Source organism: Castanea sativa, chromosome 9 (assembly GCF_040712315.1).
Source record: "Castanea sativa cultivar Marrone di Chiusa Pesio chromosome 9, ASM4071231v1".
NCBI classification, from domain to species: domain Eukaryota; kingdom Viridiplantae; phylum Streptophyta; class Magnoliopsida; order Fagales; family Fagaceae; genus Castanea; species Castanea sativa.
This window is the reverse complement of record NC_134021.1, coordinates 29,879,769-29,951,857: the sequence shown is the minus strand read 5'-3', so window position 1 is coordinate 29,951,857 and position 72,089 is coordinate 29,879,769. Positions and strand designations below refer to the sequence as shown.

The following is a 72,089-nucleotide window of genomic DNA, read 5'->3' as shown; positions in this document are numbered from 1 at the left end:
AACGAGCTATGCCCAATTACTTGGGGTAGTGGTTAGCTTTGATACCAAATATTAGGATCTCAAAGGTAGAACTCACTCTTGAAAACTGGTTTGCAAGAGGAGAATGCCTAAGAGCTTATATACATATGCTTAAGCTTACACTTAAACAATGTGAAACGCTAGGATTATAACATATTGTTTGAGCCTCCTTCTTATGTCTCTGTTTCAATTCTTCCTGTCTCTCCTTGGACATCATTCTTGCATGTCTTTATATATTGTGTGTCCTCGTGCATTTATTTATGGCATGTTCATCTTTTTCCGTTGCCATTGATTTCATTTTTTTTTTTGAGAGAGAGTTTTAACCTATGGCGTCCGCTCCTGATGATGGCTCTTTATCATCAGACCAAGACACCAATCAATTTTTGGTGTAGGCGGGGATTGAACCCTAGATCTCTTATACAACTATTAGAGACTTTACCAGTTGAGCTAACTAGAGCCCACAATTTCATTTAATTTGTTAGCCTAGCATATTTTAGGAGTATTTATTACTTTCTTTTCATTTTTTGGACGTGTCTTTTTGTTTGTGTTCAAAAAGATTAAAAAAATTGGAAAATTCCAAAAATAGTGTATACTGGTACTTTTTACCTTTGGTTGCCAATGAAAATCGATTCATGTCTATGTACTAGTTTTAGCTTAGATGTACATATTTATGCACAATTGAGCTTTGTGAGACATATTTTGGTTCTTTAAGTGATTGTAGACTAGGAGACTATCATGGATACTCTGAATCTATGTCACTCGTTTTGGCGGAAATGATTAAAAAATTTTAAGAGAAAGACATAAAGAACTATCTTCACTAAAAATATGTTAAATAAAGACATGTGTGCCAATTTTTGGAAAATTCTTTTAGAGAGAAAAATGAGTGGGAGTGTATTTTGAGAATATTTTTAGGACCTTAATTTTGTATTGTGCATCATTCATACATGTTTTGCATATTTTTGAACAGATTTTGAGGTTCATGTCTTGTGTGTTGAGTCTCTATTCTCTTTCTCGAGCCTTTTCTGTAGTTTTCTACAATTTCCATTCTTTTTTGCACTGTCTCAACACTTCCCTTGACACTTGGCAATTGACTAAGGCCTAAATAGGCTGCTCTCTATTTGCCCAATAACTCTATCGACACCTGTTTCAATGGATCAAGTCCCCTTAATAGCATGCTCCAATACCTACTTCGATGGATCGAGGCCTTTTTGACCCTTTCTTTGACCTCTCGAACTCAAGCTGACACCTAGGTTGATGGATCAAGATTCGATTATTATAAATAATCAAGTCTTATTCCATGATTTTTATTTCAAATCTCCTTTGTCTTTTTCAATGATAGCACCTCGACTCTTTGTGTGACTATTGTGGGCCGTACTTCCTTTTTTGACATGTAGTCATGTCAGTTTCTTCTTGCGAATGCAGTATTCACAGTTTTCAATCTCTCTAAAGTGTTTGAACTTGAGCCAACATGAGTTTGGGGGTTTGCAAACGTCCTTAAGAAAGAGATGGAGGAGTTGCCACATAGTTATAGGTATAGAAACCAAAAATTGACCCTATGAAGTTATAGACACCCCATTTCATTCCGACCTATACCCAAACCCCTTAATCCCAATGACGAGAAAATCATCCACTATCAAAATTTTTAGCATCCTGTGTGGAGCTCAATGAGCAAATGAACCCAAAAATGGGCAAATACAATTCAAGCCCAAGCCCAACTATGACCCAAGAACCAAGCCCAAAAGCCCATTTTTTACTTAATTTGGCAGACTTACAAAAGGTGTGTACACCGGGTGTGGGGAGTAAAGGGACCCGAGCAGGTATTTGGGCCTTTGGGCTCTGACAAGAAGGACCAATTCGTTCTTGATTAAAAGGCTGTTAGGACTGCAAATCGGCCCATACACCGAGGGTCCGAGGATGCATCCGAGGATAAATCTCTCCTCAGATAGACCCGGGAGGACTTGGAGATTTGCTAGAAAGATCAAGGCAGAGTTCCGGAAAGACTGTTGGTTAAGAGGGGGATCCCTGTACCTTCTACATGCACCAGTGTTAGAGAAATCTCTTAGGAAAAGGCTGCCACCTCCACATTAAAGATCCTGTACTTACCTCCCTGGTCGCATTAATGGGGAAGTGACCCCTGAACAGTAGAACTGAACCTTTTGGTTACTATTTAAACACTTGAAGAAGGTGGTGTCAGGGAGAGATGATAAGATTTGTGCAACACGTGGATAAAGCACCAAGAGAAGAAGTATTTAAGAAGAGTAGAGGCCAAAGAAAAGGGGGATCGGTCAGTTAGCAAAATAGGGACTCAGAATTGTAACCTTCAAAGAAAAAAGAGAAAAAATATAGAAATTGTCCTCGGCTTATGTCCGAGGAAGTTCCTTTATCATAATCATTCATTATTTGTAAATACTTTAACAACTTAGCCTGTTTATCAAGTTTCTAGCATCTTTAAACTAGATTTCAAATCCACACTCTACAAATTTCATTGTTCAAGGCTCATTGGGCCTGAGCCCACAGTTGTCTTTGGGTCCAGGTGCAATTGTGCACTTACACCGGGTATATGATGCATACGCACCCAATTTGTGGCGTACCTACCTTCTGGATAGAAGCCTCAAATCACTCCATTTCCATTTTGGTGAAATTATAGGGCAACCAGCCTAATCAACTGATTGCCTAAACGTCTAACCTAACTCGAGACCTCCATTTTGTGTATATAAACCCCCACTTTCACCATCAAAAGGTCTAAATTTTTCCACTTGTTGAAACTCTATCGAAAATATCAATATTAAACCATAAAATTAAAGAGTTACAGGCTAGACACTGGTTTTGGGATCAAAGAGGAGGTCTTGAGAGAGTGAAGATCAATGAGAGAGAGAGAGAGAGAGAGAGAGAGAGAGAGAGAGAAAATAAAAGGGTACAACTAAGTGTTAGGCCACCAATTTTTGGTTTATTACAAAAATGACATTGTATTAGTTTTTGATGAAAATGAAAAAGGCCATTTTTTTGGATATTGAAAATGAAAATTGAGTACAAATTTGGAAGCCAAACCAATTTTTTGTGGTGAGTCCCACAATAAATTGAAAATTAATACAGATAACACAACTTTTTTCTTCAAACCAAATACCCTTTTCCAACTCATATTTTTATCAAAGTCATGTGTTACTCTTCTTTGAAAAGGAAATAAGTACTATTCACTGAACCTTCCACCTTAACAAAGGTTTTAACGAATTGATTCATTTAAAATTCCACCTTTTCAAGAGCTTGAATGAATTATTTATATTTTTAGGCTAAAATACAAAACAGACCCTTTAAATTTCTCCATAATTCATTTCATTTCTCTAACTTTGCTTTCATTCATTTCAGTATTCTAAGTTTCAAGTTTATTCAATTAAAGCCTCTTTGTCAAATTTTGTTAATTTTTTTTGTAAAAGAAAATTCTAGAAAAATATTTTTCAATCATTAATTGGATTTTATCAATTAAAACAATTTGAAAAAAACTGGACAATTAACAACAACATATAACAAAATTTGATGAAAAAGCTGTAATTAAATAAACTTAAAACTTAGAGGACTGAAATGAACAAAAATCAAATTAGAAAACTGAAATGAATTTTGATGAAACATAGAGGGTGAGTTTTGTATTTTAGTCTATTTTTATATAATCAATAGTAAGTAATTTTATTTCATTGTATTATATTATATTAAAATTTTGACCAACCACTTACCAGGATTTATATAACGTCAACAACAAAGGTACCAAAAAGAAGTCATTAGAAATGACAACAATTTGTGATTGAGATTACCTTATAGATGTTATGACCATAAATATGTTTGATTCCTATATAAGCACGAATATTATGTTGGACAATATGAGATTTTGTCATATGTTACATTCTATGTGAATTCTTTCATTTAGCTTTCTTTCTCATTTTTTTATTTGAGTCACGTGTCACTCTTCTTTGAAAATGAAATAGGTACTATTCATTGAACCTTACACCTTAGCAAAGGTTTTATTGAATTGATTCATTTCACATTTGCAAGAGTCTTAATGAATTACCTATTTTTTATTATTAATATATAATTAACAGTAAATAATTTTTTTTCTTGTATTTAAATTGTAATAAAATTTTGAGTAATTACTTTGCAAGATTTATATATATCTAAACAGCAAAGTTACCAAAAAGATGTCATTAGAAAGGACGAAAATTTGTGATTGAGATTACCTTAGCTGTTATAACCATAAATAAAACTAGGGATGAACCCAGATGAGGTAGGCCCCCCTTCTCCTCAATAAACCTAGCTAGCTTCATCCAAATATTAACTATCCAACCAAAAAACTTAACAAAAATAATAAAAACACTTACAACGGTGATTGTATTTTAGCAAAAAAAAAAAAAAACTATTTTACCACCAAATAACGAAAAAATTATGTGTTATTGGAGAAGTTAAAGCTAAATTTTTTGCAACTAAAATAAACTGGTATAAATACTAGTTGATTGTAGCAAGTTGTTAAAAATAAATAATACAATATTTTATTAAGACTATATCTCTTCCTTCAATTAAAAAACTCAAATTCTCTCTTCCTTTATTATTTTAATGAGTTTTTTATACTATTTTAAATGAAGTGATAACAAGATAGAACATTTGATATTGTGTGTATTATAAGTGATGTGGTAAAATAGATAAAATAGTTTTTTGAGATGCTAAAAGCAAAAATTTTTAGCACCACTACTGTTAATGGTTTAACTTAAAAAAAAAAAAAAAAATCCTAGCCAGCCTAGTATTAGAAAAACATTATTTTGTTTTTGTTTTTGTCTTTGTTGGTAAATGATTTCATTTTAATGTATTTAGAAACAATGATTTTGTGTATTTATAATTTTTAATAATATATAAATGCCTGTTTCGAGTTTTTATTTTTATTTTTTATACTCTGGCCCTTGCTAGCTTAAAATCCTGAGTTCATCCCTGTTTAACTACCATATAAGCAAGAATATTATGTGTGGCAACAAAAAATTCTGCTATATGTTGCATTCTATGTGAATTCTTTTTATTTTGCCTTCCATCTCATATTTTTATTTCAATCCAGCAACCCCTTTGTCATATCTCTCTCTTCCTTAAAAATAAAATATGTACTATTAATTGAATCTTCCACCTTAGCAAAGGTTTTAACAAATTGATTATTTAACATTCCACCTTTACAAAAGTTTTAATGAATTATTTATTATTTGTTTATAGTCAATAATCAATAATTTTATTTTCTTGTATTAAAATTTTGAGCAATCACTTACCTAGATTTATATAAACCTCAACAACCAGGTAACCGAAAAAACATAATTAGAAAGGAAGAAATTTGTGATTGAGATTACCTTAATTGTTATGACCATAAATTTTGTTAACAAGGAAGAGTTACCATAATTGTTACGACCATAAATTTTGTGATTGGATACTATAATATATATAGTTGCCTTTATTGTCTATATCTAGGGCTTATAAATAAGTTTTGTTAACAAGAGTGTGAACTTCAATCCCATAACCCCTTTGTTAATTTAGATTTAACAAAATGATTGGCTCGAGAATTAGAAAGATTTTCATTGTCATGTTATTTGTAGTCTTCTCACTTTTTTTCGTGAGCTCAAATGCTAGAATAACTCAATGGGGATTAGATCCTTTGCACAACATCCATGAACTAGGCGGATTGAATCCTCTACAAAATCATCGAGCAAGAATTAACAGGGAGTCACCAGGAGGACCCGATCCTATACATCATCCTCCAATCTCTACGTTGGCTAATCCTCTACAGAATCATCGAGCAAGAATTACCAGGGAGTCACCAGGAGGACCAGATCCTATACATCATCCTCCAATCTCTACGTTGGCCGATCCTCTACAGAATCATCGAGCAAGAATTAACAGGGAGTCACCAGGAGGACCCGACCCTATACATCATCCTCCAATCTCTACGTTGGTCGATCCTCTACAAAATCATCGAGCAAGAATTAACAGGGAGTCACCAGGAGGACCCGATCCTATACATCATCCTCCAATCTCTACGTTGGCTAATCCTCTACAGAATCATCGAGCAAGAATTACCAGGGAGTCACCAGGAGGACCCGATCCTATACATCATCCTCCAATCTCTACGTTGGCTAATCCTCTACAGAATCATCGAGCAAGAATTACCAGGGAGTCACCAGGAGGACCAGATCCTATACATCATCCTCCAATCTCTACGTTGGCCGATCCTTTACAGAATCATCGAGCAAGAATTAACAGGGAGTCACCAGGAGGACCCGACCCTATACATCATCCTTCAATCTCTACGTTGGCCGATCCTCTACAGAATCATCGAGCAAGAATTAATAGGGAGTCACCAGGAGGACCCGATCCTATACATCATCCTCCAATCTCTACACTGACCGATCCTCTACAGAATCATCGAGCAAGAATTAACAGGGAGTCACCAGGAGGACCCGATCCTATACATCATCCTCCAATCTCTACGTTGGTCGATCCTCTACAGAATCATCGAGCAAGAATTAACAGGGAGTCACCAGGAGGACCCGATCCTATACATCATCCTCCAATCTCTACGTTGACTGATCCTCTACAGAATCATCGAGCAAGAATTACCAGGGAGTCACCAGGAGGACCCGACCCTATACATCATCCTCCAATCTCTACGTTGGCCGATCCTCTACAGAATCATCGAGCAAGAATTAACAGGGAGTCACCAGGAGGACCCGACCCTATACATCATCCTCCAATCTCTACGTTGGCCGATCCTCTACAGAATCATCGAGCAAGAATTAACAGGGAGTCACCAGGAGGACCCGATCCTATACATCATCCTCCAATCTCTACGTTGACTGATCCTCTACAGAATCATCGAGCAAGAATTACCAGGGAGTCACCAGGAGGACCAGATCCTATACATCATCCTCCAATCTCTACGTTGGCCGATCCTCTACAGAATCATCGAGCAAGAATTAACAGGGAGTCACCAGGAGGACCCGACCCTATACATCATCCTCCAATCTCTACGTTGGTCGATCCTCTACAGAATCATCGAGCAAGAATTAACAGGGAGTCACTAGGAGGACCCGATCCTATACATCATCCTCCAATCTCTACGTTGACTGATCCTCTACAGAATCATCGAGCAAGAATTAACAGGGAGTCACCAGGAGGACCCGATCCTATACATCATCCTCCAATCTCTACGTTGGTCGATCCTCTACAGAATCATCGAGCAAGAATTAACAGGGAGTCACCAGGAGGACCCGATCCTATACATCATCCTCCAATCTCTACGTTGACTGATCCTCTACAGAATCATCGAGCAAGAATTAACAGGGAGTCACCAGGAGGACCCGATCCTATACATCATCCTCCAATCTCTACGTTGGCCGATCCTCTACAGAATCATCGAGCAAGAATTAACAGGGAGTCACCAGGAGGACCCGACCTTATACATCATCCTCCAATCTCTTAGTTGGCCGATCCTCTACAAAATCATCAAGTAAGAATTAACAGGGAGTCACCAGGAGGACCCGATCCTATACATCATCCTCCAATCTCTACGTTGACCGATCCTCTACAGAATCATCGAGCAAGAATTAATGGAAAATTTTAATTGAAATTAGAACAAAGAAAGCTTTATAAAGTTCAAAATAATAAAATCATTATGGTGCTTGGATTTGTCCACCAATAGCATTAAGCATCCACTACTAATCAAATTTTAGTACAAAATGGGGTAAGTAAACACATAAACTACCCAATTAGAAGATTTAGAACTAAGCTTAATTAGTAAAGATATCTTTGGTTGATTCTATCAATCAATTGTTAAAAAAATTCAGTTTAGAAAATAATAACTTTGTTTGGAAAACCTAAGAACATCACATACTCTAGAGGCAATACAATGGCAAAAGTAATATCTAACAAAATTAACCTGTTTTGCTAGAGAGACTATAAAACCTTATTATAATAATAAGAAGATTAAAAAATAGACCTATAAAAGAACTAGAAATTAAACATCAATATAACAAAACAATTATGAAAAGAGAACAATTGATTCTAATAATCAAAATGTTTAAAAAACATGTTTTGATTGATAATAGGACAACTTCCAATGTTAAAGATTCACCCTGAACCCTAGCTTAGATTCTTAAGATTAAAAAATAATGTGCGTTGACATCTCATTTTGTTCCGACCTATAACTTAATAGAATGTGTACAGTGTGGAGCCTAATAGCTTAATAGAGCCCAAAATGCGACCCAAGAAACCAAGTCTAAGCTTAAAAATCCATTTCCAAGCCCAAAATCATTTTTGAGCACAATTTTCAAAAGGCTTAGAAAAAGTGTGTATGAATGTGTACGCACTTAATTTAATGCGTACTCACTCTTTTGGTTAGAAGCCTAAAATTGATTTTTTCTTCCTTTTTGGTGGGATTTTTAGTGAATCGATTTGACTCATTGATTAATCAAAACATCCCATCATAAAAAAAAAGAAAAAGAAAACATAGCCTCCACTAAACCTATAAATACCCCCACTTTCCACCACCAAAAAGATCCCAGCTTTTTACAATATTGGAAGCTCTGCCAAAATCACTTAAAATACTTTGTGAGTTTCTAAGAGTGTGAGAAAAGTTTTTTTAAGCAATTGTACATGCAAGTTAGATTTGTGAACTTATATGAAAAGTGGATGAGCTATCTAATAGTACATTTTAATGAAAAAGCTTGAAAGTGATAAAAATGAAAGCTTTAACATTATAAAGTCGAGAGAAAAAAAAAAGCATTGCAAGGAAACTAAAGAAAGAAAAAAAATGTACAAGGAAAACCCGTAGGAAGGGATGAAAAACCACGGGTGAACAAGGGGGAATGTCCCTTACTCTTTCAAGTCTATATTATGTGAAAAATGGAAGTTTTCCTTGTACAATGATGGTGTTCTTCCTAAAAGATAGGCATTTTCTCTACCTCACTTTCTTACAAACTTTCTACTCTTTTCTCTAATGTTCTCTCTTGGTTCTTGCCCTAATGGTCTAGCAACATGTTCTTTTTATAGTTTGAGGAATGTTGCCAGGTACAAAAGACAGGTGTCAAACCACGATTCCTCCATTTGAATCCTAATACAACTGCTGTACTATGTAATGGCTAGAGGAGAGAGAGTGAGAACACCAAAGTCAGGGTAGTGGCACGGAGGGTGACCTTGCCACTATGTGGGGAGTAATCCTTAGACAAGGAAAGGGACATCAAGGGCACTAAGAGTGCTGCATGTGTCCCCAACAGTGGTCTAGCACAAGCCCAACCAATAAAGGGGTATTTCATAGCCTTTGACCATAGGGGGTCACTATCTCCCTTTTGTGAGTGTTGGGTGTTCATGTCAAGTGCAAATCTCACTCTTCCCCAAGATGGTCACCCCATTGGCATGGACCAAAGATCCTTTACTTCAGCCAACATTTTCTCTCCTTTGCTCACAATTGTTCCAGTGTAGGGTTCAAATCCAGCCATGTCAGCACTCTCACATGCCTTGGCTGGTGTATTGTACAACAATTAATTGATTTTTCTAACACTTTGGTTATTAAAACACTAATCTTTTTGGTTATTAAAAAACTAATATTTGTCTTATGATTTCTTAATCACACTAACTTTTTTGTGATCCCATAGCCATCTTTCCATTAGTCTTAGGTTTCTTAATCATATATCCAAAATCAATCTTTATCCAAGTTTTTGACACACAAAATTGAGGTAGCCGATTTCAACCGAGGGATTGGTCAATCTACATCCATGTAAGGGGCTAAAGGGTGAGATATGGGTCCGGTCAATCGAGGGACCGGTCAATCTCCTTTCTTTTTCCCATTATTTATTTTATTGCTATTTTATGTTGTTTTATTATTTTATTGTTCTCATTAATACGATGCTTGATGTATTTGATGATTATGTGATAATATGCTATTTACATGTGCTTCATTGTCATATTCTATGCATAACATGAATCTGGAAATCGAGTTGAAACACTAGGTGTGTACGCATCCATTATGCTGCATATGCACTTCTAGGGCAGAATCCAATTTTCGTTCTTCATTTCTTTTATTTTTTATTTTAATAATGTTGTTCAGTTTCTATTCATTTTACATGTAGTTTAATCTGTTGTTTGTATGCACTATTTTTTTTCTTTAATATATCTAAAATACCAAAAACATTTAAAATTGTGTAGTTAATATGCTTTCCTTTCTTAATAAAATTACTCTTTAATGTTTAGGGTTAGTTGAGGGTCATAAAATCTAAAAGATGTCATGGAAGGTAATGAAGCATTAATTGTGATATATTTCCTAAAAGATAATGGTCTTAAATACATAGAAGACTAAAAGATTTCCTATAAAAGATGATAGTCAATTAAGTTTAAATGTTTATATTTAACTCTGATTCTCTTTTACAAGGAAAGTCTCAATAGTCTAATTCAAGAATAAAATATTTCCAAGTTAAGGTAATCAAGCTTTAATGTCTGAAGATAGTTGAATTTAAACCTAAAAGTCAATTAAGAAAAAAAAAGTAATTAATGAGGTATTAATTACAAATCTTTTCTAAAAGGCTTAAGAGTTTTAATTCCAAAATAGTTGACAATCAAGAGATTATATTGGTAAATTAATTGAAGATATTTGAATTTGAATTTAAGAGTTAATTAGGAAAGGGCAAAGCATTTAATGACTTATTTAATTTAATGATATTCCCTAAAACACTTGGATATTCGAATTCGAACTAATTTCATATTTAAGGCAGTAAATGTCAATTGATTGAAGAACACATTAAATTATCAGGAGCACGTTTAATATTTGATGTTAGGTTTAATAAAGGAAATATGGGGAAAATGAGCATTTGTCCCTAATTTACAAACTATGCAGTAAAATGCCCTTATTTTGAAAATATTTAGCAAAATGCCACAGTTTTTGAAACTCAATTTTAACAAAATCGAGTTTTTTGTAAAACTTGATATCCTCAAAATCGAATTCTATGTATATTTTTAAGTGGAACTCGACATTAGCAATGTCGAGTTTCACTTAAATTTTCAAAAACATTTAAGTGGCAAAATATGCATACAACTTGACATTGCTAATGTCGAGTTCCGCTTGTAATTCGATTTTGTTAAAATCGAGTTTAAAAAACAAGGACATTTTGCTAAATAGTTTCAAAATAAGGACATTTTACTACATGGTTTGTAAATTAAGGGCAAATGCCCATTTTGGCAAAGGAAAGACATTCAAAACTTAATGAAGACTCCACTCTAATTAAGTGTCACTCATTCAAAAGACTTAATCATTAATTCTTATTAATCATCAACCCTTTGTTTATATCCACATGTGCACACATTTGATGATATGCCTATATGTTTAGATGCTTAAGTGATCATGCATGCAGTTGAAGGTTCATGTGCTTATGCGCTTTGATGATTGTGCTTAAATGCTAAGGTGATTGGACGGTAAGAGATACGTGCATTTAGGAGTAACAAAGTAATTTCAACTCTTATTATGACCAAACAAATCAACCCTTTACACTCATGTTGTTTGATGCTTCAAACAAACCAACCCACTACTTTGCGCTTATGTAGTCTCATACCTAGTGAGGTCGTTTTGTCAAACAAAATTCAAGCAAACTCTCATTATATATATATATATATATATATATATATATATATATATATATATATATGGTATAAGATGACTAATGAGATGCCAATATAATTGGAGCATCTCCCAACTCTCAAGTACAACTAAAGCATATTTAAATGTTGATAGTTTGAAAAGGTGGAATAGAGCATCATGAGCAAATTTTTAAAAATTATAATATGATATGGCGGATACAATATAAGTATGACATCTCAAATGAAGTGTACATGATTTCTAAAGAGCATGGCTACACAAGACATTGTTTACAAAGAAGCTTATATGAATCTTCCTAAGATAAATCTTAATATTTTTTTCTCCTTTCATAGTTTTTTTTGGGTCACTTAAAAGCATGGTTTTAAAAACTAGACTGAAATTGGACTGGCCGCTTTGATTGAGAACTAGCCACAAGTTTGGTCTGGAAAAAACCTCCGAAATTGGTCAAAAATCGAGTTGAACCAAGAACCGGAGGCAAAAACTGTTTTTCCCTTGCTCCAATTTTTAAAACCATACTTTAAAGTCAAAATACAAGAAAATGTCAAGTATCTTTGCAATAGTAATACTAAAACAAAAGACCAAATTCAAAATTATCTCTTCCACAAAAAATATTTTTTATATTCATATTTATCATTAACATTGGGTGATGATTAAGAAAAAGGAAACAACAAACAAAATGAACTAGAGAGAAAATTACAATTTACAATAGTCAACTATATTGATAAAAGCCAATTAAAATTATATATATCTAATTAGATTTTTTTTTTGGTTCATTCCATCACAAGCAATGAAAAAAGGGGAATAAATGGGTAAAAAAGGAGGAGGAACAAAAGAAAAGAAAAACTATAGAAACCATCAAAAATAAAAATACACCATCAACATATTCATAATGAAGAGCCACATTTGATCAGCAGACCTTCAGTGAATTTGGCTGACTATTAGATTGCAGACCATCAGAAAAATAGGTCGTCAATAATACTGACCACCGTTACACACATTAATGATCTGGTCTTAAATCCTTTCCTTAGCAAGGTCTGAATGTTACAAACTTTAGCAGATAGCCTTAGACAGCTAAGATGACCGTTGTAAAACTGTTACAAGACTTTAAACAAGGATATAATGGCATTCAATAGGCTATTCAATGCCTCCAATGTCTAGCACAATAAATGCCCCGAGCATTTATTCACAGACATGCTATATAAGGCAAACAACAACAAGTAAGCAGCGATCGAGGCATACACTTACACACTATACTCAGACTGTCTCTTACATTACTTTGTTTCTCAAGGAGATAAACTGACTTAAGCATCGAAGGCTCCCTCTTACATTGTTCATTTGAAACAGGTACTGACTGTCGTTCATACTAGTGACGAGGAGCATACTGACGAGCTGTAGTTTTCTGCTTCATTAGTTTTGTTAGGACATATATGAATCATGTTAGGAACATATTTCATTTAGAATTGACTGATCCTTTGAAAAAATGCACTTTACTTGTAATTGGGTAGATCTAGGATGTGTTTAATACTTCAAGGAACAAGAGTTCAAGTTCAAGTGTTAAAGCCATACAAATTTGTCCAAGAAACAAGTGAAGAAGTGCTGGATTTTAAAGCTCGACAAATAGCATCTATCGAGGTTTAAAAGGCTGTTTTAGCTCGATACTCGACAGCTGCTCGACAGATACCCTATCTATCGAGAATTATGAAAATCAGTTTTTCAGATTTAATTTCACTCCAATCCGTGTGTACATGTTTAGGCTTTCTTTTCTCACAACCCTAAACATATATAAGGATTATTTTAAGGGTTATCAAAGGTTGCGCTAGTGTAGAGAGCAAAGTTTTTTTCATGCAAATTATGACTGGAGATAGAATTTGCCCTAGTGCATTGATTAGTTAGTCATGTACTAGGAGTCGTGCATTGAAAATGAGAGATTGTCACTACATAACAAGTCTAATTGTGTAATGGGATAATGGTTCAATTGTAGGTTGGTATAAGGTATTGAGATTCCTTTACTTGTAACTGCTTGTTGTGATAATAGTGGATTCTTGAGAGTGGTGACCTTAAATTCACCCGGTGGTTTTTTGCCTCAGTGGTTTTTTGCCTCAGTGGTTTTTCTCATTCGTAAACAAATCACCGTGTCAACTTTATTTTCTACTGCATATTAACTTAGTTGGTGATTTGTTTGTGCTACCACGCGTTTTGCATGTTAATTGGATTAATTAATTAACTTGGCTAATTAATCGATTAATTTATCACAAGGGGTCAATATATTCTTGGCCTATCAAGTTTGGTGCCGTTTGTGGGAAACAACTGAGTTGCAATTCTCTCAGGTAAGTTATCGTATCTCTACCAACAAAGTTCCTCGAGACACATGGACACTTCCACTTCATCACCTCTTATGGACCTAACCGTGATGACTGAGCAGCTCTAAATTCAGATAGCCAACGTCCAAGAGTTAATGAAGCAAAACGCAGAATTCAAGCAACGAGGACGTCTCGAGAATCGAGAACATCCTAAGAACAGCAACACTTCTTTGGTACAACGTAATCGGAAGAATGACGAAGACCATAGTCCAAGCAGCAGTAGAGCCACCTCTGAACGAACCGGGCAGACCATGCCCGATAAATATGAGATGATGGAAGCCATGAGAAAAGAGCTGGATGAGGTCAAAAGTGCCATAAAAGGGAAAATTTCCATAAACCTTGAGGGCATGCTCAAAAGGAAAAACTCGCATTTCACTGCCTAGGTACTCGAGTGTCCTCTTCCCCCTAAGTTTAAACTTCCACAATTGGAGGTCTATGATGGCCCGAAAGATCCTCTTGATCTCATTGGTGCATTCAAGAATATCCTAAACCTTCAACAAACACCAGATGAGGTGATATACAGATCCTTCCTAGCCACCCTCAGGAGGACTGCAAGAGAGTGGTTCACCAAGCTGCCAATGGCCTCACGTTGCTTTGAAAAAATGGGTTAGTAAAATAGTGGACCTATTTTTTAGGAAATGTTTTAGAAAAGAGTTAGAGATATATTTTTACAATGTTTCCCTCAAGTTTTGCCCTTAATTAAACGTAAACTGTGGAAGTATTTTGGAACAAAAAAAATGGTCTAATTCAAACCGAAAAAGCCCCTTAAATAGTAATATAGAAAAACCATTGAAAAAGAAAGGGGAAATTTTTCTTTTGCTAAGAGAGTAAGTGGTGCAAAAAATTTTATAAAAGAGGCATTTGGATTTTGGATTGAAAGTTGAAATTAATGTTAATACCATAAATTTTTTTTTAAAGAAATTTTTTTTTAACAATTCATAAAGAATAATACTTTTTGTCCTTAAAATTTGGGGTTTTTTCATTTTGGTTTTTTAATTTTCAAAATTTTCCTTTTTACCCTTCATGTATGATTCTGTTTTCATGTTAGTCATGTCATCTAATTTCATTGTTTGTATTATATTTTTCTGACTACAACAATGAAATTCTTATATTCCACAACTAGGAGTGTCCATCGGTGACATCAGGCCAATCAATTTGTTTTGTATTTATAATTCCATTCAAGATACTTGGATATTGGATTTCAATTGTGTTGGTTTATGTTTTAGATATTTTAGTTGTGGCTAGGTTTGGTAATCAGTTTTACTAAGAGTAAGGACTAGAATTAGAACCTCAGCCCACCAAGAACAATGGATGCCAGCCCAATAAGCCCAAAACAATGAATTTGTTAAAAAGTAGGTCTCACCAGGAAACTACTTAGCAAATTAAATGTAGGCCTCAATGAATAGGATCCAAATCAACATGATCAAACATGCAAATTGGTAGAAATATCACTCCTCGGTCAAGTCCGAGGATGGGGTGTTTTTATATTAATCAAGCTTTTTCTAGAATACAAGTATTTTCTCTCCTTCTTAGATTACGTGCCCTATTTTTCTGGTGGCCATTTCCATATATAGTCCCTCACCTCTACATCTTAGTCCTCCACCTGTTGATTTTCTAGGAAATCTCTTGGATGCTTGTCCCATCAGGACCTCCTGGAATCTTTGTGAGGAGTTGGGAGCTAGGATGACACTGTTCATGTGTCATTTCTCCATAAATGCAACCAGATCATTTGATACAATGCATTTCATGTGGTGGTGACCATCTCCTGCCCAAATATTTCTTCTTTTGTTGTTGGCTCAACTCTGCTACTTTCCCTGAAGCTTATCTTTCCAAAATGGTTAATTCCCTAAATCTCTCCAAAGGTGACTCGGCTCCTTGGGATTCTTAGTTGCTTCATCACTCTCCTCTTTTCTCCTCGGCCTATTGACTTAGGTTTATACAAACCCTTTAACCATCCTCGGGTATTTACTTGTCCTCAGTTATGGCCCATAATTAAATAAACATGCTCGGTTTGCCTACCCTCACACTAAGCATTGATGAAATTATGGAAAATTATTAGTTGACATTCCAATAATCAAGTAAGATTTATATTATAGACTAAATAAATGTATACAATTTATATGAACAATAAATATAAATCAATAATTGTTCAAATAGTAAATAGTAATAAATGGAAATCACTATCATCCATTTTTCTAATTGGTTCATGTACAACTTTAAATTGAGAATATTCTTGATTAATTGATGTCGATGATATCAAACCCTTGGTATAGACTGAGGCGAGATCAAAATTTAGCTTTCAATGATGAATAGGTAGGGGAATGTGTCTGTTCACACATGCTCTAAGTGGGGTAATTCTTAGTTTTTTTAATTTGTCTAAGGAATCCTCCTCATTCTGTTTCTACTTTCTAGCTTAGTGTGCTCAAAGAGGCCTTAAGTAATTATTTTTGTTCTTATATCTTTTGTCTTTGCCTTTTGCTTTGGGTAGCTAGTTTATTGTGTTGTTTAAAGAGCCAAATTTGATCAGCAGACCTTCAGTGAATTTGGTTGACTGTAAGATTGCAAACCATCAGTAAAATAGGTCGTTAATAATATTGACAACCGTTACACACATTAATGATCCGATCTTAAATCCTTTCCTAAACAAGGTCTGAACATTACAGACTTCAACAGACAACCTCAGACAGCTAAGCTAACCATTGTAAAACTGATACAATACTTTAAATAAGGATATAATGGCATTCAACAGGCTATTCAAAGCCTCCAATGTCTGGCACAATAAATGGCCCGAGCATTTATTCACAAACATGCTATATAAGGCAAACAACAACAAGTAAGTAGGGATCTGGGCATACACTTACACACTATACTCAGACTGTCTCTTACATTACTTTTTTTCTCAAGGAGATAAACTGACTTAAGCATCGGAGGCTCCCCCGGGACCCTAGGTGCTCTCTTACATTGTTTCTTTGAAACAGGTATTGACTATCGTCTATACCAGTGACGAGGAGCATACTGATGAGTTGCAGTTTTTTGCTTCATCAGTTTGGCACCGTCTGTGAGGAATGACTAAGTTGCAATTCTCTCAGGCAAGTCATCGTATCTTTACCAACAAAGTTCCTTGAGACACATGGACACTTCCACTTCATCACCTCCTACGGGCCCAACCGTGATGACTGAGAAGATCCAAATTCGAACAACCAACGTGCAAGAGGTGATGAAACAAAACGTAGAATTCAAGCAATGAGGACATCTCGAGAACCAAGGACGTCCTAAGAACAACAACACTTCTCTGGTACGACGTAATCAAAACAATGACAAAGGCCACAGATTAAGCAGCAGCAAAGCCACCTTTGAATGAACTTGGCAGACCACATCCGATAAAGATCAGATGATGGAAGCCATGAGAAAAGAGTTGGATGAGGCCAAAAGTACCATGAAAGGGAAAACTGCCGTAAACCTTGATGTCATGCTCAAGAGGACAAAGTCGCCTTTCACTGCCTAGGTACTTGAGTGTCCTCTTCCCCTTAAGTTTAAACTTCCACAATTAGAGGTCTATAATGGCACGAAAGATCCTCTTGATCACATTGGTTCATTTAAGACAATCCTAAACCTTCAACAAACACCAGACGAGGTGATATGCAGATCCTTCCTAGCCAACCTCAGGGGGCTGCAAGAGAGTGGTTCAGCAAGCTACCAGTAGCCTCAACTGATAACTTTGAGTAGTTAAGCGACTCCTTTGTTCGTCACTTCATTGGAGGCTAGCGGCACAACAAGCTCACTTCATACTTACTGACCATAAAGTAGCAAGAGGGAGAAACCCTAAGGGAGTATGTGAAGCACTTCAACAAAGTAGTACTAGAGATTGACAAAGGCGATGACCAAGTGATAATGACGACCTTCCAAGCAGGGCTGGTCAATCCACATCTCATCTTCTCTTTAGGAAAGACCACACCAACGTCAATGACGGACCTGCTGTTCCAAGCCCAGAAGTATGTAAATGGGGAAGATGCCTTGGCCACCAAGATGACCAAGTTATAATGACGACCTTCCAAGCAGGGCTGGTCAATCCACATCTCATCTTCTCTTTAGGAAAGACCACACCAACGTCAATGACGGACCTACTGTTCCAAGCCCAGAAGTATGTAAATGGGGAAGATGCCTTGGCCACCAAGAGCCTAATAGGCAAACGAAAGGAGGGCGAGAAGATTGATTTGCATAACAGAAAGAAGGACCGTAAATTCAATCCTTCAAATAGCTGAGCTAGCTGTTGAGGGAAAATTTTTCACACCACATGGCTTCATTTCATTGGCGACCCGTACCACATCAACATTATCATGGATTTTGGGAAAACCTCTTTTAAAGCCCAAAAAAGCCCATATTTGCACAAAAAGGCGTCAAAGCCCAGGGTTCAAGCTCGTGGCACATCATCTCATTTTTGGCCCATGATCTAAGCTCATGAGTCTCATTGAGGGAATTTTTGGAGTCGTGATTTGGAGGGCTAAGAAGTATGTTCAGTAAAACTTTAGTGGTTCAAAGTTGATAAAGGAAAGCATGTAACTTGGCATGTTTTCCCCAATTCCCTAAACTCTGACGGGTCAGTGTGCAATAGGTAACATTTGGTAAGCCTCTCATATCACATAACACTTAAAATGATAAAACTCTCCATGCTCTTTGCACACAAATTAATGTCCATCATATAATATAAATTTTAAAATATAATTATATCATATTATTATTTTCATATAAATCAATTCCAAGCACATGGCTAAATATATATTAATATCTCATATCTAGCATTAAATACTCTCTTTACTCTCCAAGATTTGGTTAAAATACAAAAAAAAAAAACATGATTACATCTCTAAAACTTCATCAAATATCAACCAACTAGTCTATTACTTACCAAAATTATATATGGACTAAACACATAATTTTTCCAAGAGAGAAAACTTAGTCGAAAATACCAATAACAGCTCTAGCGGAAGCTGCAGCAGCTTCTGCACAAGCTGCAACAGCTCTAGCGGAAGCTGCAAACAGCTTCTGTAGAAGCTGTAACAGCTCCAACTAAGTTACAGAAGCTCCAGCAGGTTGACACATTTCCTACAAATGACATCACTTGCTCATTAATGACTAATCTCAGCAGTTTGCTGTCATACCCAAAGAAACAAGAGGATCCCATAAAGATTATTTTGTCTTTTTTAGCTAAACCATGAATTTAATGCAAGTATTTTCCTCCAAGCAAAAGATGTCATTCATATGACATCATCCAGCTGTGTCAACAACATTTAAGTCTCTAGCTTTTTCTTCTTTTGCCTAAAAAACAAAATCCCTCTAATGAAATCACTTACATTGTCAAAGACTTTCCCTTATTTGCTATTTTCCCTTCAACTAAGTTTTAATCTAGTTACATAGCTTGACTCTATATAAAGAGGACCAAGCTACACATTAGAGGGGGGGGGGGGGATCGATCCCACTCCATTGTTCTGAAAATTCACTCATTTTTGCTGCCACATACACATTTTCCTACTTCCCCATCTCTCTTACAAAATCCATCTTTATAGATAACAACACAACACACATATTACAACACACCATTATCCATTACCCATCTTTCCCACACTCCATTGTTCTGAAACTTCATCATTTTTGCTGCCCAAAAACACATCTCCATCTCATTCTTTATTTCTCATACAAAACCTCCCTTCTTAGAAAGCAACATAACCCATAACACAAATAATCTCATGTATATACTATATTTAACCTTCATATTATCTATCTCATACTTCCATATACTTTACAAACACATTCCTCACAAAATACCCATACATACCTCTCATATATTTTTAAACTCCATGTCTCACAAATTATACATATGCAAGATCCATGTCCAACAAAGTATCTAAATATAATTCTCATACATATTACAAACACCATATCTCACAATACATACATACATATATATATATATACATACATACATACATACATATATATATATATATATATATATATATATATATATATATTTCTTACCATCTCGACACATCTCAAAACGTATCAAAATACTCTTCCAAGAACACATTACAAAAGCCCTTTCTCATGGAAGGCATATGAACATCAATACTAAGGCCTTTCTCTTAAAAGGCACAAAAACTTCATATCAAAATCATTCTCATTTAAGACATACATTTCTAACACTTAAAGCTACTCCTATGAAAGGCACGAACTCACTCATGTTTGACTAAAAAACTAAAAGGGCATTACATGGGGAAAATCATTTAAGTACATGATTAAGGGGACAAACTTAACCAACCGATGCATGTGGCTAGACATGCTCTCTCTCCCTCCAGTTGCACCCATTCTTCCCTTTCAAACATGAAGTCACCATGAAAGGATTCACTTCGCCATGCTGCTGAAATGTTAAGCCCACTGGTGATGTATGGCTGGAGCTGCAAAGTCTGAACGTTGTTGAAATGACTAAGTCCACTGATGTTATGGCTAGAGCTGCAAAATATGAAGATAAGTCATTACATTTTATCTTCAAATTTATATTATTAAATATATTTTATTCATCATCATTTTACCGTTAGATGCAGGCTATTTTGATATCATCTCACTATTTGATGAACATGATCTCACTAATACTTCATTAATGAACGTACATATTAATAAATCGATCTACCACCATCGCACATATATTATTTGGACATGAACTACCATTGGACATATATTATTTAGACATAGACCATTGCCAGACATACCTTATTATATTGAACATGAACCATGAACCGCAACTAGACATGGACTATTCGACTCATCCCATTGTTGGACATTTGACACCTAATTGATTAACCACTTTCTAATATTGGACATCACTTAAGATACATAATAATAATGCATCAACTCACCATTTAATCAAAGCTATCATGCTAAGCATATTATTTATTTATTTCAACCATTATCATGATTCTAAGACTTTGGGTTTTATCTATTTTGTAGGCTTAAAAATACTCTAGAAGCCATTGGTCTATGTGGCCCAATGTCGAGTTTCAGGTTGAACTCCCCAAAACAAATCCGGGCTTAGCAAAGTCACACCTCCAACAAAAGACACATGGCTATGTGCAAAAAACTGCCCATGACACTAGCAAGACTAGTTAAGAAATGATAAAGAAGAGATTGAACTTTACTCCTCTATTGATGCCTGTTGATAAGATTCTTATGTACATTAAGGACGACCCAACCTTGAAGTGGCCAAAGCCCTTAAGCTCAAGGCCAAAGGGCAAAAATTCTTAGAAGTACTGCTGATTCCATGAAGATAATGGTCATTCCACTGATGAATGTCGTGAATTGAAAGAGCAAATTGAGGAACTCATCCAGAGAGGCAAACTCAAGAAGTTCATCAAAAAGGATTATTAGCTTGGACCAAAGACAGACGACGTGTCCAATGACGACTAGAAGGAAGAAGAACGGGATCGTCCAAAACCAACAGTAGGGGAAATCCAAATGATTACTGGAGGACCATTTACCGGAGGTACATATAGGTCCCTAAAGAAAGCTTACCAGAAACAAGTCAACAGCGTCCACATGACTTAACCAGTGACGAAGTGTCGTTGTATAGATGACATCACCTTTTTTGAATGAGATGCAAGAGGAATCAAGTAGCCACACAACGATCCTATTGTCATCATGTTAGCCATCGAGGGATTCAATACAAAAAGGGTATTGGTGGATAATGGAAGCTCCACTAATATCATGTTTATGACGGCCTACCAACAGATGAAGCAAGATTCGAAACAACTTCAGCCATTTAAGTCTCCATCACAGCAGGCAGTTATCCAATGCAAGTAACAAAGCAAGTAGATTTCTTGGTGGTCAACTGTCTTTCCACTTACAATGTCATCCTGGGACAACCAACACTTAATCGTCTAAAGTAAGCAACCTCCACCCATTGCCTCAAAGTGAAATTCCCAACTCCCTATAGGATTGGAGAAATCAGTGGAGATCAGCTCTCGGCCAAAAAATGTTATCATGCTATGTTGGCTTCCAAAGAAAACCATGCTTGGATGGTAGAAGAAGAATTAAAGACAACCATCGAAGAATCTAAACTAACAAAGGAAACCTTCAATGTGGAATTGGTTGAAGGTGACTCACCAAAGGTCACAAAGATCGGCGGAGAGCTCCAGTCTCCTTTGAAAGAAGAAATCATAAACTTCTTAAAGAGAAATTTAGACGTCTTTGCTTGGAGCTATGAAGACATGCACGGTATTGACAGACGAGTAATTAAACACTGCTTGAATGTCGACCCAACCAAGAGGCCCATTCAACAAAGACGACGAGTACTCGTCCCAGAGCGAAACAAAGCAGTAATGGAGGAAGTAGACAAGCTCCTCACAGTAGGTCTTATCTGCGAAGTCTACTATCCAAAATGGCTTGCAAACATCATCATGGTCAAAAAATCCAATGGAAAATGAAGGATGTGTATGAGTTTCACAAACTTGAATAGTGCATGTCCCAACGACAGCTTTTCTCTCCCTAGGATTAATCAGCTCATCGATTCCACAGCAGGGCATGAATTACTGACGTTTATGGATGCCTTTTTAGGTTATAATCAGGTACATATGAGTGAGGAAGACCAAGAACCACTCAAGGTCTATACTGTCACAAAGTCATGCCCTTCGGTTTGAAGAATGCAGGAACTACATACTAGAGGCTGGTAAATCACATGTTCAGCAAGCAAATAGGTAGAAATGCAGAAGTCTATGTGAACGACATGCTCGTAAAGAGCAGGGAGTAAAGTCCCATCTTGATAACCTACAAGAGACCTTTAATACTTTGAGGAGGTATCAAATAAAGCTAAACCCAAACAAATGTGTATTGGGAGTTTCTTCAGGAAAGTTCCTTGGCTTCATGGTCTCTTAACGAGGGATTAAAGTAAGCCCAGAGAAGGAAAAGGCTATATTGGACATGGCTTCACCAAGAACTAAAAAGGAGATACAAAGACTGACGAGATGAATCGCGGCTTTGAACAAGTTCGTCTTTAAAGCTACAGATAAGTGCCTGCCCTTCTTTAAAACCTTTAAGCAGGTCTTCTAGTGACGGACGAGTGTGAAGCAGCCTTTCAAAACCTCAAGGAGTACTTAGCAAAGCCTTCACTCCTGAGCCCGTCAATGCAAGGAGAAGGTCTGTTCTTGTACCTGGCTGTATCCCAGGCAGCAGTTAGTTCAACCTTGATTCATGAAGAGAACAAGATCCAATGGCCGGTCTACTACACAAGTCAAGCTTTTCAAGGGGCTGAGATGAAGTACCCAAGGATGGAGAAATTGGCATTTGCTTTGTTCGTTGCTTTGAGGAAGCTTTGTCCATACTTTGAAGCTCATGCCATCATTGTAATAATAGACTAGCCCATTAAAAAGTCTATGAGCAGGCCTAATGCAGCACACACGGTTCAATTGGCAATCAAGCTTAGTCAACTTGACATTGAGTACAAGCTGAGAAAAACAATTATAGCTTAAGCTTTGGCAGATTTCATTGGTGAATTCATGCTTCTAGAACCAGACCTTAAATTAGAATACTTGATAGCATATGCAGATGGTTCATCTATTATAGGCCTTGGTGGAGTTGGTGTAGTTATCATCTCACCAAAGAAGGACATCCTCAAATATGAAGTGTAGTTACAATTCCCAGCCACCAATAATGCAGTAGAGTATGAGGTCGTTCTCACCAGCTTGAGGATAGCCAAAGCTCTGGGGGCAAAGAACTTAAAATTGAAAATTGACTCCAAGCTTGTCGTTGGATAGATGACCAACGAGTATGAGGCAAAAGAGAAAAGAATGCAAAAGTATTTAAGACTAACTCAACAGTTGGTTGATTACTTTGATGATGTCAAGTTTGAACAGATCCTAAGGGAAAGTAACCTCGAAGCTGACAAAGCTGGCTAGAATGGCCTCATCTAGTGATGTCACAGACCAGCAAGGAGTACACTTGGATATATAGATGACCTCAAGCATGGAAGGATTGCAAACCTTTTCAATTTAAGGAAGATCGTTGTTTGCAGGTTTGGAATCCCAAGAGTAATTGTCTCTAATAATGGTCGTCAGTTTGACAACCATAAGTTCAAAGAGTTTTGTGGAGATTTAGGCATCAAAAACCATTATTCATCACATGGGCACCACCAAGCAAACGGCCAGACAGAAGTCACAAATTGAACTTTGTTGAAAATCATCAAAGCTCAAGTTAAGGGGGCAAATAGGCTACGGCCAGAAGAATTGCCTGGACCACTGTGTTATAGGCCTATCAAACCACTACAAGAACACCGATAGGAGAAACTCCATTCAGGCTAGTCTTTGGTATTGAAACTATGGTTCCTGTTGAAGTTGGACTGTCAAGTCTAAGACGAACTCATTATGAAAAGGCTTTCAACACTAAAGCTAAACCTAGATTGCCTACCTGAAGTTAGAGACGAGGTAGCTCAAAGAATGGCTTGATACTAGCAAAAGATGTCGAAGTATTAGATAAGCAGAAATTTTATTAATGCATTTATTTTGAGCATTTCTTTTTAGTCAAGATTATTTCCCCTGCAATTCCCTTATTAAGGTGAATGAAATAAAAGAACTTCCAAGCTATTCAAATACTTGATTGTTCAAAAGTAATATAAGCTCCAAAGATAGCACAAAGCTTCAGTAGCAAGTCAATGATACAGATTCTACTAACGAGCACGAGCTCAAGTAGTTAATCTACATCAAATCGTTGATACATATTCTGCAGACAAGCATAAGCTCAAGTAGTCAATCTACATCAGACCAACAATACAGGTTCTACTAAAGAGCATAAGCTCAGGCAGTCAATCTACACCAAAAAAGATTCCATTGATGAGTATCAACTCAAGTTGGCGATCTATGATACAAACTCTACTGCTAAGATCAACTCTGAGATACAAACCCTACTGTGAAAGAGCAAATCTTCAGTAGCCAGTTTAAATTAACACTTGTCTTTTATTGACAAGCTTAAAGCTCAATATACATCATTCCAACTCTATTGTTGAGCTTAAAGATGGTTAACCTACATTCTCTCTTTAAAGCTCTGAAAACTTATTTACAGCATAACATTGTTGCAAACTCTATTGATCACATGACAAACTTCAAAGTTGTAAAATTCCTAAAGGAATGATACCAAGGTTCAAACAACAAGCTTTAATGCAGACAGTAGAGCAAAATTCATGATAACAAACAAAGCACCAAATTTTAAAAGGCCTCAAACAAAAAGGCAACCATTGTTTTTAAACAATATAAGCCATGACTTTAAAATAATAGAGATTAAAAAAAAAAAAAAAAAAACGAAGCTTGCTTTGAAGGATGATCTGCATGTGCAATGACGGTCTGTCCATCAACACCATCGTTGGTAGCCTCACCTCCTTCAGTAACAGTGATCTCTACCCTAACAGAAGCAGTTTCAGCTCCAACTTTGATTTCAATATCAGCAAGAACAGAAGAAACCTCTTCAGTAGCTCGTCTTTCCTCCTCCTTAGCTTCATCAGCAATCATCTTTGTGTCAACGGCTTCAAAATCCAAAGGTGAGAGGTCAATGGCTTCACCATGGTGCTTCAACATCCACCTATGAAGAAGTTCAAAGCCTTTGAAGTACTGGGTGAACAGAAGGTCGGAGTATTGCTCAGACTCTTGGAACTAAGCAATCACCCTGTCTCTAGCCTCAACAGTTCGAAGGAAAGTAGCTTGGAGTTCATCATCCTTCTAAGCGACGAGCTTCTTCTCAACCTTTAAGGCCTTCTTGAGCTCATCCGCCTTCTCCTTGGATTTCACGGCCTGGTCCATAGCTTCCACTAAGTCCTTCCTTAGACACGAGCTTTCAGCCTCAACAGACTCTGCCTTAGATTGAGTGACGACCACCAAGGACTTGGAAGATAAAGACATGGCTGAATCTCACATCTCTACAGAATGAAATCCAAGGAAGCGCCAAAGGAAAAATAAATAAATAGCATACTTGCACCAACTTGTGGATATGGTGACTAACAAGCTTGTGAGAAGGTACAGCAGAAAGGCCCTTTAGCTCCTCGTCAATGATGACGTTATGGGTTCAGCCAACGACAGTAGCTTGGTCCTCCCAAACACTCTTCCCAACCTGGCCTTTCCCTTTAGAACGGGTAACGAGAGGAGCGACGTTCGACGAAGGAAGCACAACCACCACCTCCGGAGAAGGAGTTGGGGAAATAGAAGCCTGGAACAAGGCTAGATGGGTAGGCCCTTCAAACTTTCCTTCACCAAATTTTCGCCTCTTTGCATCAGGGGCCAGTGAAGATAGAGGCTCACTCTTCATGCTCTTCAAATGAGCATACTTATCCTTGCTTTGCCTAGTTGCCATCTCTGCAAAAGACAGACACTCATCATTATCAAGAAACTTTCTCGTCATAAGAAGTGCGAAATCATCGGTGTAAGGAAAATTGCTCGTCATTAAAAAGTAAAAAGGGCATACTTCTTTCTTCAAAAGCAATCTTCTCTAGCACAAATTCAGAAGGTTTGGGTCCATGATGGCACTCGTATAACCGACAAGCACCTACAAGACCCATAAAATCCTTAGACGAGAGAGTAAGAGCAAACTCCAGAGCAACTTCGATGCGTCCTTGGTATTACTCCTCCAACTCAGGTCGCTCAACAGCTGCAAAACAAATAAGAAAGGAGGTTAGAGAATTAGAACGAGCAAAATGAAAAAAAAATAGAGACGGGAAAAGAAAAAGAGTGCACCAAGAGTGGGTATTTCCCATCTTTGCAATAACCTTGGGACCTCACCCCAAAGGTCGTTGCTCAACGTCTCAAATTCTCCATACTAAAAAATGTAACGTGATTTCCAATCACGAAAGGAAGCAAGAAACTAATGGACTATATTAGTTTGCTTATCCCAAGGAGAGAGTTCAAAGTACCCATAGTGGGTAGAAGGCTTCAACTTATATAAAAACAGGAATTCATTCAGGGTAATCATCTCCCCGTCATGAGCTATGAACCATATGGCCATGCAACTAAAAACCGTCTTCCAGGCATTAGGAACAAGCTGCCCAGGAGTGATATTAGGATTGAATATAAGGTGGTGTATGAAAGAGTGAACAGGAAACCTTAGTCCACAAGAGAAAGCAGTCTCATAGAAGCTCACCTCCCCGTGAGCAAAGCTACATGCTTTCTCACTAGTATAAGGCAATCTAGAGACAGCCTCATCAGGAATTTGGAATCTCCCTCTAATGGATTCCAAATCCTTGTCATCTAAGAAACATTCCTCAAAAAGAGCATGGAAGGGAGTCATAGATGAGGATAAAGAGGCTCATAGAGAAGAGTGAGTACGTGAAGGAGTCGAGGACTTGAGAAATTTTAAAGAAACTGGAGGTTTCAAAGAAGAGGATGGCTTCGTTGGAGTAATTTCAAAAACAGAATCACTGTTAGAAGAGGAACTAGACTTGGACTCACCAACCTTAGCCTCAATTTCTCTATCACTCATCTCTACACAATAAAAGATCAAGGAGTGTCGAATCAAGGGGTAAAAATCAAGAATCACGGGCCTAAAAGCAGCATAATCACGGGGAAGAAATGACCCAACTTGAGGGCATTTTCCACCAGATTTCTCAAGAAAAACTCCTAATCTAGCAAAGAAGAAGGAAACAGAAGGACACTCACACCGAACCAAAGACAAATCAACCATAAATGGAGTACTAAGAAGGAGAATCTTACCGAGATTTTGAGGAGCAAGGAGTTTTGATACTTTAACCCTCAAATATGAAAACGACACAGAGAGAATAAGGAAGAAGATGAAGAATTTTTCTTTTCTCTAAAAAGGAAAGCTCGGTTTATGGCGCCAAAAGCTCAAGAAGCATAAAAACCTTCACACGCACAACCAAGGCATGAGCTACATGTGGCCCATACTTGACAAAAAAATCATGTCTCCATTAATGTGATGGGACAAAAATTTCGGGAAGAGGGAAAGCAATAAAAAAAATGCCAGAGTTATTCCTTTACTCGTCTCAAAGAAGGAACGACTAAGGAATAAGGGGGCAACTGAAGACCCACATTTGATCAGTAGACCTTCAGTGAATTTGGTCGACTGTAAGATTGCAGACCATCAGTAAAATAGCTCATCAATAATACTAACGATCATTACACACATTAATGATCTGGTCTTAAATCCTTTTCTTAACAAGATCTAAACGCTATGGACTTCAGCAAACAACCTCAAACAGCTAAGCTGACCATTGTAAAACTGTTACAAGACTTTAAACAAGGATATAATGGCATTCAACAGGCTATTCAAAGCCTTCAACATCTGGCACAATAAATGCCCCATGCATTTATTCATAGACATGCTATATAAGGCAAACAACAACAAGTAAACAGGGATCGAGGCATACACTTACACACTATTCTCAGACTATCTCTTACATTACTTTGTTTCTCAAGGAGATAAACTGACTTAAGCATCGAAGGCTCCCTCAGGATCCTAGGTGCCCTATCACATTGTTTCTTTGAAACAGGTACTAACGGTTGTCCATACTAGTGACGAGGAGCATACTAACGAGCTGCAGTTTTCTGCTTCATCACATAATATTACGGAGGAAAAGAAAAATACAATTAATTTAAATCATGAAAATTTCATTTAGTTAAACAAAAGCTACCCATAACATGTATGAAGGGCACAATGAATGGTTCACTTGAAACCACCAAAATTACTTGAAAGTTGAAACTATCATGTTGGAAAACGTATTTTATGGTTGAAGAGTACATACCTACCCTCAACATAATCTTCAAATCCAACCCTTATTAATCTTAATCCAATCAAGCACCAAATCTTTTAGTACATATTTTTCTTAAACACAAACAAAAACAAAAACAAAAAAAGAGGAAGAGAGAGAGAAAAAAGATAAAGAACTCATTAGAATACCAGCTAATTAATCTAGCAAGAAAGATGCTGAATAATATGATCAAGATTCTACCTAATTTGACGAGGATGATGATTAATTTGATTTGCACTCAAATCACTATAATAACATCCAACTAGAATATTTTCACAAAAGATGCAAGATACATTATGATGTTTATAACTTATATTTTAAAAAATAATAAATAAAGAGAATCTTTATTATCAAATTCAGTTAAGACTTAAAGAGACCAACACAAAACTAAAAAAAAAAATCTCTATATAATAATAATAATAAAAATCATTTTTCAAAATACATATTACTTCTAATATTTACAAGCTTATAAACTAAACTAAAAAAAATTGTGGATGTGAGTACGTGTGATAGTATATAGGGCAAATTACAACTTATCCACTTGTGGTTTAATTAAAAATTAAGTTGCCTACCTGTGATTTAAAATTTGACACTTTGTCCACCTGAGATTTGACCGAAATTTAAGTTGCTTACCTGTGATTTAAAATCTCATGATGTAAGTGGTCTATTTGATTCTTTTTGATCTTGTGTTTTTATGTTTTTTTTTTTTGTGTGTTTTTGGAGGAGAGAAACATAAAAGTGAATCAAAATTACATATTTAACCATGTTTTTAATAGATGTGAGTTAAGGAAATCTAACTAAACTAATTTGAGGTAAATAAAATGTTAAATTTCAAACCACAGATAAGTAACTTAAATTTCGGTCAAACTACAGGTGGATAAGTTGTAACTTGTCATAGATATTATCACACTTACATCCACAATTTTCCCCTAATATATATTTCTCCTTTCTATCCTACTTTCATTAGTTGTGCTTTTCTTTTCTTTTTCCTTTTTTTATACATTCTTTTATTTTTCTTAATTAATTTCTATTTCTATTTTTTTTTTTAAGAATTCTATTTGGTATGGAAAGGTCAGGCTTTTATTGCAGCTATTAAATAAAACACAAGCAAATAGACAACATGTCCACGAAAGTGTGACATAATATTGCCATAGTGAGTGCGTTATACTTTATTTAAATTATTTATCTAGATAATTTAAGAAGCAGATATTACGTGGTTCCAGTTAGACCAACTGGTAAAATGAAACTCTAAAAAAAAAAAAAAAAAATTACAAATCATACGTATGCGATGACATATCTCTTTTTGAATATTCCCATTGTTCAGATCTCCATGGAGCCAGTCAATAAATATATCAGCTTTCCTTTATACTAATTCAACTATAAAAACCACCGTACAAATCCAATAATCACCCATCAGGCCCATCGCAATCAAACCTATATTTTCGTTTCGTAATATCCACTCATCTCACTGAAATAATCTGATCAATAATTCAGATATGGCTGAAGCTGAACACAGTTCCTCATCGGCTCCTCGACTTGACGGCCGAGTAGCAATCATAACCGGTGCCTCACGTGGTCTTGGCCGTGCTATAGCCATCCATCTCCACTCCCTTGGTGCAAGGGTTGTGCTAAATTATGCTTCAAGCTCAACACAAGCAGATCTTCTAGCAAATGAGCTCAATGCTACCTCAACCAACCTTTCACAACCTCAAGCAATTGCAGTTCGAGCAGATGTTTCAGACCCAGATCAGATCAAGCTTCTCTTTGATAAAGCTGAACAAGAATTTGGTTCAGGAATCCATATCCTTGTAAACTGTGCTGGGGTGCTCGATCCAAAGTACCCAAGTTTGGGGAATACCACAGTGGAGGATTGGGACACAACATTTAATGTTAACACAAAAGGTTCATTTCTGTGTTGTAGGGAGGCTGTGAATCGATTAAAACGTGGAGGTGGTGGAAGAATCATCATGATATCAACCTCAATAGTTGGAGGGCTTCTACCAGGGTATGCATCTTATGCAGCCTCTAAAGCAGCCGTAGAGACAATGACAAAGATAGTGGCTAAGGAGCTCAAGGGTACTGGAATTACTGCCAATTGTGTTGCACCAGGGCCTATTGCAACTGACATGTTTTTTGCTGGTAAAACTGAGGAAACAATCAACAGGATTGTGGGTGCTTGTCCTCTAGGCCGACTTGGAGAGCCCAAGGATATAACTCAGCTTGTTGGCTTTTTAGCTAGTGATGCTGGGGAGTGGATTAATGGTCAGGTCATTAGGGCCAATGGGGGATTTGTTATTGTTTAAACACAATTTCTCTCCACCCTTCAATTCATTGCTCTTGTCTTGCTTTTCTTTTATTTTATTTCTATATATTAATTGCACCTTTGTTTCTCTTTTTTGCTCAATATATATATTTCACCTTCGTTTCATTTCTCTTTTTGCTCAATGTACATATCATCAAAAAATTAGCAATGAACTTTTGTATTCATTTTTCATTGGTAACGAAAGGCAAGTAAGACTTGCAAAGCGTATTAAACAAACTTTGATTAGTGGACAGTTGATATTAAAAGTGTGACTGTGTTGTTGTATTGCGTGATGCTTTCAAATATTTATCTGGTGGATGACATTAATTAATTTTGACGACTACAAATCTAATTATAATATATAAACTTTGACCAGTTTCTTGTAATTTTTAAATCTAATAAGTCGGTGGTTGGAGCCTGAGCCTTCTATTAAATAAGAATATATAAATAAATAAATTTTTTAGGTCAGAAATAAGATGACCTGAACTGGTGCTCTGTTTGAGGACCATCTTGTAGTTTCTTATTATTTTTGCAGAAGGGCATGCGTGAACCAATCTTTGCTTTTTATTTTATATTTTATTTTTGGGTAAATTGTAAAATTGAAAAGAAACAATACAATAAACTAGCTGTTCAAGGCAAAAGGAAAAAACAAAGGACATAAGAACAAACAAAATTACTTAAGGCCTCTTTGAGCGCACTAAGCTAGAAACACAATGAGGAGGATTCCATAGACAAATTAAAAAAAAAACTGAGAATTTACCCCACTTAAGGCCTTAGCAAGCGTTTTAAAAGCCACATTCCCCTCCCCTGCCTATTCATCATTGAAAGCTAAATTCTGAACTCGCCGCATTCTATATCAAGGCATTCATATCATCAATTAATTAAGAATATTCTCAATTTAGAGTTGTGCGTGAACCAATCAGTAAAATTGATGATGGTGATTTCCATTTATTGCTAATTACTGTTTGGACAATTATTGATTTATATTTACCGTTCAGTCTACAGTATTGTTTAGCTTTAGTCTACAATATAAATTTTACATGATTAATGGAATGCAAACTAAAAATTTCCCTTACTGTTTTTTTAAAATTTTTTTTTTTTTACAAGATAGAATTCTACTCTAGCCTAATCTAAGTGTATATGTATGTGAAACTCCTTCCTGGAGACTTGAACCCCGGCTTTTGCTCTCCGCACCTCACAAGCATTTATACTTGTAGAGTGACCATCGCACTAAGAATGTGCGGTGATACTATTTTTTATCTTAATTTCATCAATGCTTAGTAAAAGTGATTACTGAACCTAGTCACCAATAAAATATCCAAAATATAAACCACTATAATTGAAATCTAATATCCAAGTATCCAACGTGAATGGAATTATAAATGTAAAACAATTTGATTGGCCTGATGCTGTTCGACTTATGGACACTCCTAGCTGTGGAATATAATAATTTTATTGTTGTAGTTAGAAAAAATATAATACAAACAATGAAATTAGATGACATGACTAACATGAAAACAAAATCAAACATAAAGGGTTAAAATGAAAATTCTGAAAATTAAAAGACCAAAATAAAAACAATCCCAAATTTTAAGGACAAAAAGTATATTCTTTATGAATTGTCAAAAAATATTTACAGTATTAGTATTAATTTCAACTTTCAATCCAAAATCAAAGTACCTCTTTTATAAATTTTTTTCACCACTTACTCTTTTTTTTTTTTTGAGAAGCCAACACTTACTCTCTTAGTAAAAGAAGAATTTCCCTTTTTCTTTTTTCAATGGTTATTATTTATTTATTTATTTTTGAAAAACAGTAATACTTACTTGACACACAAATACAAAAATAATAATATTAGATCTTTTTAAACAACTTATAATATATTATATAATCAGAGTACCTAACTTTTGTAATAGTAGCTTGAAGTTATAAAGACTTATAGCCTGTTTGATAAAGTGGTTTAACAACTTGTTTTTAAATTTTAAACATTACTCATATTTTTATACACTTTTTCACCGTCACATATTTAAAAAAAAAAAAAACGTTATTATTAGAACAACTTTAACAAACCGCTATTTAACTTCTAACACACTTATGAGTTTAAATTAAACGTAGGTTTTGCGTGTGTTCTTGTACAGTTGAACTGGTGTTTGTGGCCATGAATGCCAACAGAGAGTTTAGTTAGATAGACGCTGCAGTGCAGTGCAGTGGGTGAGTGATTCTAATCCAAGAAATCCTCCATTTCCGTTTCCATGTCCATGTTTCTTCTCACACCACTTTCCTTCTCGTATTCCTTATTCCATCACTTCTCGCGTGCATTCAAACACCCAACCACTCTCAATCTCAATCTCAATCTCAAACGCACTTCTTCAAAGTTCAACAAGGTAACACCTTGACTTCACCCCATATATATATATATATATATATATATATATATATTGCTTCTAATCTATTTTATGTCTCTCATTCCTGGTTTGCTTTTTCTTTTTTATATGTATACAAAAATTGTTGCAGTATGTACGTGGGAATGTCAGTAAAAAGAATTTAGCTAGTTTTAGCAGCACTGCCGTATCTCATGTGTTAGACGAATTTCCACAACAACAAACTTATGGGAACTCGGAGGGAATTGATCTTCTTCATATCATGGAATTGCGTGGAATTCGTGCTAATGTTGAGACCTATCTATGGCTTTTAGATGGCTGTTTCAATTCTGGGTCTTTATTATGTGCTCAGAAGCTTCATGGAAAGATTTTGAAGTCGGGTTTTGATTTGGAAAACGTTTTGTGTGATCGAATTATTGATATTTACATCGGGTGCGGTGATTTAGATGGTGCAGTTAAGGTTTTTGATGAAATGTGTGACAGGAGTGTATCTTCATGGAATAAAATTATTAATGGGTTTGTGGTGAACAAGTTGAGTGGTCGGGTATTGGGTCTCTTTTGGCAAATGACAGCCGAGAATGTGATTCCGGATGAAATGACATTTGCTGGAGTTTTAAGGGCATGTGGTGGCGGTAATGTTGTTTTCCAGTATGTGCATCAGATTCATGCTAGGATTACTTATCATGGTTTTGGTGCTAGTACACGTGTATGTAATCCATTGATTGATTTGTATTCAAAGAATGGGTTTATAGATTCTGCTAAGAAGATCTTTGATAGATTATGTTTGAAGGATAGTGTTTCTTGGGTGGCAATAATGTCAGGTTTATCACAGAATGGACGTGAGGTAGAATGTATTTTCCTATTCCGCCAGATGCATACATCAGGAACTGCCCCTACTCCTTATATCTTTTCAAGTGTTCTAAGTGCCTGCACCAAGAGAGAGTTATTTGAGGTGGGCAAGCAGCTTCATGGCCTTGTTTTTAAAGTGGGATTTTCATCAGAGACATATGTGTGCAATGCTCTTGTGACATTGTATTCACGCTCAGGAAACTTTATATCTGCAGAACAGATTTTCAGCACGATGCAAAACAGGGATGAGGTTTCATATAATTCACTCATCTCAGGGCTTGCTCAGCGTGGGTCTAGTGGTAGAGCTCTGGAATTGTTTCAGAAAATGCAGCTTGATTGCTTGAAACCAGATTGTGTGACAGTTGCAAGTTTGTTGAGTGCGTGTGCATCTGTTGGAGCTCTCTATATGGGAAGACAGCTCCACTCATATGCAATTAAAGGTGGAATGTCTTCAGATATTATTCTTGAAGGTTCTCTACTGGATCTTTATGTGAAATGCTCAGATATAGATACTGCCCATGAATTTTTCCTTACAACAGAGACCGAAAATGTGGTCCTATGTAATGTGATGCTAGTTGCTTACGGGCAGTTAAATAATTTGAGTGATTCATTTGAGATATTTAGACAGATGCAGATTGAAGGCATGATACCCAATCAATTCACTTATCCTAGTATACTGAGGACTTGCACTGCTTTGGGAGCTCTTGATCTAGGAAAGCAGATTCATAGTCAAGTTATAAAGACTGGCTTTCAGCTCAATGTGTATGTCTGCAGTGTGCTTATTGATATGTATGCTAAGCATGGAAAACTTGATACTGCCCTGGGAATCCTCAGAAGACTCACTGAGGAAGATGTTGTCTCTTGGACAGCTATGATTGCAGGCTATGTGCAACATGATATGTTTGCTGAAGCTCTTAAACTTTTTGAAGAAATGCAAAATCGAGGGATCCAATCTGATAATATTGGATTTTCAAGTGCAATCAGTGCAAGTGCTGGTATTCAAGCACTCAATCGAGGACAACAAATTCATGCTCAATCTTGTGTCTGTGGTTACTCAGATGATCTTTCAATTGGTAATGCACTTGCTAGTCTTTATGCTAGATGTGGTAGAATAGAAGAAGCATACTTAGCATTCAAGAAAATTGATGATAAAGATAATATATCATGGAATGCATTGATATCAGGGTTTGCACAGAGTGGGTACTGTGAGGAAGCACTGCAGGTATTTACTCAAATGAGAAAAGCTGCAGTAGAATTTGATTTATTCACGTTTACCTCTGCAGTTAGTGCAGCTGCCAATATAGCAAATACTAAACAAGGGAAGCAGATCCATGCTATGATTATCAAAACTGGTTATGATTCAGAAATTGAGGTTTCTAATGTTTTAGTCACGTTGTATGCCAAGTGTGGTATCATAGATGATGCCAAAAGAGAGTTTCATGCAATGGCTGAAAAAAATGAGGTTTCTTGGAATGCCATGATTACAGGCTATTCTCAACATGGATTTGGTATTGAAGCACTCGATTTTTTCCAGGAGATGAAAAAGCTTGGTGTGATGCCAAACCATGTTACCTTTGTGGGAGTTTTGTCAGCCTGTAGCCATGCAGGTATGGTGAATGAGGGGCTTGGCTACTTTGATTCAATGAGAAAAGAGCATGGCTTAGTGCCTAAACCTGAGCATTACGTATGTGTTGTGGATCTTCTTGGTCGGGCTGGTTTTTTGAGTCGTGCAAGGAAATTTATAGAGGATATGCCAATTAAGCCTGATGCTCTGGTTTGGAGGACACTCTTAAGTGCTTGTATAGTTCATAAAAACATGGAAATTGGAGAGTTTGCTGCCCATCATCTACTAGAATTAGAACCTCAAGACTCAGCCACTTATGTTCTCTTATCAAATATATATGCAGTGGCTGGAAAATGGGACTCTAGGGATAGGACAAGGCAAAGGATGAAAAATATGGGTGTGAAGAAAGAGCCTGGCCGTAGCTGGATTGAAATTAAGAACTCAGTTCATGCCTTTTTTGTTGGTGACCATCTCCACCCACTAGCGGAGAAGATATATGAATACTTAGGAGATTTGAATAAACAAGCAGCTAATATTGGTTATGTGCAGGACCGGTATGCCCTTTTGAATGATGTAGAGCAAGGCCATAAGGATCCAACAGTATATATTCATAGTGAGAAGTTAGCAATTACTTTTGGACTCCTTAGTTTGTCTAATTCGATTCCCATACGTGTGATTAAAAATCTTCGTGTCTGTAATGATTGCCATAATTGGATTAAGTATGTGTCAAAGATTTCAAATCGAGCTATTGTAGTAAGGGATGCATATCGTTTTCATCATTTTGAAGGTGGTACTTGTTCATGTAGAGATTACTGGTAAGTGTGACATGAGAAAGTATATCAAGAGAAGAGGAACTTCATTGGAGCCTACAAAATACATCTATCATCAATGCAGGATCTGTGCCCTCTACTCAGGTTTCCTTTACTTGAAGATTTTGGTATGACTCCAACCTCAACCACTTTAACTATTGCTACTTTGTACATCAATACTTCCATAATTTTTCATCTAGACACCATTTGTTCCTTTCATGTTTGATGCTAAGTTTCTTTTGTCCACTGCAGTCAGCCTTCTTTGGGCTGTCTGTCTTTCTTTTAAGTGTCATTGTGACAAATAAGATTTTAAAAATGATCAAAACCTTGAACAATCAAAATACCGGCATTGACTAAAACTTGGGGTGCTGTGGAAGTTGTTGTGTTTGAGGAATTATAAGTACAGATGTCTAATTCAACTGCCTTGGAACAGAAAACATTGGGAAAGAAAAGAACTGGATTGATAAATTTATGCCACATATCCAGCTTTCATCTACAGGCTTATGTTCAACTACATTTTCCATCAGCTATTAAACTTTTATGAGCAAAAAGTAGACGAAATGAAACTCCGTGTGTTTTTTTCAGTAGTTATGAATACTGTATACTCACTTTTTTTTTTTTTTAATTGATTGTTGCACATTTAGGGAAGTGAACTCTTCTTCAGGGTTATATGGATGGGTTTTGAAGACATTTATATACTAGCCCAGGTTCCTAACCTCCAAGTCACAGAAAGATTGGAAGGACTACTTTATTTGCACTGGACCTGATTCAATTCTGGTACCAGTGATTGTGAAACCTGAAGAAGATTGGAGGGGGGCACACAATATTGAGCACGATAATTTGTAACAACTTCTCTCATCAAATTCTGCATGGTTATGGGCCTGATTGGGATAGTTCTCAAATAACTGTTTTCCACTTAAAAAAAAGTAAACCATCACAAATAAAAAGTGTTTGTGTAGGTGTTTTAACAAAAACTGTTTTTGGAAGACTTACCTCAGAAAGAACTGTGGAAAAAAGTTTTCAGAATCCCCATAATGGTGTTTTCAGATTGTTTTTGGAAATTGTTCTAAAAAACACAGAGATACACCATCTCATTAATGGAAAACTTATAAATAAATGAAGGGAAAAATGCAAATCCAAAACACCTTCTTGTCAATCTAATGATCCCTTCATTTCTGACAAAGAAAGGCATTCAGGCACCCTTGCCTAGCACAGCATCATCCCCTTAGCTTAACCAGCTGCATATTTGGTGCAAATATGCTAGAAAAATTAAAATTCAGCGAAGGTAATGACCTCCTAACCCCTTCCACAAGATTGTTTTGGTGCTGCTTTTTTTTTTTTTCTTCTTCTTCTTCTACTTAATCTTTGGACATTACATGGTGTTGCCTCTGGTCTGAGTTTCTCTTTCCATCACTACTCTCTCCTTTCCTTTGAGTAATCAATATTGCACTTCAGTTTTCTTTTTCTTTTGTTGTAATTTTTTCTCTCCATGTTTGGATAATGTGAATGTTCTTTTTTTTTTAGGGCCATTTTTAAAGCAGGAATGAAGGTCTAATTTTGCCTATCAGTTTTGGTGGATGAAAGAGCATGCAAACCAAAAGGTCAGCTTGCACTTACTCTCTTTGCAATTCTCAATAAGCAATTTCTAAATTTTCTCCACTATGAAGTTGTTTACACTGAAACTTTTTAGTTTTTGGTACATATTTTATTTTAGGGTAATTATTACCTATTGTGGTTTATCTCTATCACAATTCAGCTCACAAATTTTCAAATTGAGCATGGTTTTGTTTTGCTTTGTTTTGTTTTTCCAATTAAAGTTCTTTGTTTGTTTTGGTCGATTTGTGGTGAATGGGTTTGTTTGTTTTGCTTCATGGATTGATTTGTTCTTAGATCACCATTTTGGGTTGCCTTATGACGCTGATTCTAGTGATGGGAACATGGTGGAGGTGGAATGATGTGGTGGGTCTATGGGTTTTTTGTTTTGCAGCACTTTGAATGGTGAATTTTTTATTTTGTGTCTGGCTGGGAATTGTATTCTAATTGAATCTAAACTTGATCAAATTTGCTGACATGACCTGTTATATTGCTCAGTTGTGATACTGATAAATTAAGGTTGGTGACTTGGCCGAGGACATGCTATGTCACTGAATATTTGTCACATGCATACACTGATACATGTGACAATTACCTTCCTCCCCATATTGAGTGAAAAGAGGTAAAGGCTGACCTAAAATCCATAAATTCCATCTGGCAGTGAGAGAGAGAGAGCTTCAGTGAAAAGCTAAAACCCAAATTCCAGCTGATTATCTTCTCCTTGACAAGTGATTATCATCAACAACAAAAAAAAAAAATGTTCTCCTTGATAAGTGCGTCTATGAGATCAGCTCTCTGTCAACGGTAACTTCTTGAACAAGAAGACTTTACTACTGTGGGAGAAGAGCTGCGCAAGTAATTTCATGGGATAATGATAATTCTTCATGGCAGTTTTTTGGATGTGTAAATTATTGGGTAAGTACTAATTTTTATTTTTTTAAAGGCTTCAAGATGTTTTTTTGGTGTATGTAGCCACTTTATAGGCATTTCTATATGCCTCCTTTAAGGTAAGGCCTCTAAGGAAATAAAATAAAACAAATGTGAACTACCTCACATCTTAAGTGAAAGTGATTATGTTTGTAATGTGAATTTCCAGGTTTTAATATTTAGTTGACAGTGGTTATGACTTATGGTTCTTTATGTAGCACCATTGGGGGGGTGGTTGGTCTAGTGGTCATGGGCTCACTCCTATGGGTTTGGGAGGTGGAGGTCCCCAGGTTTGAATCCACAATGAGAAGTACTTAGGAATAAAATTCCATTTTCTCGGCTCATGCTCACTAGCGTCCTCGTTGGGGTTAGGTGCACAGCTATAGTTCATTCGGATCCCTTGCTTCTGTAGGCTTGGGCCCAATGGGTAGGGTGTCTCTATGGTCACACCTAGGTGGAAAACACCAATTCAAGTCGCCTTCCCTTCCCCCCCCCCCCCCCCCCAAACCACTCATTTTTCGATTATAAAAAAAAAAAAAAAAAGGTTCTTTATGCAGCAACAACATGGGGTGCAAATATTTTGAGTGGTTTGATGATGGGAATGTGTGAGCATGGTAAAGTTATGATTCTAGAATTAGGGAAGAATAATGTAAGACTTGAAAGCACTATTGGGAAGTATCAGAGTAAAGAGTGACTCTATAAGATATGCATTGTAGTGTCTTGGATATTTGCAGTTGGATGCCTACTTATGTGGATGAGATGCGATAAGGGAAAAGGACATACATATCTAACTTAGGACTTTTTAGGATCTGCAGTTAGGGAATGTTTTCCCTGCCTCTGTTAATGGTTGTAAAATTATTATGGGCCGAAAATGAGTAAATGTAATGACAATGTTATGTAATGACTATAACAGATTATGACAAAGTTTGATAATGTTTAACAACTTGTGTGTTTGTTGGATGATGCAAATCATGATTATCATTGAAAATGTGTTATTTTCTGTACCAATAGCAGCACCTGCCGTGGGCTTTACTGACTAATGAGTTATTTGACGGCACCTAAGCCTAGCTCCCGGGAAGAAAGAGATTTTATTCATCTGCCCTCCACCTAGAGGCAAGTCCAAGATCAGAGAAAACGAAAACTGTTCTCTTTCAGTCATTGAAAGAAGCGCAGAAAATGGTCAATGTGATTACTAGCATCGAGGAGAGCCGTCCCTCTCTGGCTTTCCCCATGTCCTTGAAACTATCCATCTGCGCCTCTGTTCTTGAAAGTAATCTCCTCTGTAAAGCCATCACTTAGGCACAGGAAGAGGTTTGGAGCCCCTTTACCATGAAAACTGTGAACATTGAAGAGACACTTTCATGATGTTATGGTATGTGATTCTTGGATATTTGCAAAGTAGAGGCTTTATAATATACTCAGTTGTGATGAGTATGAGATGAACCAGATACTGTGTACTATGATTGTAATGAGAGGTTTGTGAGCCTCTAGCTTAGTGGACACGTCCAGGGCCTCCAGGCTCGATCCACACGTATAGTCCTGCTCCTAAAGTAGCCCAAAAAAAAAAAAAAACAAAAAGACAAAAACAAAAAGAAGATTGTAATGAGGGGAGCAGTGAGTAGGTTTAGCTACCATTGTATTGTGAAAAGTGATTCTAGTGAGAATGTTCACTTGTCATGACGCATTAATATATATTTTTTAAAAGTAAAATGAATATTTTATCTGAAGGAAGGATTGCTCAAATGCAAGCATCCTTAGGGTTTGTTTGGTTGCGTGAGTGGAAAAGTGAAAAGATAAAAAGTGCAGATGGGATGGAAAATTAGGAGAATAGAAGAAATTTTAGTTTTCTCTCGTGATATTTGGTTGAGAGATGGAAAAGTAGAAGGATAAAAACTCTTTTGTTTAGTTGAAAAGAAAATTGGTAGAATAAAAAATGTAGTATGTATAAATTTACTCTTATGCTCTTACTAAATTAAAAAAAAGTAATAAATTATAAATTTATTAAAAAATTGTGCATGGATGTGCACTTCATTAAAAAGAGTATAAAAATTAAAAAAAAAGAGAAAAAAACATATTAAAAAATTAAAAACAACAAAACAAAACAAATGAGGAAAGAAAAAAGGGTGAACACAAAAAATGTGTATATGTATACAAAGGGTTTGACTTGTCTCCAATACTTTTTAAACTTAATCTATTCTTTTATTTTAAATATAAAATGACAAGTGGTAGTGGGTTTGGATTTTCACCTTTTATTTAATTAGTAGGTGATGTGACAATCTCTCATTAAAACAAAATAAAATTCCTTTTTAAAAAAAAATGCTAGAGGGAAGTCAAACTTATATACAAAAATCTAAAACAAATGAGGGAAAAAAATGGATGAAATAAAAAAGAAAAAATGAATGAAAAGTGACTGAAAAAGACAAAAGAAAAAAGAGGAAAGAAGAAACATGTGATAAAAACAAAAACGACAACAAGTGGTTATTTTGGTCTTTTTTAGGCAAGATTAATTTGTTCCCCTTTTCTCTTGAGATTTCTCCTTAAATTGGTGGTAGCATTTTGGTGTGAAGAGGAGAAAATAATGGGGTGTTTGGGGGAGTAATTTGAATTATGTTGTTTGGGTGTTTTTGATATACGTGTGGGTGAAAAAGTGTATGAAAAAGTGTATAATGTTGTTTAATATGTGAAAAATGTTGATAGAAATCTACCAAACAGACTATAAAACACTAAAGCCCCACTAGCTTTCCTTTCCATTTTCTTCTCCAATTAAACACATCAAAATATTGCTTTCTTTCCACTTTTTTCTACCCTTCTCCATCCCTCCTAAAATCATCCCAATCAAATGGCCTCTAAAAGGATTTCAAATATTCACTGCTGTGGTCTAAAAATTCAGCAATTGAATTACATTACAGCCCCCAACTGAAGTACAAAATTCAAACAAAGATCTGAAAAACTATTCTTGATCTCTTGGATAAATTGCTCTTTATTTTCAAAACAGTGATTCCTCTCCCTCCACATAGTCCACATAAAGCAACGCGGGGTAGCTTTCTGCACAACCTTGTTTTGGTGACATCCAAACACCCCTCTCTAAAGGGTCAAGAAATCAATCATTTGGCCTGGCATTACCCGAAAAATAACCCAAAAGCTGTAAGTGCAAAAAAACCAAAGTTCTCTTGCTTAGGCGGTAACAATTGCCCGACTGTTTCACAGCTGCACTTACACATTATATATCTATTAACAACCATTAGCTTCCATGTTCAAAAAAACAACCATTAGCTTCCTTTTCCCCAGGTTATATGGAATTTTCCAAATGAAGAAAGTCATCAAATTGACAAAATGGCTTTTTCTTTGTTAGAGCAACCAATGTGGAGAATTGCTACAGGCATGCATACAGGAGCTATCAAGCTCTGAACATTGATTATTAAGCATAGTTACTAATAGTTACAGCTTAATTAATTCACAACTGTCAAAATCTTCGCGACTTTTAAATACTTTTCATCACAACAATTCACAACCACGCATTTATAACTCTTCACAAAATGACACAACCAGGCCGGCTCAACAATTTTGGGGCTTAAGCGAAAATTTTAAGTGAATTCTTTTTTAAACTTTAAAGTCTAAACATGCACAAATATAAATTAATTTATTATATGATTTAATAAATTAGTATCACTATAATATAAATGAGTTGATATAATATACATCAAATTATTAATTAGTGTGATAATTTATAATAATTAATAAAGTAAGAGTTTGCATTAAAAAAATGTGATAACTTATTAATTAGTGTGGCGTTGTGTGGGGGCAACCTTATGATGTGTTGGGCTTGTGGACCAGACTGCACAGTGCACATAGCACTGTGCAATCTTGTCCTATCAAGTTGTGTGCCCTGTTATTATGCAGTATTCTGCATTTTAGGATACAATGTGGTATTTTTAATGCATTTTATTAACCAACAAAAGTACTTAATTTTTTTTTTTTGTAATTAAAATATATAGATAAATATATTATATATATAATTTTTTTTTACAAGTGGGGGCTTTTTTTTTTTTTTTTAAATATTTGGGGCCTTGGGTGATTGTATCAACTGCATTTATTGTTCAGCCAACCCTGGACACAATGATTGTGACATAGTCCATTATTGCATTGCTTGGTCTTTTTGTCCTTTGATAGGGGGTGTTTGATACATGTTTTCAAACAACAATTTTTAGTTTTTAAACAACATTACACGTATATCCACACATTTATTTACCCACGCGTATTTCCAAAAAAAATTTTTAACTTGAAAACTGTTGTTTAAACATACGTATCAAACGAGCACTTTCCACCTATTTTTGAAGATTTTGGAATCTAGAATTAATTTAATTTTTGCTTTCCATGTCTCATTTGTTATTGTTTTGTGAGGTTTGCTTTGCGGGGTGGATATATTATATAAAAAACTGTAATTATTGGAATGTTGCTGTGTCTTGGTTTCACTTTCCATCTTGATCCTTCACTTCATTTACTTCCTTTACTCTTTTGCCTGCAGGTTCCACTACTAGAGCCTGCGCTTCAGGTTGCTCTAGCTCTCAGATTGTTCTCTTTTGTATAAACGGACCAACACATAAGTTTTAAAGGGCATTAAACCAACACATGGTTCTCATCAAAGTAACCTGGCAGTGGCACTTACCTGGGTTTCATTAGGTTCTATAGTGGTTGTTGCACTGGACGGTTCAAGTTGGATTGCACCTAATTCCTATGTGTGCTTGACTCGCTTAGTATGCACAAGTTATCATAGTTGTAAATTTCATAAATAACAACTCAAAATTAAACAAGTATGTAATTACATTTGCCTTAGTTGCACCCTCAGGTGCACCTACGCAGCTACACTCTTCCAGAGGTCCTATTTGGTTGGGGAGATGGAACTATAGGGGATGATAGAAACAATTTAGTTTTTCTTCATATTTTTTTGTTGGGAGAAGAAAAATGAGAGGATAGAAAATACTATAATTTGTATAAATTTACTTTCATGCTTCTATTACATAAAAAATCAATTTTTTAATAATTTATACAAATTAATTTTTTTAATTATTATAAACTTACAAACTAACAAAACAGCAAAAGAAAAGCTAATAAAAAAAATATTAAATAAAAACTTGCGGTTTGATATGAATAAAAAAAATAATAAAAAAAATCGACTTACACAATATGTAAGAAAGAGGGAAGATGAGTCACTTCCCATCTACCCCCTTCCCTTTCCCATTTTCTCCCTAGATTGGAGATGATTGGTTTTGGTGGTCCCAAGGAAAAAACACTTTGGGTTCACCAAAATCTCCCATATTTTCACTCCCAACCAAACAACCCAAAAAAGTATTTTTCCCCTTATTTTTCCCTCTCCCTTTTCCATCCTTCCCCAAATCACTCCAAACAAATGATGTGCTAGTCTTCCTCTTTTCTTCCTAGTTATAGTCTAGGCATTGCAATCCAAATTTGCACATCAAATAATGAGGTCCATTAAAATGAAATAAGCTGACAAAATAACAAGGAACGCCTCATTGAAGGCCCTAATAATCCCTATATCTACCACAAGGCAACCCATATTATGAAAATCATGCCCACTTACTAATGGGTACATAAAATCGCTTTTGAATGGTGGCCCAACTCATGGCTCAAGCCCCATCGATCGCCAGAATGAACTTTCCACCACTGATATTAATTCCTCATAACTACCACATTTATCTCCATCTTAAATCAACTAATCTCCAAAATTTGTTATGACATTGTTCAAATTTGCATGACAATAGAATCTTTCACCTTACAGTTAGTGCCATGAACACTTTCCCCCAGTATCAATCTCAACAATAAAGCTTATAACTCAAGAACCCATCAAAAAGTCATGTCCCACGTATTTTAAACATATTTGGATAAGTGTGCTCTGCGGTGGGAATGACCTCATTGTCACTATAAAAGGGGATGAAACCAACGTTACAAGCAAGATGTGCAAGGTTTAAGTTTCACTCTATCCCACAAAAACCATCTTCTCTTGGTTCCTCCCTTGAAAGAATTAAGCTAAAAAAGAACAATGTACCACCAAAACCAACTTTGTTCCTGGTGATGATCATCAACCCCCCCCCCCCCCCCCCGAGGGGGAGTTTGGCCACCCACATGGTTCTAGAGAAGCTTTTGCATGAGCTCTTGATTCTATCAGTCAATTCTTGGATTTGTTATCGAGGTCTGCATATGTTTTTCCATCATTGTTATTTTTGGATGTGGGAAGCACCAATGACATTGGCACCCATAACTCTGGTCTAAACCATGTAGCCCTTTATCACAATGACAATGGTATGGTTATACTCATGTTCCTAGAGGTGGCACCAATTAATGATGAATAGGATCTCAGCAAGCTATTCATCCAAACTAAGTGTTGGAAGGATTGTAATACATAGAACAAGGAAGACTTAAGTCAAACCTCACAAATCCAGAATATCAATTCTATAACATGGTTTAGAGTTTTTCTCTCATACCTTGGGATGGTGTGGCTTTGATGTTTATATAGTGCTTTGATATGACCATAAGCTCCACGATACCCTCCATTTTCCATAATGGAGTGTGGGAGACGTATTAACTTCAATCATGGACCAAGATCTCGAGATTTGTGACAACATTCACAGTCGTAGTTTAATGGGGCAAGTAGAGCTATAAATGAGCCATGCTTTGCCAAGTAGTGTGTGTTTGAGCTTGGCATGTCAATAAAAATCAAATACTCAAGTTTGGCTTGAGCTTGAGACAAGCTTAAAAACAATGTTTGAACTCAAGCTCGTGAGAATGTCAAAAAGCTTGAGCTTGGCTTGATTAATTAGTCAAGCCAAGCATGAGCTTAATATCAAGGTCAAACTTGAGCTCAAGTCAAGCTTTTTAGCTTGGGATCCAAAATAATTGCATTATCAAATGCATATATCACCAAAAATCAAGTAAACAAAAATAAAATAAAATAATATACTCATTTATCATGCTTCTAATTCCACCCATGATAAGAAATTGTTCAAATTATAACTTTACATAATTAAATCCATCAATTCATCATTCATTGTCTATAACTTGAGTAATTGTTCAAAAGACAATTTTTACATCCACATTTGTCAACTGTGCAACTATAGTCTTCACAAATCTAAATAAATTAACATTCCAAAACATATATATGAATAAACAAGCTATAAATTAACATTCTAAGACAAATGTGTAATGTCATAATAATGAGTTTATTTAGTAAACATATATCAAGCTATAAACGAGCCTAAGTTCGGCATGTTTTGTATCGAGCCCTATTGTTCACGAACAATTTTTTTGCTTAGGCTCGACTCGTTTATCAAAAAAACCTAAAACTAAGGCTCAAGCTTGGCTTATTTATAAAAAAAAAATGAATATGAACGAGTTTTTTATCGAGCTGAGCCCTAGGGGCAAGGATCTCATTTTCATGTCTAGGGATCATGTCTTACCGATTCTCTTCTTTGTCTACTTCAAGATAAATGATAAATAACTGGATCATCAATACCCCTCAATATGTATCTTATGCAATGGGTTTCACTAAAAAAATGTTTATTCTTTTGCTTTTACTATTTTTTTAAAGTTTTATCATATTATACATTTTTTTTTTAAATTACATATAATATTTTATTAACATGTACATAGTATTTATTGATGGTAAAACATGACAAGTGTTGCCATATTGTATGATGCAGATGCGGCTTTATGTTTAAGTGAGGGTAATCACAGGACAACCTTGACTTGCAAAAAAAAAAGTATATATATATATATATATATATATATATATATATATATATATATATATATATATATATATATATTTACCATGACTCCCAAACATATCGACCCGAGTTGCGAAATAAGATCGACTTTTTTGAGCAGGGAGGGAGTCGAGTAAAAAAGGCTACACACACACTAAACTAACTTTTTGTAACCACCCTAATAAAAATATTGAACGCCCTAACTTGAGAATTACAAAAATTTGGGTTCAATAAAAATAAGAGTAATGCTACCTAACATTTTTACAACAAATTTTATGTGGTAAGTTGTTTACTGATTTTAATTTGGACCTAATACAAACATCACTTTTTTATCTACCAATAACAACTTTTTGCATAAGATTTATTATAAATATGTTGTGGACATAGCATTACTTCAAAAATAATTCTGGCCACTCAAATATAATCCTTAACCCCTAAAAAAAAGCATAAATAATATCAATAAAACTTAGCTCAAATAAAACAAAAATAACCAAAAAAAAAAAAGATTAGATCAAACAACAACAAGTGAACAAATTATTCAACAAAAAGCCTATTCAAAAACAAAAATAAAAATCCATAATCATTCAAATATGTAACTGGTTCACCCATTCAATAAAAATAATACATAATTTCATTTTTTTTTTCCTTAAGCAGTGGTACTAATGGAAATACTGTGGTCGTTAGTTCTCCTTGGTGGTAACGGCAACTGTAAGGACACAGTTCAAATTCTCAATCTACAACTGAAAGGAAACAGGCTTGAAAGGCCTTTTTACAATAAATTTGTAGAGAATGGGCCTGTAATCTAGATTTTAAGGATGGTTTAAATAACAAAGAAAAGAAACGGGCTCCGGGCCCAATGGCTCGAAATAAAGAATTATTGTAAGAGTATCAATGAAAACTCTTCCTCGGACACAATCCGAGGATAGTTTATAATATTGCTGCCTAAGGCTGATTACAATTATAGATCGTTGGATTATCATATACTATTGTCTTTTTTCTCCAAAGAAAGAGCCTCTTTTATACCGAAGGTCCCCTCCCTTATTTATACTTCCCATTCTTCTCTTTATCATCTTTCACCTCATGGTTGTAACGCTGGTTTTAGATACTTGTCCCATCAATTTCTCCCCAAAATCCGCTGGGGTCAGGGACCAAGTTCCGAACCTCATGCTCAGGTCCAACCTTTCCATTAATGTAGTCAGTATATCAATCACAGAGCCTTTAATGGGTGGGCGGTGGTAGCAGCTTTACCTTAGATATTTTCACTGTTCTTTCTATTGTCCTCCACGTGTGCCGTGTCTTCCCGTGGTCTTAGGATTTCTTATAACATAGCCCGGTGACTTTAAACCTCTCTTCCTATGACCTCAGCTTAACTATCTGAGGACAAATATATTCCTCGGACATAATTGGTCAATCGTTTATTACCTCTTACCTGGCATTTTCTTTATGAGGTACATTTACGCACTCCTAGATCATTTGATGTCCTCGAGTTTGGGTTTTTAGCCCAAAAGACTTTGTTGGGCCATCCTTTGTAAACTACTGGGCCCAATGCCCCTACAATAGCCCCTCGAGATTCTTTATTTCTTCACCTCGGGAGGAAAAGAGGATCTCGACTTAAATCTCCTTTTATCTTGCGGATTTTTGGTAACATTGCTGACGGGGACAATAACTTCTGAACAACCCGTCGCATGTTCCCGATGCTTCGGCATGTGAAGCGCCCCTGAATTAAATTCTGGCGTCTCTATGTCCCCCATGTTCCAATGATGCGACACATATCCAACGATTGAGAGCTATTCCTGGGTTGAGGCGGGAATTCTCCCGCTTCATAACTCCTATTGATATATAAATACCAATTTCCTTCAAATCTTTCACATTAAAAATAATCTTATAACGTACCTGCCACATTTGCTACCTTCACGTGCCTTCTCCTTTTACCCAATACCCTGTCCGAGGTGACCGTGCCTTCTTCTTTTTTAAAGTAAGTTCTCCCATACTCTCTCCTTCTTATCAGCTTCTTTGTTTCTTTTGTTTTTCTCTCCCTTTCTTTTTCTTTTTCTCTGTATCCTTCGTCCTCGGCATAGTCTTTTTAGTTTCTTCACACCCTATTTTTCAAAGATGGGTAGATTTGCATCCCTAGTGGATTCAAATGAAAAGATAGAGCAGTTCAAGGCTAAGTACTGAATCCCCTTGAACGTATCTATTAGGTACTGTAACGAGGAGGAATATTTTGTAAAAAGAAAAACTGGGGTGGTAGTAATCCCGATGATTGCATTCATCGAAGGAGGAATGAAAATCCCAATGGGAACCGTGACCAGGGACTACCATATGGCTTTTAGATTAACTCCCACCTAGTGCGCCCCAAATGTCTTTAGGATCTTAGGTTCCATAGATGCTTTAAACGAGAGGATGAACCTAGGGCTCACTCATCACGACGTGAACTGGGTTTATAACCTCCATTACCTGACAAAGAAAGACGAATATTACCTAAAATCTAGATACCCAGAAGTTAGGCTAATTCAATGTCTGCCCGAATCTAATAAGGGTCTAAAAAACGACTTCCTAATCGTATCAGGAAATTAGCACGACGGCTTACCCTGTCTGACAAGGGAAGGGACCCCAGGTGAAGTTTTTTTGGATTTTATCTAAAACCCTCAAAACCATTATATATATATATTTTTTTTAATTACTCTTACCCCTTTTCTTTTTGGATAATTTTTACAGATCCACACGCAGCAGATTGTCATCCTCACCTTGTCGATTTTGGACGGTTGGACAGGATCCTACAAGCTGAAGTTTTTGTGCATACTGACGGCCAACTCTGAGCGGCTCATCTCATCCTCGACTACAATCCCATTTCCAAAGCTTTTCAGGCGCCGAAGTGTATGATTAAAGCCAAGGACCCCCCGCCTTCCCTGGATTAGTGTTGCCGTTGAAGGTTTCTTGCTACCCGAGGGGGCTCTTATTCCTCAGGGTACTTTGCTCACTCAACCTATACAACCCCCACAACCCGTTCCAGTTGGGATTCCCCTAGTACCTATCCATACACAAAACGTACTTAGTGAAACCACATCTTCCCATCCCATTGTAAAGGAGGAAGAAGACATCGTCGAGGTACCTGATTCCGAGGACGAGTTCGAGATTTTCAACCAACCCCATACTCTCGAAGACTCATTCTCTATCCTCGGCACCTCTTCGCAAGTCTCACAATCTATTGTTTAACAATCCGATAACATGGGCATTCAGCGTAAGGTCAAGCCCAATTTAAAAGACGTGCTTGAGGGTCACGCAGGTTCTCAAGAGCCTCCTAAAGAACTGCGCCCTAGGGCTCAAGAAAAGGGTGCTGACAAAGGCCCTGAGTCTAGGCTCCCTCCTCCTCCTCCTCCTTCCCAAACTCAACGCACCAATTCAGCTGACCTTAAAAGGAAAAGGGATCAGCAAAAGGGAAAGGAAGTAATGGAGGTAGGAAAGGGCTCTCTTCCTAAAGAGCCCGAGATTGAAAAGGGTGGTAAGCAGGCCCGCACCGTGCAGACCAGGTCAGACAAAAGGACCGAATCGCAGGTGACCGTGCATGCACCTCTATGGCTCCCTGACATGACCATGGACGACCGGGAAATTACTGTGGATGCGTCTATTAGAAACTTTGATGAGGGGACTGCTGCATGTGTGGCAGACGCACTGGAGCAAGCGTTGCTGCTCCCCAAGGACATGGGTGAGCTCAGAAAGAAAAAAGACCACAATGTCTTCATGATTCTGAAGAAGGAGCTTGCGATGGTAAGTTTTTCTTCTAAACCTTGTCTATTTTTTATTGTATATATATTTTTTCATTTTTATAAAACTTATACATACATATATATATATATATATATACATATATGTTTTGTTCACAGGCTGTTCAATTTGCCCATAGGGCAGAAGAGATTGCCATCAGCTCGTACAAATCTCTTAGGGCCAAGGAATCAAGGCACGAAACCGCCCAAAGGATCTCGAACCTTCAGAAGAAGAAGTTGCAGGAGGTCTCAGCCAAGTTGGTTAAGGCAGAGAGTGAAAGGTCAGGTTTAGAGGCTGATCTTAAAACAACCACTAAACAGGCCGAGGACCAGCGACTGATGCTCCGACAAGCCGACGAGAACCTCGCTGCAGCACGAAAGCTTATTGAGGATCTCAAAAAAGATCTGAAGAAGTCTGAGAGGGTTAAAGAGGAGACCATTAAGGGCAAAGAGAAAGCCCTTGAAGAAAAGGAAAAAGCTGAAAAGGCAAAAGAAGAGGTCGAGAATTCAAAGGACCGAGCTGAACAAGAAGGTTACGAGATAGGTGTGAAGGAGATCACGGAAACCTTCAAGGCTCAGGTTCCCGAGGTATGTAGACATTACTGCCTCCAAGTGTGGAACGGGGCACTTTCCCAAGCTGGGGTTGATGCCTCTTCTACTCTTTGGAAAGCAGAGAGTGTCTACTATTCTCCAGCAATTCGAGCTTCTGACGTTCCTCAAGCTGACGATGAAGCTGCCCAGGTATCATCTGAGGATAAGAGAGGTGAACTGGCTGAAGACTCAGCTCTTTCTGAAGATCTCCTCAAGCAAGTTGATCCAATACAAGAAAAGGCGCTAGAAGACATACAGCTTTCAAGTGACCTTCAGGAGTCTTCCAAGGATGAACTGGGTGATCAAGCAAATCCGATAACTTTGAAGGATGATCCCAAAGGCAAAGGAATTGCCGATGATTCCTCGGTGCAGCTTCCACCTCCTCAAGACCCTAAAGGTCCTCTGAAGATAAAGTTGAAGCAGTGACTGCTTTTCCTTAGTTTTGGTTTTTTCTTTATTTTTTGCTAAGTGTAATTTCGCAAGTTCTTTGTAATTACAAAAGTACTTTTTGAATCTAATGTAAGCGCAAATTCTACTTTCTTTGTTTGATGGCCTTCACTTTTGTTTTGTTTTGATCATATCACTTCATACTTGTTTTGCTATATATTTAGAACAGTAATCCTTTTCCCCTTACTAATTTACTAAAGTCAAAGCCACAACCTGGATCGAACTTGATACCATAGGCAGGTTCAATATGCCAAGAAATGCATTAAGTGATACCCATGGATTTCTTATCCGTTCATCACTATGTCAGGGAGACTTTAAGCAGTTGATTTTTCATTTAGACCTCTAGTTGATCTATGTCAAATATATGAAATAAGGCATATGGTCTAATGACCTAGGCATACTAAGCTTTGATACTTTAATAAAAAGAAAAAGAATGTTAATTTCCCCAAAGTAGATGATCCGAGGATCAGACATAACTAAGGTTCTGTTTAACACTTGGTAAAAAATATCAATTTAGACGAGGTATGTGGTCCGAGGATTCAGGCACACCAAGCTTCAGTTTGATACTTAGATAAAAAGAAAAGGAATGTTAATTTCCCCAAAGTTGATGATCCGAGGACCAGACATAACTAAGGTTCTGTTTAACACTTGGTAAAAAATATCAATTTAGACGAGGTATGTGGTCCAAGGATCCAGGCACACCAAGCTTCAGTTTGATACTTAGATGAAAAGAAAAGGAATGTTTATTTCCCCAAAGTAGATGATCCAAGGACCAGATATAACTAAGGTTCTGTTTAACACTTGGTAAAAAATATCAATTTAGACGAGGTATGTGGTCCGAGGATCCAGGCACACCAAGCTTCAGTTTGATACTTAGATGAAACAATTGAAATGTTAATTTTTCCAAAGTAGATGATCCGAGGACCAGACATAATTAAGGTTCTGTTTAACACTTGGTAAAAAATATCAATTTAGACGAGGTATGTGGTCCAAGGATCCAGGCACACCAAGCTTCGGTTTGATACTTAGATGAAAAGAAAAGGAACGTTAATTTCCCCAAAGTGGATGATCCGAGGACTAGATATAACTAAGGTTCTGTTTAACACTTGGTAAAAAATATCAATTTAGACGAGGTATGTGGTCCGAGGATCCAGGCACACCAAGCTTCAGTTTGATACTTAGATGAACGAAGACAATGAACGCAATGCAGTTTTAACAAAAAATGGCCGAAGTGCCTTTCATTTAATAATAGTACCTTCGTAGGTTATTTACATTCCAAGGACGTTGTACAACATGTTCGTCCAAATCCTCAAGATTATAAGCCCCTATTCCTGCGACCGAAGTAATACGATAAGGTCCTTCCCAGTTGGGCCCCAGTTTTCCCCATGCTGGGTTCTTTGTTGTGCCCAAAACTTTCCTCAATACCAAGTTGCCAGGTGCAAGAGGTCGCAGTTTTACATGAGAATCATACCACTGTTTGAGCTTATGTTGATAATAAGCTAGTTGAACCATGGCATTCTCTCGTCATTCCTCAACTAAGTCTAAATTTCTCCTCAATAGATCATCGTTGCTATTTGGAACGAAGGAGCTTTTCTTTAGGGTTGGGAACCCAGTTTCTAGAGGTATTACTGCCTCGGCTCCATAAGTCATGGAGAAGGGTGTTTCTCCTGTGGATCTTCGTGGGGTAGTTCGATATGTCCACAAGACATGTGGCAGTTCTTCCACCCATCTTCCTTTAGCGTCACCCAACCTTTTTTTGAGTCCACTAACTATTACTTTATTGACGGCCTCAGCTTGGCCATTCCCTTGAGGGTAAGCTGGAGTAGAATATCTATTCGTGATGCTCAGATCACAATAATATTTCCTAAAGGCTTTGCTATCAAATTGTAGACCATTATCTGAAATGAGAGTATGAGGGATGCCAAACCTGGTAATGATGTTTTTCCATAAATTTTTTTTTGCTTCCATGTCTCTGATATTTGATAACGGCTCAGCTTCAACCCATTTGGTGAAATAATCCGTTCCGACGAGGAGCCATCGCCTGTTTCCTGTTGCTTTTGGGAAAGGTCCAACAATGTTCAAGCCCCATTGAGCAAAAGGCCAAGGGCTAGATAGAGAATTAAGGACACCTCCTGGTTGATGTATGCTTGGAGCGAATCTTTGACATTGGTCACACTTCTTCGCATAATCCTGCGCCTCCCTCTGCATATTGGGCCACCAATAGCCCTGAGTAAGGGCTCTATGAGCCAAAGACCTTCCCCCAATGTGACTTCCACAAATCCCTTCATGAAACTCTTCCAAAAGTAACTCCGTTGCCTCGGGGTGCATACATAACAAATATGGTCCCGAAAAAGAGCGTTTGTATAATTTCTGGTCCTCGGATAACCAGAACCGAGTTGCTTTCTTGCGAATTTTATTTGCTTCGACTTTTTCTCTAGGCAGGATGTCATCTTTGAGAAATGTTACTATTTGATCCATCCAACTAGGCCCTGTCCTGATTTGGAGAATTTGAGTGATGTTACCATTCGTCTCAGCGGGTTTCAACAGATCTTCGACAAGGATGACCCGCGGTAGGCTTTGCGCCGAGGATGTTGCGAGTGTGGCTAATGAATCGACATGGGTATTCCAACATCTGGATACATGTATTAAAGAAAAAGACTCAAATTTAGATTGCATACACCTGACCTGGGTTAGTTATCCTTGCATTCTTGAATCTCTTGCTTCTAGCTTCCCTTCTACTTGGCCTACCACCAATAATGAATCCGAGAACATTTGTACCGTCTTCCCTTCCATTTTATGAACCATGTTCATCCCTGCGAGGACGGCCTCATATTTTGCTTCGTTGTTGGTGGCCGAGAACCCTAATCTCAAAGATTTCTCAAAAGTAATTCCCTCCGGAGATACCAAAACTAGCCCTACACCAGATCCTCTCTAATTTGCTGCTTCATCAATGTGCACTTTCCATAATGGAGGCTCTTTGTATGAAATCATGCCTACGGATTTTTTACCCACACCTGATCCTTCAATATATTCTTCTAATGAGGGCTCAGTAAATTCCGCCACAAGATTCATGATGACTTGCCCTTTTATAGAGGTGCGAGGCATATATTTGATGTCAAAAGCTCCTAGGATAGTGCCCCATTTGGCAATTCTTCCCGTATAATCTGCACTCTAAAGTATAGATTTGAGATGGAGTTGTGTAAGGACAACCACCGTGTAGGATTGGAAGTAATGAGGAAGCCTTCGTGTAGCATGCACCACCGCCAAAATAGCTTTCTCCAGTGGCAAATAACTCACCTCGGCTTCATGCAGAGACTTGCTTACATAATAAACTGGCCTCTGGATATTATTATCATCTCGTATAAGAACCAAACTAACTGCATGGTTAGCTACTGCAATATATGCAAACAAAACTTCATCAATTTCTGGCCGAGACATAATGGGTGGTTGCGAGAGATACTCTTTAAGCTGTTGAAAAGCCACCGCACACTCCTCGGTCCATTCAAAACTCTTCCATTTATTCAACAATTGAAAGAAAGGCCTGCATTTGTCTGCGGACCGAGATATAAATCGGTTAAGGGCAGTAGTCATACCTGTTAGTCTCTGCACTTCTTTAGGATTCCGAAGTGGGTGTAAGTTGTTAATGGCCTTAACCTGAGCAGGATTCACCTCAATTCCCCGGTGAGTTACCATATAGCCTAGAAACTTGCCCGATCCCACACCAAAAGAACATTTAGAGGCATTGAGTCGCAATTTATACTCTCTTAGCATTTGAAAAGTGTTGCTCAGATCTTTCAAATGCGTAGAAACTACTTTACTCTTTACCACCATATCATCCACATATACCTCAATAGTCTCTCCCAGCTGTGTCTCAAATATTCTCGTCATCATCCTTTGATAAGTAGCCCCTGCGTTTTTCAAACCAAAGGGCATTACCTTATAATGGTAGTTTCCTGCGGGAGTGACAAATGCAGTCTTCTCCTGGTCCTCCACAGCTAAAGGTATTTGGTGGTAACCTTGGAAAGCGTCAAGGAAACTCATCCGGGGATGTCCAATAGTAGCATCCACCAATTGATCAATCCGAGGCATTGGGAAAGAGTCTTTCGGGCAAGCTTTGTTTAAATCTGTGAAGTCCACACAAACTCTCCATTTCCCATTTTTCTTTTTCACCACTACCGTATGGGCTAACCATTTAGGATAAAAAACCTCTTTGATAGCACCCGTCTTCTTGAGTTTCAGCACTTCCTCTTTCACAGCCTCGGAATGTTCTTTGGAGGACCGCCGAGGTGGTTGCCTCCTTGGTACCACAACTAGATTGACCTTTAAATGATGACAAATGAAACTTGGATCAACCTCAGGGGCCTCATAAGCATTCCATGCAAATACACCATGTTTTTCCTCAAAAACAAAATCAGCTCTGCCTTCTCCTCTTGTGGCAATTGAACCCCTACCTGAAAGAACTTCTCAAGGTCTCCGTCTATGAGAATCTTCTCCAATTCCTCACATGCAGGTTCATCTACCTTGGCTGCGCCAAAAGACTTTGATTGCTATGCCTCTCCGCCAGCCGAGGACGAGGACTCCGGCTCAGGTTGACGCAGAATTGCAGCCGTGACACACTGTCGAGCCACAGACTGACTCCCAAGTAGCTCCACCACCTGGTCTCCAGAATAAAATTTATCCTTGACATGCAAGGTTGAGGAAACAGCTTTCAACGCATGCAGCCAAGGTCTTGCTACAATAGCCGTGTAAGGAGAATAGGCATCCACCATGATGAAATCTACGTTTACCACCTCTGGGCCTGATTGTATAGGCAGTCTAATTTGCCCCTTTGGAACGACAGCGTTTCCCTCAAAGCTTATCAAGGGTGAGTCATACATGATATCTGCGCCACTGCCTTGATCGACCATCACCCTCTTCACATCATAGTCCCCTATTCTCAGGGTTACCACCAAGGCATCCTCATGAGGCTAGATAGTCCCCATTTTGTCCTCCTCCGAGAAACCCAAAACTAGTAGGATATTCGCCTTAATTCTCTTCGGCTGATCCCTTGATTCTTTAGCCAAAGTCCGAGCCACTGACATCACCCTAAAAGGAGCTGAGCCAGTCCTTCCAGGTGCTGCGAAAATTACATTGATTGTACACAGAGGAGGCCTTGACGAAGGGCCCCCGTGGTTTGCCACTACTGATTGGTTTCCTTGCCCATTAGGCTGATACAGGAATTGCTTTAGCTTTCCCTCCTTAACCAATTGCTCCAAATGATTCCACAGAGTGCGACAATCCTCGGTGGTGTGACCCCTCTCCTGGTGATAATGGAAATGGAGATTTTGGTTGCGTCTCAAAGGGTCCACTGCCATTTTATTTGGCCATTTGAAGAAAGACTCATGCCTGATTTTCTCCAATAGCTGTTGCACTGGTTCTTTGAGAACGGTGTTAACCACCTGTGGGGGCATATAACCAACTTGTCTAGAAAAATCTCTTGCAGGCCTATTGTTGTTGTATCTGTCCGACCTGAAATCCCTCCTTTCTTGTGGGATCACCTTCGCCTTACCCTTTCCTTGCTGCTAATCTTCCTCAACCCTTTTGTACTCGTCGATGCGATCCATGAGCCGGCGCACGCTTCTGACAGGTTTCTTCGTCAAAGACTTCCTCAAGTCATGCTCCGTCGGTAGGCCGACCTTGAAGGTCCTTATCACCACATCATCGAAGTCCCCGTCAATTTCATTGAACATCTCCTAATACCTATCCGAATACGTTCTCAGAGTTTCCTCGTCCCTCATGGCCATGGATAATAATGAATCTAATGGCCGAGGAACTCTACTGCATGTTATGAAGCAGGAACCAAATGCTCTAGTAAGCTCTTTGAAAGAACTAATAGAGCCTGCCCTCAAGCCATCAAACCATCTCATGGCCACGGGTCCCAGGCTAGAGGGAAAGATCTTGCATATCAAGGTCTCATTCTTGGAATGTACTGCCATTCTTTGGCTGAAATGGCTCACGTGCTCCACAGGAATTGTTCGGCCATTGTAAATAGTAAAGGCTGGTTGTGTGAATCGCCAAGGTAACCTCCCTTCTTCCAACCTGCGCGTGAAGGGTGACTTGGAGATTTGGTGCAACGCCCTACCCATTGCATCATTTCCCAAGCCCTTAGAGGAGTAGTCTCTATCATTCCTTCCATGCAGGTTGTCCTCCTCGGAAGAGAAAGATTCACTCGGGGGAGTCTTGGACCTCTGCCTGTAATTGTCATCCCGGGATCCCTCCGAAGAGGGGTCGGAGACCGAAGGAGTTCGCCTTTGCCTCTCGTGATGCAACTTTCTTTTTAGGCCGTCAATCTCCTTCTGCATGGCCTTGGTATTCTTCTCGTGAGGAACTCTGCTTCCTCCTTGTGAATGACTCGTACTTCTGATAGTGTGTGTAGTATGTACACTACCTTCCCGGTTCTCTCCGTGATCAGGATGCAAGGAGTGATCCTCATGCTGGGAGCCTACGGACTCTGCACTGCGTTGTGGTCCTGAGCCCACCATGATGTTCCAAACTTCCTCAAAGACTAAATCCCCACAGGCGGCGCCAATTGTAAGGACACAGTTCAAATTCTCAATCTACAACTGAAAGGAAACAGGCTTGAAAGGCCTTTTTACAATAAATTTATAGAGAGTGAGCCTGTAATCTAGATTTCAAGGATGGTTTAAATAACAAAGAAAAGAAACGGGCTCTGGGCCCAATGGCTCGAAATAAAGAATTATTGTAAGAGTATCAATGAAAACTCTTCCTCGGACACAATCCGAGGATAGTTTATAATATTGCTGCCTAAGGCTGATTACAATTATAGATCGTTGGATTATCATATAATATTGTCTTTTTTCTCCAAAGAAAGAGCCTCTTCTATACCGAAGGTCCCCTCCATTATTTATACTTCCCATTCTTCTCTTTATTATCTTCCACCTCATGGTTGTAACGCTGGTTTTGGATACTTGTCCTATCAATTTCTCCCCGAAATCCGCTGGGGTCAGGGACCAAGTTCCGAACCTCATGCTCAGGTCCAACCTTTCCATTAATGCAGTTAGTATATCAATCACAGAGCCTTTAATGGGTGGGCTGTGGTAGCAGCTTTACCTTAGATATTTCCACTGTTCTTTCTATTGTCCTCCACGTGTGCCGTGTCTTCCCGTGGTCTTAGGATTTCTTATAACATAGCCCGGGGACTTTAAACCTCTCTTCCTATGACCTTGGCTTAACTATCCGAGGACAAATATATTCCTCGGACATAATTGGTCAATCGTTTATTACCTCTTGCCTGGCATTTTCTTTATGAGGTACATTCACGCACTCCTAGATCATTTGATGTCCTCGGATTTGGGTTTTTAGCCCAAAAGACTTTGTTGGGCCATCCTTTGTAAACTACTGGGCCCAATGCCCCTACAGCAGCTATACTCTCTTTGACTTTGTAGTTGCAACAATCTTGCTTTCCTTAGCAACACAACTTTTAGTTATAGAAAATATTATCTCTCTCTCTTCCTTCTCAATTATCATTTCGTATTCTTTCTCACATTATTACTCTTATCTTAACATTTTCAATTCCCACATTATGTTTTTAGTAATTTTTTTTCTTTTTCTCTTTGTTAGTAGAAAGACATTGTAAAATTTCATGTATTTGCGTGTTTTTTTTTTGTGATGTTGATATATTCAAGTTATCTCTTTATTAGATTTTGTATGATTTAAATTTCTTAGTGACAAAAAAAAAAAAAAATTCCTAGAGCGGCCACTGTTGTGATGCATAAAAATATTGCTCTTTATGACATTAATTTGACTACAATCTAAGATAATAACTTTGTCCCGTCTCCTGAAATTTTTGTGACAATTGATTTACTGACTAAATTATAAGTGCTTGTAAGGTGTAAGGGTAAGGGCCGAGGTTCAAGTCTCCAGAAGGGAGTTTCACACACATATATACTTAGATTAGGTTAGAGTGAAATTTCTATCTTGTATAAAAAATATTTAAATTTAGTAAATCAATGTTCTCTAAGTAATAAATAGAACACCCTATATGACCATTTGAACTTTTCTAGCATGACTACCACATAAAACTCAAAACATTAATTTGACTACAATCAATGTTGTGACATTTTTTTTTTTTTTTGGTGTTCCTAGACATCTTTTTTGGTTTAGTTAAATTTGGTGAGCCAAAATTTATTGTTTCACACACAATTTTTTTGGGCTGGCTTTTTGTTTGTATTTTTTTAATGCACCATTCAAAGTAAAAAACACATAGCTTTACAACCAAAATAAACACACACACACACACACACACACACACATATATATATATATATATATATATATATATATATATATATATATATATATATATATATATGTAGAGAGAGAGAGAGAGAGAAAGAAAGAGTCAGTTTATGTTTGGGGTAATTTCTTTCCATCCTAAAACTTCAAAACCGTGTAAATATCTCCTACTATAACTCTTTCAGTCCTAGAATATTTCATTGTGCAATGTCTAAAATACCCTACTAAATGTTAATATGTTTTGAGTTTCATGTGGTAGTCATACTAGGAAAGTTCAAATGGTGATATAGGGCGTTCTAATTATTACTTAAAGAATGTTGATTTAATAAGTTTAAATCTTTTTTATAAAAGATAGAAATTCTACTCTAGCCTAATCTAAGTGTATATGCGTGTAAAACTCTCTCCTAGATACTTGAATTTCAGCCCTTGCCCTCTACACTCCACAAAACACTTATACTTGTGAAGTGACCATCGCAATTTTATCTAATTGAAACTTCAATAATACGTGTGTTTTTTATTTCTTTTATTACTTAAAAAGGTGTTCATCAAAAATTAAGTAAGTTAAACATTATAGCTAGACTCATAAAATGTAAAATGAGAACACATTAAGTATGAATAACAAATTCTTTATAAACATTTTTAAAAGCAGAGATCTCATGTGGGAATGCATGAGCTCCTGCCATGTGACACTCTAATTTTGCATTTAACATTTGTAACCTCTTTTCATTAAGTTTTTTTAACTGTTACTCAGTAGGTCATAATAACTTCTTTTTACTATTATATAAAATATGAACTGCTCTTGATAATTAGACCAAATATTTATTCTCTACAAAATGGACTACCTTTTAAAAATAGAATAAACCTAAGCCTAGTTATTACCTTACATATTAAGACTTGGGCCTAACCTTTCCCACAATTAGATCAAGGCCAAAACTCTTACCCATTTACAAACTCTTTTCTTCCTCCCCCACATGTAGATGATACTTCTAGCAAATCTCATTCTCATAAAAACATGTCTTCCTTTTTATCAATTTCAATTCAATGCACTTTCGTTTACTAATAATTTTCTATGCAATATATGTGGCAAATTCTCTTTGTCATCAACTAGTGCAACCAAAAAATATATAAATTTTGAGATTTCTAAGGTTGATAAAATAATTGACAGTTGCATATTTCTAAAACTAGTAATAACAAAAAGGGTCTAACAAATAGCATATATAATCTCACAAAATACCATTTACATAATATTTTCTTTAAAAAATTCAGCAATAGGAATTGTCAAAAGCATGATCTTATACAAGAAATACCAAAAATAAATGAAAAACAATTTTCACAAGAGGATTTATCTTTAAACAATAAGAAAACAATAGCAGAGATCAAATGCATTGAATGAGATCCTACAAAATAGGTTTGTTAATCATTTCAAATTACACTCACCATTTACATCAAAAAATAATAATACATCATACTCATCATTTACATTAAAGAAATAATGCATATTAACTTCAAATTTCATTGCAGGATGTGAACTGATACTATATTGCAACAATAAGCAACATTGATACAATGATCGATTGGTATTACATTTCATACTTACATTGTAAAAGGAAAGTCAAACCACAATCAGACTCATTTGGTGTGCAAAATGTGAAATAAAAACAAATCACCCTATCCCAAGGTTAAAGGCACTCACATTAACTATATACTCTCCAAATATTTATAACATTCAAAATAAATTTGCAAGAAATCCTGCTGAAAAATAGACTAAGGTATATCTTATTTAAATTGTTTTAAAACTATTGATTATAATATATATTAAATTCCTCATATGCAAATTGATATTGGAGAATGAATTCCACATTGAAGTAAATTTTAGGAAGAATATACATTTTCCTACTTCGTTTGAATGAATTCAATCTAAAGGATGGTTTTGAAAATTACACAGTTGCTAGATTTTTGATGCACCTTCAAATGACCAAAAGGTATGGAAGAAAAAAATATATGCACAATCCAATAAGCTATATTAATTCTTTTGCTACATTATTTCGAAAGTAACAAAAAAATATAAAAACATTTACAAAACTGTCACACACATTTAGATTGATGTAAATAACATGCTAAAATTTAATATGAATGCAGATACCTATGCAAAATCTCAGTGACAACAAATCCACAAGTCTAAACTTTGTAAGATCCAATAAAAAATTTTCAAGTGCCAATTGGAGGAAGTGCTCATCACAATGACAAAAGGAAAAATTGATGAAAGCTTAAAAATTGAACAAATAAGGATGGACCAAATTTCAAACGTTGAAGATAAAGAAGCAGATGATGATAACATACCTCTCAACAAGCTTAAGCTTTGCAAGTGTCGTCATTCCACAAAAGACAAAGAATTGAAGAAACAAAAAAAAAAAAAAAGATTTCGTAATGAAGCTATTTATTACATCACATAATAAAGATTAATAATTACATGCTTTTATCAAATTTTATTATACAATATTACTCCAAAGTTTTTTTTATTGCTCATTACTTGAACAAAATAATTATAATGGATATGTATGTGCAATTTATAATTGTTGCTTCTATGATGAAATCATTACTAACAAAGTTTTATAACAAAAATGCTATAATATATGCACAACATTCTCCAAAAATGTTTTACATAAAACATTACAATATTATCCGTGCATCGCATGGGCAACTTACTAGGTATGAATAATTGTAGGTATTTGATGAAGACCTTCGATTATAGCATATGTCATCATTAATTGTGAAAATTTAAATATTGTAATAATGTCTTAGTAAAACTCAATTGCTTATTGTTGGAAGATGATAATATTCGTCATTATTCTTAAAAGGTTTTTAGTGAGTGAATATTACTTTTAGGAAATAGGTTCTAAGAAATTGTCATGGCAAATAGATATTCATATGTTAAATAGTTATTCTAAGTTTACCTGGTTTTATACTTCTTCAATAGAAGTTCTATCTTAATTTTCTCACTCAAAGAGTAGAATGTGACTTGCACGTACTATCCAAACTAGTAAATATAAACAAATAGAGGAAAAGTTGGGTTCGGATTTTTTTTTTTTTTTTTTTTTGATAAAAGGATTTGGATTTTTTTTTTTTTGAGAAACAAACGCACAAAAAAGGGAGAGAGAAATAAAGGATTTAGATTTTGTTTTTGGTAATTTGATAGTTGGACTTAAATAAGAAAAAAAATTATTTTTCCTTAATGATTAAAAAATGATATTTTTCTTTTTTTATTTCTTAATAAGAAATAAAAGAACAGTAAAAAAGAGATTTTTTTCTCACAACTTGAGTGCATGTTGCCTAGGACATGGTGCACGCAGTGACGCAGCCAACGCTATGGCGCAGTTTTCCTAAAACTTTGATATTTAGGTCCGTTTAGATATCGCTTATTTTGCTGAAAACTAAAAATAATAAAAAAAAATATAATAAAAAAGTTACTATTCACACGATTGGCACTGTTTATAAGCCTAAAATCACTGTTCATGGACAATGAACAGTGCCAAGTGCGTTCAACTAAAAAAAAAAAAAAAACACTGCAGGAAACGCAAATGCAGCTTGAATCCAAATGCCACCTTAGTAAGCGGATCACGTTTACGTTTTAGCGTTTTGCGTTTCAGTCTTTTTTTTTTTTTACCAGTACCTGGTGCACTGTTCATGGGATATGAACATCAAGGCATATGAACAGCGTTTTTAGTATAAACAGTAACCGAAAATTATTTTTTTTATTATTTTCAGTTTTCAGCAAAATAAGCGGTATCCAAACGCACTCTAAGTGAGCATTTGGATTTAACGTTTTCTGTGTTTGCGTTTACAAACGCAAGGGACCCACGCTATAGTACGCTCATTAAGCTAGCGTCTGCGTCTGGCATTTTTTTTTTTTTTTTTGTTGATGCACACAGATTACATTGTTTAGGAGACATCACACATTGTTCACGGGACCCACTATCACTTTATTCATAAAATAAAATATATTAAAAAATAAGTCACAGTACTATTCACATATTTAAAAATTATTTTGCTACAATATTTTTAGTTTTTAGTTTTCAGTTTTTAGTTAAATAAGCTGTATAATTGACCCTAAATAAATGAAATTTTATTATTCTCTGTTACCAAAATATTGTGTTTTGTGTACATATATTATTCACTGTTTAAGCGTATAGCATTTGCATAGCATCTCCTAACTCTCAAGCCCTTACCTTATGGCTTCAGAATCAGAAACCAACGTCGGCAATCAAATCCAAATCCCAAGCCCTTCTCTTTCTCTTTCTCAGCCACAACCACTCCAAGACAGAGTAGCCATCGTGACTGGATCCGCCCGCGGAATTGGGCAAGCCATCGCACTCCACTTGGGCTCTCTCGGCGCTAAACTCGTTATCAACCACACCTCCTCCAAGTCAACCCATGAAGCTGAACTAGTAGCCTCTCAGATAAACAATTCATTATCCTCTTCTCTCAACAACAGCAACACCCCACGAGCCATTACAGTCCGTGCCGACGTTTCCGACCCAACCCAGGTCAAGTCCCTCTTCGACAAAGCCGAGGAGACATTCAACTCCCCTGTCCATATCTTGGTCAATTCTGCTGGGATCAATGATTCTAAGTACCCAACTATTGCTAACACTTCTCTCGAGGATTTTGATAATATCTTCAGGTATTCTTTTCACCTAATTGTTTTTTTTTTTTTTTTGATGAGTACTTGTTTTTCTTATTAGTTGTGTTAAGGATTTCTCTTTTTAAGGTAAGAAAAGTACGATTTTAGTGAAAATTATTCACATGAAAAACAATATATATATATATATATATATATATATATATATATATATATATATATATGTATGTATGTATGGTTTGCTTATGTATCACTGAATCAGTAGCATCTTTTGTATCTACTTTTACATAATGCTATGCAAGATGACACGAAGACTACAATTGGATATCAAACTTTAGGCATAAGTTAGCGGATACCATAAAAACTACTTGTGTTATTTATTTTGGATGACATTAACACCATCTTTTTCATTTTAAATTCATATATAGATTTTTTTATTTATTAAGTTGTACGTGGGCAACCTGGATCCAATTGGTAGAATAATAAAATTCAATGAAAATAGGCAATACACTATATTGGGTTGGCTATATATCCTTAACAAATCTAGAAACACAATATTTTTCATATTTTTAAGATAACCTACCGTGGTTGATGTAAAATAAAATAATGTTAACGATAATTCAAGAAAGTGGTTGTTCTAAAGTTTAATCACAACAAATCATATTAAAACTCATGAAAAAAAAAGTTGTGTTTCTAACATTATTTTTATTTAAATCATATGTCTAGAAATCATATGTCTAGAATAAATACACTGATTATAAATGCATATTATGTAATAACTAAATCACGGGTGTATACACTGTATCCCACTAATTTTTGTATATATTGATCCAAACCCACACAAATGCCTATTAAATATATAGGATTCAATTAAAACGCAAGTGCGCTATTGATTTTTTTTATTTATTTTAAATCTTATAAAGTCTGCATGTGAATGCGATTCTTGTAGCGTCAATGCTAGAGGGGCATTCTTGTGCTGTAAAGAAGCAGCAAACCGTGTCAAACGTGGTGGTGGGGGTCGAATTATACTATTATCAACATCTTTGGTGGGTGCATTAAAGCCAGGAGCCGCGGCATACACAGCATCAAAGGCTGCAGTGGAGACCATGACCAAGATACTAGCGAAGGAGCTCAAAGGGACTAGGATTACTGCCAATTGTGTGGCACCAGGGCCAATTGCCACTGAGCTCTTTTTTACTGGGAAGTCTGAGGAATATGTGAAGAGGGTTATTGAGGAAAGCCCATTCGGTAGACTCGGTGAGACTGAGGAAGTAGCACCTCTTGTCGGGTTTTTGGCTAGTGATGCCAGTGAGTGGGTTAATGGCCAAGTTATTCGTGTTAATGGTGGCTATGTTTAACATAAAAAATTTGGCTGCAATTGTAAGTTATGTTCTTAAGGGGCGGGTTTGGGTCCAGTGTCTAGTGACACTGGACTCGTTAAGATGGTGACACATGTTCATTTTTGGACACGTATCTCTATCCAACCGGGTCTAGTGCACTGAAAGCACTAGACCTAATCTGGACTCATTCTTAAGAGGATGGGTCATGGGTTTGGTCCCTTAGCAGGTTCATATCTTAGTTTGATGACAATGGAATTTCTCTTTGTTTCCTGTTAGTATAGTAGATTTAAGAAGAGCTATAATGAAACTATTAATATGATTTCACTGCGTTTGTAGAAAAAATGGTCATCGAGGCCAGATTGTGATTATCATTACATATCTCTTTATGGGTTTTGTGTATTTCGTTTTGCTTTTACAATACCATTTTGGAATTACTTCTAGATGATACACAATTCATTGGCTAATTATTCTGGCAAGCCAATTGAATATACACAATGTTGAAGTGGAGAGTGATTCCAAAAATTGCATTGATGTAATCAAAGCTCTCAAGCAGCCGTATCCCCTGGAGACGGCTTAATTTCGCAGATAAAGTTCAAACTCTTGCTGTGCATTTCAGTTTAATAGACGTTAGTTGGTCAATTGTAATTGTAACAAGGCTGCTCATGTTTTGACTAGAGGGGCTCATAAGAACTCAGTATCTGGTTTTTTTGATGAAGCATCTGCCTCATTGTGTTTAGCCGAAGTTATTGTAGGGAAAGTTGCTTCTTAGTTGTTCTTTCTTTTGTTGCAATAAAACTGTTTTTCATAAAAAAATAAAAAAATAAAAAAAAACAAGATGCACAAATTCTTGTCACAAAACAACAAAAGATATTCCGGCAATCACAAATAGATACCTTGATCAAAAGATTTAAGAGCAAAGTTTAGAACAATATCATAAAAAAGATAAATAATCATGTAATAGCGTTGTCCTTGTGTTTTTTTTTTTTGGTGCGTGCCCAATTCTCGGTTAAAGGGTTGGCAGTGTGATTGGACTCATAATTTATTTATATAAGTGGGCTTACGGATATCCTACAATGGGAAACTCCTTAGGATGAGGATTATAATTAAAATAGGTTGCTGATTAGGCTAATCGAGCAATATTACTCTCAAGTCTGTTCTCTCTCCTATTTTCTGAGTTCTCTTCCCTCTAGTGTCTAACCACTTTTTCTCTTGCGTTTCTCCTATTTATAGCCTTCCTCAAGTGGGTCAGCAATGATTACTTTTAGCATTTCTCATGCGGGTGGGGTCTTTCAGGATTATTCCTAACACATATGGGTCCTACCTTGGAAATGGGGTTTTCAGGTTTTGGGACTCTCAATAGACATTGAGTGTTGCTCGGCGGTGGTGTCTTCAAAGGCATTACCGAGGTATTATATGGACCAAACTCCGAACAAAGTTGGGCCCCGAGGAGCCCCTAACCGGGGGCTCACCCCTCGAGCAATGCTAGTTAGGCCTATTATGGGAGTGGCACTAGCTTCGTGGCCCATAGACCTATTGGTGATAGGCTGACAACCGTACATTTTTTATACAAAATAGAAATTTTACTTTACTCTAATCTAAGTGTATATGTATATGAAACTCCCTCCTGAATACTTGAACGCTGGCTCTTGCCCTCCAACACTCCACAAGCACTTATACTTGTGATTTGTGAAGTGATCATTGCACTAAGGGTGTGCAGTGGTGTCTTTATCAATTTGTGTGTCACGAAGTGGTTAACTTAATGCAAACGGATTTATTGACCCATTACCCAAATCAACAAAACAAAAATTCTAGATTGAGGTTGGGTTGATTTGGCAAAAGAAAAAGCTAATTTGGGTTGATGCTGAGTTGATTTGATTGAGGAAGCAGCAGATCTAGGTTGATTCAACCAATTGTCTAGAGTAGGGGTGTTTTAAAGTGTATGTATATGTGTGTCTATATAATTTGGACTCAATGCAATCATCAATTTTTTATCTACCAATAAAAATTATTTGCATAAGATTTATTATAAAAATGTTATGGACGTAGCATTACTTCAAAAATAATTCTAGCTACCTAAATATAATCATTAACCCCAAAAAAAAGCTTAAATAGCATCAATAAACATTAGCCCAAATAAAACAAAAATAACCCAAACAAAAACAAGATTAGATCAAACGACAAGAAGTAAACAAATTATTCAACAAAAGCCTATTCAAAAACAAAAATATAAAAAATTCATAATCATTCAAATATGTAACTGGTGCACACATTCAATAAAAATAATCCATAATTTCGTTTTTCCTTAAAAAAATATGGTACCAATAGAAATACTATGTTTATGAGTTCTTCTTGATGGTAATGGTAGTTATTCTTTCTTTGACTTTGTAGTTATAACAATTTTGCTCCCTTAGCAACTCAACTTTCAGTTATAGCAAATATTATCTCTCTTCTCTTTATCTTCTCTATTATCATTTTATATTCTCTTTCACTTTATTACTCTCAGTATTCTCAATTCTCATTTTATCTGTTATCAGTCATTTTTTTTCTTTTTTCTTTTTTTCTTTTTGTTAATAGGAAGAAATTATAATACTTCATGTATTTGCGTGTTTTTTTTTGTGACACTTACAATATTACTCTTCATGACACTAATTTGACTACAATATATCTAAGATATTAGAGCAACCACATCAGTTAGTCTAAAATTTCCATCTATTTTACAAGGAAAAACCTACTTTTTCTATTTTATACACTTACTTTTACAAAACTTTACAAAACTCCCACATCAGTTTATCTATTCTACACATTTATTCAATAAAATAATCATTTCTTTTTAACATTGTCATCTCTCAACACAACCCCCATAGCCATCGTCATCAAGCAACCACCATCATCAACCCAGCCTTCGGCCTCCCCCTGAGCAATAAGATCGACACCAGCATCCAACCAAAAAAAAAACCGGAAAACCATAAAAACAACCCAAAAACCCACATCAGAGAGTGACCCACATCCATCAACTGATGGTGGCTCCAGTAAATCAAGCCACCGTCATCATCCTACCCAAATCCAAAAACCCATTTATCAGAAAAAGTGAGGGACGACGGTAAAGGTCAGAGAGAGTAAGGGACAGCGATGACCTGAGCAACATCGAGTAACGGCCTGGGTAACAATGAGATCGAGCGATGCCGGCTTAAGCAACAGCGAGATCGAGCGAGCCGGCTTAAGAAAAGCGAGATCGAGCGACGCCGGAGCGACACCGGCTTGAGCAACAGCGAGATTGAGCGATGCCGGCTTGAGCAACAGTGAGATCGTGTGTGTTGCTCAGGAATGAAACAGGGAGAGAGAAGCTGAGAGTGAGAGGTGTTGGTGTTGCTCAGTGAGAGGAGAGAGAAAAAAAAAGAGCGAAAAATGTTTTTTATACCGTACAAAGTTAATAATAAAATATGGGATAAAAGAGCTACAGTGTCTGTGTATATTTACACGGACACTGTAGCTCGTGGATGAGTTTACAAACCTTTACATGTTTTTACATCCATTGATGTGGGTGTTTTTTTGTTCAAATTGTGTAAATTTTATCACTTTTTACATTTTAGAAGATTTTACATTGGCTGGTGTGGATGCTCTTAACTTTGTAAAGTTCTTGAAATTTTTGTGACAATTGATATACTGACTAAATTAGCATCTAAAAAAAAGAAGTTGTTTCCAAAACGTTCTTTGCGTTGAAAATACTGTCATCAGAATAATCAGTCATGAGTCATGACTTGTCTATAGTCAAATCTCAAATGCATGATATAAGCCTATAACTATTATTTTTTTTTTTTTTGGCTAAAAGTCTATAACTACTATTGACTATTTAGTATTTAGAATGAGTATGACTACGTATCTGACGTGCTTTGCTAGAAAGCTAACTTCATCACTCTCAAAAATAAATAAATAAAAACAAATGGAGGAAAAGTTGAGCTTGGACTTTTTTTTTTTTTTTTTTAAAAGAATTTGGATTTTGTTTTTCCTAGGCAGCTATACGGCATCCAGGATTCCAAGGACACTAAAAAATCAACACTCTCAAAAATAAATAAATATAAACAAATGGAGGAAAAGTTGGGCTTGTTTTTTTTTTTTTTTTTTTTTTTTTTTTTTTTTTGCGGATAAGAATACTGGATAAAGCTTTATTAAGAGTTGAAAGCGACAAGCTGGGAAGCACAGGTGCTGCGTTTGGGCCGCCGCACCCGCGTCGGACGCGGCGGCGCGTAGGCGACGTCGCTGCCTGCGCGTCTGTGCCGCGTCGGGCAATAAAAAATTAATTTTTTCGGCGCGATTCCCGCCGATTCGGGCCGACGCGCGCCGAATCGGCCTGAATCAGTCCGTATCGGGCGCAAAACCGATACCGGCCGAAATTCAAAAAAAAAAAAAAAAAAGCAAACGTTGCGTTTTGGGAAAAACAATCAAAAACCCTTATATGCTTATGGCCCTCACAGATCACTCTCAGCCAAAACTCTCTTCCCAGCTCTCAAGTCTCAGCCGACCTAGCCCCTGCCTCTTCAAGCTAATGCTCTCAAGTCTCTCCCACTCTCTGCCTTCACTCTTCAGCTAGCTCTCTCCCATTCTCTGCCTTCACTCTTCAGCACATCTCATTTTTCAGCGCTCCACTTCGTCTCCCTTGCTCTCCATCTCCCCTCACTGTCAGGTATCATAGCTGATAGCTCTCACACTCACACTCTTAGTTTATTGTTAATATATGATTTTTTATTTAGTTAATAGTTATTATGATTTGTGATTGTGTTGTGAATCTGTGATGAGCTGATTTTTTTATTTTTTTTATTTTATTTTTTGTGAGTCTTGTGACGTTTAATTTTTTATTTAGTTAATAGTTATTATTACTTAGATTTGTGATTGTGTTGTGAATCTGTGATGATCTGATTTTTTTTATTTTTTTTGTGAGTCTTGTGACATTGGGGTTTGATTTTTTATTTAGTTAATAGTTATTATATATTTGGAAATTATTTGTAGGTTAAATTGAATCTGTTGAATTTGCAATGGATGAAGCTAAGAGCACAAAAATTTCACCTTCATCTAATGAAGGAGTGCCAAATGATGAAGCTCCTCTTTGGCAATATGTGACTAAAATAGAAAAACCATCTGGTTCTACTGTTAAATCAAGTGAAAACACACACTTTAAGTGCAACTATTGTGGTAATATTTATTTGGGATCCTATTCTAGGGTTAAGGCTCATTTATTAAGAATTGTTAATAAAGGTATTAAAGTATGCCCTAGTGTGACACCGAGCCATAGGTTGGAAATGCAGCGAATGCATGATCAGGTTGAGAATGATAAGTTAGAAAGAGAACGGAGAAAACAAATTCCCTTACCCCTACCTTCCCCAAGCCGTGGGCCTATTGGGAGTAGTCCCCCATTTCGGACACAAGAAGAGAGTGATAGTACAAATCCCTTTGATGGTAATAAGAGGAGGAAGGTTGTGAATCCTACGGTGGAGAAATTATTCTAGAATAATGCTAGACATGAATTGGATAGTCAAATTGCTAGGATGTTTTACATCGGTGGGATTTCGTTTAACTTTGCAAGGAACCCATATTATCGTAGTTCCTATTCATATGCCGCTACTCATAGCATTCCAGGTTATGTTCCTCCTAGATACAATGCCTTGAGAACAACACTTTTGCAAAGAGAAAAAGCTCATGTTGATAGACTTTTGAAACCAATTAAGGACTTTTGGGTTGAAAATAGTGTAAGTATAGTTTCTGATGGATGGTCAGATCCACAAAGGAGGCCTCTTATTAATATTATGGCTGTATCAGATGGGGATCCAGTGTTTATTAAGGCAATTGATGGGTCAGGTGAGTTCAAAGACAAACATTATATTGCTGGAGTGTTGAAGGATGCTATAAAAGAGATTGGACATGAGAAAGTCCAAGTCATCACTAATAATGCTAATGTGATAAAGTCTACTGGAGCTCTTATTGAGGGTGAGTATCCTA

At 36.6% G+C, this 72,089-nt stretch overlaps 3 protein-coding genes across 5 annotated transcripts; all 3 read left to right on the top strand.

Moving 5' to 3' along the window:
• The first annotated feature begins 30,185 nt into the window (after positions 1–30,185).
• LOC142609627 (NADPH-dependent aldehyde reductase-like protein, chloroplastic) lies at positions 30,186–31,244 on the top strand. Its single transcript, XM_075781259.1, has one exon. The coding sequence runs from the start codon at positions 30,313–30,315 to the stop codon at positions 31,117–31,119; it is 807 nt and encodes a 268-aa protein (XP_075637374.1). The 5' UTR covers positions 30,186–30,312; the 3' UTR covers positions 31,120–31,244.
• A 2,028-nt stretch (positions 31,245–33,272) lies between these two features.
• On the top strand, positions 33,273–41,023 carry LOC142609737 (pentatricopeptide repeat-containing protein At4g13650-like). Of its 3 annotated transcripts, XM_075781441.1 has the most exons (6): positions 33,273–33,502; positions 33,633–36,849; positions 37,366–38,006; positions 38,246–38,322; positions 38,813–39,229; positions 40,253–41,023. In XM_075781441.1, the coding sequence occupies exons 1-2, from the start codon at positions 33,371–33,373 to the stop codon at positions 36,729–36,731; spliced, it is 3,231 nt and encodes a 1,076-aa protein (XP_075637556.1). In that variant the 5' UTR covers positions 33,273–33,370; the 3' UTR covers positions 36,732–36,849; positions 37,366–38,006; positions 38,246–38,322; positions 38,813–39,229; positions 40,253–41,023. The 3 variants fall into 3 exon arrangements, with proteins under 3 accessions (XP_075637556.1, XP_075637554.1, XP_075637555.1); XM_075781439.1 differs by lacking the exon at positions 38,813–39,229; XM_075781440.1 differs by lacking the exons at positions 37,366–38,006; positions 38,813–39,229.
• A 23,285-nt stretch (positions 41,024–64,308) lies between these two features.
• On the top strand, positions 64,309–66,467 carry LOC142609889 (NADPH-dependent aldehyde reductase-like protein, chloroplastic). Its single transcript, XM_075781616.1, has 2 exons — positions 64,309–64,800; positions 65,708–66,467. The coding sequence occupies exons 1-2, from the start codon at positions 64,349–64,351 to the stop codon at positions 66,114–66,116; spliced, it is 861 nt and encodes a 286-aa protein (XP_075637731.1). The 5' UTR covers positions 64,309–64,348; the 3' UTR covers positions 66,117–66,467.
• The last annotated feature ends 5,622 nt before the right edge of the window (positions 66,468–72,089 follow it).

Coding starts and splice junctions, on each gene's coding strand:
- LOC142609627 (XM_075781259.1), top strand. CDS start 30,313: ATGGCTGAAGCTGAACACAGTTCCTCATCGGCTCCTCGACTTGACGGC.
- LOC142609737 (XM_075781440.1), top strand. CDS start 33,371: ATGTCCATGTTTCTTCTCACACCACTTTCCTTCTCGTATTCCTTATTC. Junction 33,503..33,632: donor CTTCTTCAAAGTTCAACAAG/GTAACACCTTGA, acceptor AAATTGTTGCAG/TATGTACGTGGGAATGTCAG.
- LOC142609889 (XM_075781616.1), top strand. CDS start 64,349: ATGGCTTCAGAATCAGAAACCAACGTCGGCAATCAAATCCAAATCCCA. Junction 64,801..65,707: donor GATTTTGATAATATCTTCAG/GTATTCTTTTCA, acceptor CGATTCTTGTAG/CGTCAATGCTAGAGGGGCAT.